This window comes from Triturus cristatus, chromosome 4_1, assembly GCF_964204655.1.
Source record: "Triturus cristatus chromosome 4_1, aTriCri1.1, whole genome shotgun sequence".
Taxonomy (NCBI): domain Eukaryota; kingdom Metazoa; phylum Chordata; class Amphibia; order Caudata; family Salamandridae; genus Triturus; species Triturus cristatus.
This window is the reverse complement of record NC_140585.1, coordinates 833,597,612-833,669,700: the sequence shown is the minus strand read 5'-3', so window position 1 is coordinate 833,669,700 and position 72,089 is coordinate 833,597,612.

Sequence of the window (72,089 nt, the reverse complement as noted above, 5' to 3'; positions counted from 1 at the left end):
TCATTTAAAAAAAAATGTGTGCTTATTAAACATGCATTTTCGATCTCAAAATGTACTTTGTAACTAAAAAGCCTCTAGTTACATTTCACAATTCTGCCCCAGTGGGCTAACTATATAATTATTCAACCTTGCATCAATGACCTTGTCTGCACTGTAGACTAATTGTGCCCTCGTGGGTCATTTATTCAACAGCTAATTATGTTGTTCAACCTAAACAAAATACCTCTTAAACTCATAACTAACCGTCAAAGCATAATTGTCAACATAACCAATTCTGCCCTAATTGTGAAATGTAACTAGGGGGTTTTTAGTTCCAAAGTACATTTTGAGATCGGAAATGCATGTTTAATAAGCACACAGTTTTGGTTTAAATGTTCGTACACGTAGACAGATATTCCGTTTTGATTAACCTCGCAGATTTAATTTTGACCAAAGCGTCACTGTAATCAATAACCAAGTATTTTTCAAGTTAGTGTGCTCAGCTATAACTTTATTGAAAAAAAGAGCAACAACGGTTAGCACAAACGCGGTTTTCTATGTTTATGATCACATGCACTGCACTACTATGTGTGTACCTTAAAAACTGAAAGAGATGATGTCAAAACTTTACCCGTGAGAAAGGAGTGCTGTTAACTCCTAAGCGTGTCGGGTTGCTGGCGTTGCCTTAATAAATACTCTTAATCAAGAACGTGGCCGCGGTACTGGTGTTTTTCCGCTGTGCATTTGATGTTCACCGGAGGAGCGTGGAATAATAAGGGTTGTCCACACTGCCCCGTGCCCACTGTCCAAAGTGGCTTGGGCTTTGCCAAATTTTTCATGAGGATTGTTTAAAGTCGTCCCTGCCCGCCCTGACAACTTGGCTAGAGAAGACCAGGAAATGCAGCCTCGAGAAGCCGCCCGGTGAGGTGCAGGCTACCATGAAGAGGAGTTAAAGGACACCCGCTCCCTGACACCAGCACCAAACAGGTGAGCCTTTTTGAGAGCTACGTGGGTCAGTGGGGCCAAGTAAACACAGATTCAGGGTGCATTACGGAGTGTGTTGTGACCAAGGATTAATCTCCGGGAAGTGGTCTGCAGCAGGAGCTGCGTGTCCGTGTACAAACGGTACCGGCATTTGAACATGGCAACAGCAGAGGAGGTTAGGAGGAGAGAGGCAGCGAACAAGTTATTTGTCAAATCAACAACATTAGAGACAACAAATGAAGTGACACAATCGAGACAGAATGAGGAAAAAAGAAAACTGTGGGATACTTTGAGGAAGATTTAAAAAAAAAAAAAGAACTGTCCAAATGGTGGGAGGCCACCAGCTTACGGAAATATGTTGAATCCAACAGAATACCACATGGGCTTCGGATTTTTATTACGCCAACATTTCACAAACGTGATCCTGAAATGGTTAACGAATGGATGACAAACAACCACGAATGTTCCATCAACATGTTGAAAATTCTTATTAAATATGCTGAAAGAGACTGTGAAAAATTTAATACTGAGAGTGAAGAAATAATTGAAAGATTAAAAGAACTGTACAGCACTGAGGAATTTAACACCGAAATGGCCAAAATTGACAGCAGACTAGAAAAAATTGAGGAAGAGATAAAAGCAAAAAAACAAAGAAAATATTACCACAACGAAATCGATTATGAAAGGGGACAGATCCTAACTTTTGGGAGAAGGTTTGATCGATTGAGAAAGATAACTGATGAGACAAAGAAACCGGAGCAAGCTTCAACTTCAAACGTGCCAAATCAAAATGGAGAATAGAAAAGAAACAAGGAAACAGTAACAACTGAGAAAATTGACAGTGACACCAGCGAAAGTGATGTATCAGTCCAATCGGAACCATTGGGAGTAAGAGCCCGTATTTTAACTGAATTCAACCTCATGGCCAGGGTACGACAAATTGGTACCCCCACAAGAGGTCATGGTCGAGGAGGAAGAGGAGGAAGCAAAGCAAAATCAGACAGCAGCAACAACAGAACAGACAGCCCAGTGGGAGTTCTAACAAGGGTCCGCAAAGCAAGAAAATGAGTGATATCATGACTGTGGTAAACCTTTCTAAACGTGTATTAACTGCTAATCAATTGGAAATGTTATCATTAGGACTGTCTTTTTGGCCGTCTGCTAAAATTAATAACACCGAGACATGCATAGATCTCTTTAATTTCACCCGTAAATTTAAATTAAAAAAATTGTATGAGACAAAAATCCCTCAGAGTAATACGAGAGCACGGGCACACCTGACATGTCTCACTACTAATGCTATTGAGATTTTACATACAATGCACAAACTGGAAAATGATGCTAATTTTATTGATGGTCCTTTTTTAAATTTGATTAATATTGACATTGGTATTGGGATGGGATGCAAAAGTGATTTTAGACCAAAATCTGTGTTTGTCCCTCAGATCAACAATGATGCTATTGAATGTTTTGAAAGAGGTAAGATCAATGAACTCCAGAAAATAGAGAGACATATACCCCATGTCACCTATAATTTAAAAAAGCTCAGAGAGATGCCCTGAGAGAATTGAAGGTTACACTGATGAAGTTATCAAAAAGTCAGATAAAGGTGGCAATGTGGTCATTTGGCCATCAGATATGTATTTGACTGAAGGTTACAAACAACTAGCTGACAAAGATAAATATGCAGTGGCATCCAGACAACAATATGAAGAATCCAATAATGAGTACTTGAACAAACTGGTTGACTGGAGAGATAAGGATATCCTAGAAAAGGATGAATACCGGTTTTTGGTTTGTAAATATCCTAAAATGCAGGCATTAGATCTATTACCCAAACTACATAAAAATGTGTCCACTAGGGCAACCAATAGTGTCCTCAAGAGGAAGTTTATTAGAAAATACGTCTAAATATGTGGATCCTTTTGTACATCCTTCTGTGCAGGCAATACTGTCTTATGCCAAAGATACAGCAGGCTTTTTGAGAATTATAAACAACATCACCTGAGACAGTAACTATCTATTAATATGTCTTGATGTAAGTAGTCTGTATACCTGTATTCCTCAAGATTTGGGAGAAGATGCATGCAGGTACTTCCTGAAACGAAGATCTCTTTCCTTCCTCAAACACACTGAAATGCTGCTAGAAATGACTTTAGACTTGCCTTAGAAACAACTTTTTCCTATTTGACAAACAGGTGTACAGACAGACCTAGGAATGGTGATGGGAACTTGCTTCGCCCCCAGCTTTGCAGGTCTTTACCTGGGCTGGTGGGAGAAGCAAGTTGTAAGTACCATCAAACAGTTTAACGACCACGTTGTCCTCTGGGTCAGGTACATAGATGACATCTTTTGTATCTGGAATGGAACAGAACTCCAAGCACAGGAATTCCTCATTCTCCTGAATAATAATTCAATGAATTTACACTTCAATAGTCATGTGAGCAATACATCCATTGAATTTCTTGATTTAAAATTGGAAGTGAAAGAAAATAAAATAACTTATCAGCTATTTCGGAAGAAAACTGCAGGAAACAGTTTGCTGCATGCTGATAGCTGTCACCCTGAAAGTTTGATTCGCAGCATCCCGTTCGGTGAATTACTGCGTGCAAAAAGAAATTGCAGTACAGAAGCAGGATACCAGAATGAAAAAGAAATTATTGATTCAAAGATTCCTTGATAGAGGATACAGCAAAGCTTTTGTAAAACAAGCAGTACAAAAAGCGGAAAAACTTAAATAAAGTGACATATTGATATCCAAAACTAGAGAAGAAAAAGAACAAATCAGATTCATTACCACCTATCATAGTCAAGCATGGGAGGTAAAAAAAACTCTCAGGAAATTCTGGGAAATTCACAGGACAGATACTGATTTAAGTGAACACATTGGAGAGATCCCTACTTTAACATTCCATAATGCTAAACCATTGAAGGATTCTCTCAGCACATGCCTGATAAGGGATACCAAAAAGAAAAATGAGATCCACAGTTTCTTTATTTGTAATCAATGCAAGGCGTGCAAACACAGCGAAAGTTGCAAGACCCTTAAAATTTCAGTCACAAACCCCCCATAGAATTATGAAACATGTTAAGTGCAACACGGAATATGCGGTGTATGCCTTAAAATGCCCTTGTAACAAATTTTACATAGGTAGTACGATCCAAAAGGCTAAGTAAAGAGTACTGGATCACTTAAGAGCCATTAGAAACAATGATAGACAACATTCCATTGCTTGTCACTTTAATGTTACGCACAACCAAAATGCAAACTTATCAAGGTTTTATGTCCTAGATCATATACCGATCAGAGAAATAGGAGGGAATAGGACATCTGAACTGAGAAGACTTGAATCCAAAATGATTATCAAGTATAACACTCTGCACCCGGAAGGTCTTAATTTAGACAAAGTATTATCAGTGCATTTATGATAAAATTACTGACTGAGCTGCTTCTCTCTAATACACATATTTTTAAAGGTTTTAATTTTGTATGATATTTTTGTTGCACTATATTTTTACCATTTTAACTAAAGTGTCGTATTTTTTGTTTGTTGTTTCAGATATGAAGAATAGAAGGCAGAAGAGCACAAATATCTTACTACGAGTGCGCAGTGGAATATCTTCCTCTTTTTCATTTAACACTTGGTTGAATCCATTATGAACACTGTGTTCCAGCCCACTAGGGCAGAATTGGTTATGTTGACAATTATGCATTGACTATTAGTTATCATTTTAAGAGGTATTTTGTTTAGGTTGAACATCATAATTAGCTGTTGAATAAATGGCCTTCGAGGGCACAATTAGTCTACAGTGCAGATAAGGTCATTGATGCAAGGTTGAATAATTATATAGTTAGCCCACTGGGGCATAATTGTGAAATGTAACTAGAGGGTTGAGAAATCGAAAATGCATGTTTAATAAGCACACATTTTTGGTTTAAATGATTCTGCACATAGACAGATATTCCGTTTTGATTAACCTCACAGATTTAATTTTGAGAAAACCGTCACTGTAATCAATGACCAAGTATTTTTCAAGTTAGTGTGCTCAGCTATATCTTTATTAAATAAAAGAGCAACGAACTATTAGCATGAATGCTGTTTTCTATGCTTATGATCACATGCATTGCACTACTATGTGTGTACCTTAAAAACTGAAAGAGATGATGTCAAACCTTACCCTTGAGAAAGGAGTGCTGTTAACTCCGAAACACGTAGGGTTGCTAGCGTTGCCCTAATAAATGCGCTTAATCAAGAAAGCGTATTTTAAAGCAACAAAGGTACCCAAATACAGTAAACCAGGGACCTCAGGATTCATTTATTGTAAACAACAGTGACCCCCAGAGAAATAGGGATAGAGACACATAGAAGAATATAGACCCAATCAGTACTATTTTGCTTGGACTTGTCCAGCCGGACAGAGGTCTAATATTTAATTTTAACAGTTCATAGAAATAATCACACACGAGAATATAAGGAGTGGGACACAAGCCTGCATCCTACTACAAGAAAAGGAACAAAACAATTAGGAAACATTCATGGAGGCTCAGGCAAAGCTTACGGTTTGTTACAGAAAATAATTCACAATGTGTTAAACAAATCGCAAGGAACACCTTTACATGCTAAATTGAGTGAACCTCTAGTAATGCATAAGGTGTTTGCATGCGTGGATCATCATCAGGACTTAAATAAGCATGCCTGTATGAATTTTGCCTTAATGAATTAAGTTGTACAGTATAGACGACCAACGTGAAATGTCAGGTCCAGACCTGACATTTCACGTTGGTCGTCTATACTATATGTCTGCATGTATGTTTCCAAATTGTTTTGGACAAATTCAAACTCCAACACCACTCCAAATTCTCAATGGAAATATATTGTTCAAAACAAAATCAGAGGGTGACATGGTCAGCCAAGATAGCCAAACGGACGTAAACCGCTTTGGCTCTGCTACCAGCCTTAACAAATTCACAGCATATTCAGTGGTACTGAACTGACCAGGCTCTATTAATGGTAAGGCAGGTGTTGGATGGTATGTGGGGACCCAAGGGCTGGTCTGAAAGCCCGATAACACAGAGAATAGTGAAGAGCTCAGTCTGGGGTTGGGTGACGAGACTGCGCATTGAGTGGTCGCTGAGAGCTCGTGGGGCTCTGTACTCACTGGGACCTCCCCAGTCTGGCCTCCGGGCTGTGGGACTCTGACCGGACTGATAGTGTATTCCAGAGGAGGGAAGTGGACCCTCTGTGAGACCCAAGGGGGATCAACCGGGGACTTGGTGAGTGGCACCCTGAGGTAGGTCTCCTATTTTGTGAAGCTGCAGCGGCTGAGGTGTCACGATCTCCATTGCCTGTCCTCCTGGATGTTTGAGGAGGTGACAGGGGCATCAGAAGTGCAGGGTAGACTTTCAGACATGGCCAGAGACTATGAGGAGGAGGCTCAGGAGCTGGAGACACGACTTACATGACCGTATTATGGCGCCGCAGAGTGCCTAATGATCACACTAGGGGAAAAAGACGGAGGCCTTGCTGGCTTCATCTAGAAAGTATGACGCTGAGGGACTACTGTAAACCATTGACCTGCTTGACCTCGAGCATCATCCCCATAACCCTTCCATGGGGCAAAGCTGCAATGTAAATTGCCTGACCTGATTATGGAGCACACCGTAGAGACTGCCTTTCAGACAACATAGCCGTGAGGCAGGGCCTTCCCTTGGAACTGGTGGAGATGGTTTTGAGGTTCTGTAGTGATCCGAACCTGTGTGTTCGGTATCGTAGTACTGACACGATTTTGGTACCAGTGAACCGTAAATGATCCATTTAGTATGTGACAGTGTTTTCGCTGTGCTACGAGCATGGATTCACTGAGAAATAGGGCATTATGTTGTAAATTCATGGCATCCATTATAGATACGGCATCCATTTTGTTTCTTGCCCTCACATAGTCAATGGACAAGCAATGACCCTGGCTGAATCACCTTGTTAAGGACACGTAAGCTTTAGTCCAAGGAAGCTGATGCTGCGTGACTAGGCAGAAGCTACCTCCCTTGCCTGAGGCCAATCCTTCTATACTGGTTCTTGTGTTTGTTGGCCTGATCACGATTAGGAGGCCGAAGACAGTAGCCATGCCCGTTTATGACCCACAAGCATCTCTTATCCTACTTATCTATCTTTCACACCTGGCTCTGCTCCTCTCCTTCTGGGCTTTTATTATGGGGAGGATACAATTTTTATGATGGGGAGGATCGGTCGAAGAATGGAAAACTGACATGAAGACTTGATCGAACACTGGAAACTCACAAATAATTATCGTTTGGTATATGTGTATTGTTTGTTTGGGATACCGGGCTAGGCATGAAAGATATTTTTGCAATGCTGCCTGAGGACACATTTGGTGTATTTAAGGAGCGACCCACTTATACAATTTGAACAGTCTCCTAAATTCTGCCTTTGTGTGGTTCCTACGACTTCTGTGTCCCTGCAGTAAATAAACCTTGGTCTCTGACGCCACCATCGAGAAGCCCATGTCTCTGTTTATTTGTGCACCAAGACAGGAAGGAACTCAGGGGTCTTTTGGGTGTTGTTTCCCTGACACCTCTGGACTCTAAAAAGTCCGGAACCTCAATTTGGCGCCGAGCGTGGGGCGACGTCAACCGGTACCGGTCCAAAGCCTGAAGATTTCGAGGAGCTTCGTGTGAAGATTCTGGAGGGGGGTACCCCGCTTCATCGATCCCTGTATGTCTTAAAAGTGGCCCGACGATCTCTTCCACGAGGGTTCCCGCTCCCAGACGGCTACAGAGGACCGCTGCCCTGACTGTCGCCCTGTCTTGGACCCGAGGTGCAGACCTTAGTACGGCGAGACGTAGACGGGTTCTCCTTGGTGACGTCTTCGACATTTCAGTTAAGTATTAAGTGGGTCGCGCCCAGTTTGGTTGTAAGGATTTATCATTGGTTGCTCTTGTTCGGATAATCCTTTTGTTCTCTGGGTACGTTTGTTTTGGATTTGTAGATTATCACTGGTTGCTCTTGATAAGATAATCTTTGGTTTGGTATTGGTTCATTTGGTAGGCCTAAGTTCTTTGCGCATTTTGGTTAGAATTTGTCCTTAGTTTGTAATGGCTAGCCGTAGTAATTGTTTCCTGTCCTGGTTAAGTTGCAACAGGGATTCCCGGTTGGAGGACTCGTGTCCGGTTCCTCCGATCGGAACTCCTACATATGAGCTCTATTGTAAACATGGTGTGGGTCCTATCACTTATAATGGAGTGTGGGTCCGTTACACCAGGAAAGATGGTGTCCTTAGTTGGCCACCACATGGTAGCTTTGAAACTAAAATTCTAGACAATCTAGAAGTGAAGTTGTTTAAAAAGAAAGCCCGGCCGGCAATGTTCGATTCTTTTCGCTTTTGGCATAAAGAAGCTAGACAGAGAGAAATTAGAAAAATGAAGAAGGAACAGAAAGAGAAAGGGTTGACTTTAATGCAGTCTGCTAGGCAGTTGCATGTCAACGAAACTGAAAAAGCAATAGAGGTAGCGAATAGAGAACATAATTTGGCGATTGACAAGTGCTACCCTGCCTTGCCATCGTGTCCTGCTAAGCCAATAGAGGACTCTGAAAAGGATCCCCTGTTGTCTTATCTATTGAGATCACCTCCACCGTATGCACAGGGTATTACAGCACCACAGTTACCACCTGTTGTGCAACCGGCTGCTGGTCAGCCTGGAATAGTTGTTCCTTTTCCTTTGATTCAAGCTCCTATTCTTCCTGTGGTTAATGTTCCTCCGGCACCCCCTCTACCTGGGTTGCCTATTCCGCCTTTGCCTGACGTTTCGCAAACTGCTTTACCTACTACTTCTACCCTTACAATTTCATCTGCTCCAGCTTCCTTGTCCCCGAACTCTGTAAACATTCTGACTCCGCTTTCTGTTCGTCGGAAAATAACTGACTCTGTAACTAATATCTTAACTCCTCTCTACAGGTCTTTAATTAAGACACCCGTTTCTGACTCTACACAGAGACGTAGTCAGCTTCCTGGTCTCCAGGAACGAGGAATATTAGATTCGACAGCTCTTAGGTGGATGTCGAAAGCTGTGAAGTATGATGCACGAAGAGTGTTGGATACATTTATGCAATGGAATGAACCAACTCAGCGTTATGTCTTTGACGTGATGTGTTCCCTTTTTTGTGAGGAATGGGATGATGATGACTTAGATTCCGTTCCCGCTGACTTGATACATATTCAGAAAAGGTTCGCTGCAGGAATGGTAATAGGTTCGGAAGTAAAGGAAGCGATAGAACTGATTTTAGCATACAGGTCTGATTCTCCTCTTCGAGCACCAAGGGACTCTGATGGTTCTCCGATTACTAGGAAGAAGCGAGGTCAGTATCCGATGAGGGAAGTTCCGCCGATATGGCGCGATGCAGTTCAAGCTGATGCGGCTAATGGTATTTTAGCTGCTCCAGCACATTTCCATAGAGTGTGGATACACATCCCTTGGAAGCGGGCCAAAGTATTAGCAGTAAAACAGGCGTTGCCGGACCCGCGTAAGAATCCTGCTGGGTATTATAAAGAGTTAACCCAGACAGTTCAAGCGTGCGTCATGAATTTGGCAGACATCGAAATGCTATTTGGCAATGTAGTGCCACAGCCTATATGGGCCAAAATTCGCCATGAGAATCACCAAGTTGCCTTAGGAGGTGATTGGCCAGCTATTGTAGCGGCAGATGCACAACAAGTTGGTGGTGCTAAACCTGAGCCTCTGATTGCTGCTTTGCCTGGCAGAATAATCAATTTGATGAAAACGCTGATGCCAGCGTTACGGGTCAACTGGGATAAATTATCAGCATGCAAGCAAAAGAAGGACGAAAGCGTCTCTGACTTCTTCACTAGATTTGAAGAGACCTTCGTAGACCACAGTGGACAAGATATGAGTACTGAGGGAGGTCAGAGGTTGTTTGTCGACAAGTTTGTGTTTAATTTATTGCCTGAGCTTAGTAACAAGTTGAAGGATTCTGAGAGTGCATGGGCGGTGTCGACGACAGCACAGATACTTGCAACTGCTCAGTATTACGAAAATAGAGAAAAAGAAGAGAAGGAAAAGTCAGAAAAGAAGACAAAAGACTTGAAAACTAAAGTTCTTTTGCAACAGGCGTATCCGCCTCGCTCGAATCAGTCAGATTCACAGCAACGACCCCAGTTTCAGCAACAGCCACAATTCCAGCAAGGGATGTCCCAAAGATTTGACTATGATTTTCCCGACAACAGTTAGCATGGAATCAGTGTGCCTATTGTAAAAAGGAGGGTCACTATAAGAATGAGTGTCCAGTTCTGCACTCACAAACTAGTGGTGTCCCAGCTCAGAGAGGTCGTGGTGGGTTTATGCAAGATCTTAGAGGTAGAGGACGTGGTACTATGCCTCCACAGACTGATCGCCCATCTAATTATTTCGATCAGCGAAATGTACAATCTACACAATCAGGTAGATCTCCCCAGTACCATGTTGAGGATTATTATGAAGGTAGTGAAGAAGTTCAGCAAAGTGAGTACTAGGACAGCCACAGGCAAAGAGAGGGAGTAGCATCAGTTCCAGTTGATCAGAGTGGACCTTATGTCGCAGTAGCTACATCAGGCGTGGTTGAACCGTTTCTGTTGGATACTGGTGCGGCAAAAAGTTCAATTATGCATGCGAAACTCCCTGGCGCACCTTTGTCTGGCTTAACGAACATTTCAGTAGGTTTCTCAGGCGCCCCTGTTCACAACCCTGTTTCTGGTCCTTTGTCAATTTCTGTTGGGCCATGTCAACTAGAAGCACCCCTTATTCTGACGACCGGTTGTAATGAGAATCTGCTTGGTTTAGATCTGTTGAAACGCCTGCATGCGACATTGTACTGTTCTCCTTCGGGAGTACAGCTCACGTTGGGTAAGAGAGTCATCTCTCCAATGTACTTGTCGATGGATAAGCTCCCACCGGAGCTGCGTTCTCTCCCTGATAATCTTTGGGCGACTGGTCCTAATGATGTAGGTCTTCTGGAAATTCCCCCTTATATGGTGAGTCTGAAGGCAAATGTTAGATTCCCACGAATCCCACAGTATCGGATTTCAAATGAAGGTGAACGTGCGCTTTTACTGATCGTGCAAGATTTAATACAGAAAGATGTGATAGAAGAAACTAGAGGAAATGTCTGCAATAGTCCTGTTCTGCCGATTTTGAAACGTACTGACCCTTCCAAACCTCCAATCTACAGATTTGTCATTGACCTCAGAGAGGTTAATAAAATAGTGGTTCTACAGTTTCCTGTGGTCCCAGATATCACTGCATTATTGACGTTGATTCCTGCCTCAGCTACATGGTTTACAGTGATCGACTTGAAGAATGCCTTTTTCAGCATTCCGATAGCCGAGGAAAGTAGGGATATTTTTTGTTTCTCCTTAGGTGGTCGTAGTTTCAGATTCAAGCGCGCTCCACAAGGTTATTGTGAAAGCCCTTCAATTTACAGCCAAGCATTAAAAAGTCAATTAGATGCTTTTGTACTTCCTCCTGGTGTTGCTCTGATCCAATATGTAGATGATCTTTTAGTGGCTGCTGACGACAAAGAGACTTGCAAAACAGCTACAATTTCTTTGCTGCGTCATTTATCAGACTTACATCACAAGGTTTCACCTTCTAAACTACAATATTGTTGCCAAGAAGTGACCTACTTAGGTAATCTTTTGTCAAAGGAGGGAAGAAGGTTGACCCCAGAGAGAATCAAAGCAATTTGGCAGATGACTGTACCAAGCACACAGAAAGAAGTGCGTGCTTTTTTGGGTATTACGTCATATTGCAGACAATGGATCCCAAATTTTTCTCTCATGGCAAAACCATTGGTGGCTCTGACTGGAAAAGGTGTTCCGAGTCCTTTGCCATGGTCTGATGAATGTCAACAGAGCTTCTCTGATTTGCGTGATGCGTTGTGCTCAGCTCCTGTGTTAGGTACTCCTGACTACAGTAAGCCGTTTACACTATATGTCCATGAAAGAGAGGGTTGTGCGTTGAGTGTTTTGACGCAACAATTTGGTGACAAACAGCGACCTTGTGCGTATTTCTCATCCACATTAGATCCGGTAGCCAGAGCGTTGCCAAGTTGTTTGAGAGCTACAGCAGCAGCTGCAGTGTCTATTCGACAGTCTGCTGGATTGGTCATGAACAACATGTTAGTAGTCATGGTTCCACATGCTGTGGATACACTCATGAATCGAACAAAAACTCAGCACCTCACCAGTGCTAGACTATCAGGCTATGAGCTGACACTTTTGGCAAGTCACATTCAGATCAAGCGATGCAGCATATTGAATCCAGCAACGCTGTTGCCGACTACTCAGGAGTCGAGTGATTCAGAGCCCCATGACTGTTGTTTTAGAACTGAGGAAGAGACAAAAGGTAGGATTGATTTAAAAGATACTCCGTTACTAGATCCAGATGGTACTTTGTATGTCGATGGATCGTGTTTCAAGCTACAGACTGGTGATGTGACGGCTGCGTATGCAGTTACGACTTTGAGTACAGTTGTCGAGACTGCAAGAGTGAGTCAGAATTCTGCCCAAGCTGCAGAATTAATTGCATTGACAAGAGCGTGTATTTTAGCTGAGGGAAAGAGAGTGAATGTGTTTACTGACAGCCAGTATGCCTTCGGCGTAGCACATAGTTTTGGTCGCTTGTGGAAAGAAAGAGGTTTTCTCACGTCACATGGGACTAAGATCCAACATGGACAGTTAGTCAATGACCTGTTGGAATCTCTGACCTTACCGAATGAAGTTGCGATTGTGAAATGCAGTGCACACCGGAAGATTACGGATGATGTTGGCTGTGGGAATGCGTTTGCTGATGAGGTCGCCAAAGAGACGGCCAAGAACATGATGAGCCGAATGTACATTGCGACGTCTGCAAGATGGATTGTTGAATCAGGAATGTGTGAGAATACGATTGAAAGTGTGAAGGCAATCCAGAATGAAGCAACTGAAAATGAGAAGAATGCATGGAAGGAGAAAACGGGTAAAATGGATTCGAGTGGATGTTGGATTGATTTGTCTGAGCATCAGCGTTGGATGCTACCTGATGCGTATGTACTTGCGGTAGTCACTATGGCGCATGGAGCGGCGCACATCAGTTCGAAAGGGATCTGTAAGATGTTAGCTCCAGTATGGAAGAACGATGGAATTACTAAGTGTGCGGAGAGAGTGGTGAAAAATTGCATGGTATGCCTGATGCATAATTCTGGCAAGGGAACCCCAACCCCAGCTGGTCACTTTGCTCCCCCTTCTTGTCCCTTTGAAGTGATTCAGTTGGACTTTATCCACATGGAGAGATGTAATAATCTCAAATATGTCCTAGTGGTAGTCTGTGCTTTTTCAAGATGGATTGAAGCGTATCCGTTAAAGGATAACACTGCTATGTCCACTGCCAAAATCCTCCTCAAAGAGTACTTCCCCAGGTATGGTATGCCACGGATTGTATGGTCGGACAATGGAAGTGAGTTCGTAGGGAAAGTTATGCAGAGTGTGTGTGCGGGTTTGGGAATTAAGCAAAAATTCCATAGTGCGAATCACCCACAGTCAGCAGGTTTGGTTGAGGGGTACAATGGTACCTTGAAGCTGAAACTTGCTAAAATCCAAGCTTCCACTGGTTTATCTTGGCCAGACGCACTGCCTTTGGCTTTATTGTCCACCAGAGCGACTGTACACTCTCGAGTAGGGCTTAGCCCATATGAGATTATGTTTGGTCGCCCTGCTAATGTCTGGGGAGTCCCTAGGCCCAAGGAGTTCAAACAGATCGAATATCCAATGTTGATTGATTACCTTTTTGATCTGACTGCTAAATTGAGTCTTATTCACCAACAGGTATTTGAATCCTTGCCTAAGCTGCCAGAGAGTCCAGGTCACACATTGAAACCCGTTGATCTGGTTGTGGTGCGGAACTTTGGACGGACCCGGAACCTCCAGCCAAGATTCGTGGGTCCGTTTCAGGTGCTCCTGGCCACAAGAACTGCCATACGCCTGGCTGTCAGGAAAAATTGGGTGCACGCTACCCATACGAAGCGTGTGCCTCTCCCAGGGATTTGGTGTCTCCGAGACAGAACCTGTTCCTAGGCTTATCCCCTTCAATGATGCAGAGCACATGACGGACAAACGATCTGAAACACAGAACTCTGATACTGCACCAGGAACTGTTCCTTTGAACCCTGAACAGAGTGTTGTACAAAGTGAACATTTGCCACCTGTGGATTTGAACATTACTGCACCTGCAGATCAGCTGTTTCAAGATCAGACAAGATCCGGAAAGTACAGATATAACATACGTTCTCATTCTATGAACCAATAACATTGCATAATTACCTTTTCATTTGAAAACTGTTTTGATCTTATCACATTGCATTCAGTCAGGAAGTTTGCTCTATAATTTTTGTCCTTTTGTTTTTGTTGTTCTCTCGCCTTGCCATCTGGGTTGCCGTAGGGTCATAACGTGTGCCTTGTTTTAACTTGCAGGGGGCCAGACACAAGGTCGGTTTCTTCTGTTTATTTTGGGAACTCCCAGGGTAAACAGAGGCAATTTTTTAACAGGTACAAACCATCCGTTGTGAACGGTTGTAGAAGATGGAGCTTCCTGAACTGCGACGAGCTAACGTCATAAATGCTCGTAAGACAAAACTGTATGAAATTTTGCATAGCAAATGTTTCATGATGCAATGCGCTCTGACCTTTCTGATTGTTTTAATAACTTTGGTAGGCGGAATCGTTTTTGGTATCCAATTGATTTTTGCACCAGTCACATCTACAGTGCCTCCCCATGTTTCTGTGTCTCCGACTGTTGTTTCTCTTCATTCGTTTCACCCTTTTCCTGCACACGAGCAAGCTCGACGCTCTGAGTTTATAAATAACACTTTCATTCAGCTCTTGCACCAACACCAACTAGTAGTAAATACAACGACCTGCTGGGTGTGTCGTCTGATACCACATACCATGAACAAGGGTATCCCCTATCTGGTTCTGCCCTTTAGTTATAATGGATCATTTTGGGCATTTCAGACCATGTTCGCCTATGCTCTAGAGACCTATCCCCTGCGACCTCCACGTTCCACTAGGTATAACTCTGCTAATAGAGCCTTGGTAAAGGGAATTACTGACATGGTTAGAGATGTCAATAACACTCCGTTTATTCCCAAGGATGAGTTACGAGTTTATATGGGTTGGAATGCTACGGAGTATGGCATTAGTTTGGGTGAGAACAAGCGTAAAAGCTCGACTCCGATTTGGGTCGTACCCCACCAAGGTCAGGTCTGTTTACAAGGGAATGGGAGGAATCCGAGAGCTCGACTAGGGAAGAGTGACTGTACTGAAACGTACGTTTTTCCATCACAGTCTTCCCCTGCATTCTTAGCTGCTAAGGGTACCTATTTTGTCTGCAAAGACAGAGCATATACATGGCTGCCTGCTGACTTTTCAGGCTCATGTTATATTGCCCGACTATTACCTCCGACATACACTGCTGCACCGGATTATCACAAGACTAGAGTTGTGAGAGGTGTCTTCGACAAGGAAGATACAGCTGGCCAAGAAGCAGGAGACTTTTTCAAAGGTTTCCTTCCGTTCTGGGGGCCCATGGCCAATAGTAGGAACTTGCGTCAACTAATACGGGTAGTTGAATCCACTATTACTGAAACTGCTGGTGCCCTTAGTAACCTGACAGCTGAGCTTCAAGCGGATCGCCTCATGACGTTGCAGAACCGTATGGTCCTTGACGTATTACTTGCAGATCAAGGTGGAGTATGTAAGATGATCCAATCGAGTTGCTGTGTCTTTATCCCAAATAATGCGCCAACAGTATATGAGGCCATTTCTAAGTCACACAAGATCGCTGACTCTATTCATGTAGACAAAGGTGATTGGTCACTGATGGGATGGTTCTGGAATCTGTTATCTGCGTGGGGATGGAAGGTTCTGATAGTCATTGGTGTTGTGTTGGTATTTTTATTCTCATGCTGTCTCATCGTTCAGTGTGGTCCTGCCTTATGTGGCCTTTGTGCTGCAACATGCGTAAGAAGACCACCTGTTTTAGGAGATACGCCACGAGATAGAATAATGCTCCAACAACATATCAGTGACCTGATGAATATAGAGATGGATTCTGACTAGAGTAAGTTATTGCCTATGTAAGGGCAAAAGGACGGTCTGAGGTTCTGTAGAGATCCGAACCCGTGTGTTCGGTATCGTAGTACTGACACGATTTTGGTACCAGTGAACCGTAAATGATCCATTTAGTATGTGACAGTGTTTTCGCTGTGCTACGAGCATGGATTCACTGAGAAATAGGGCATTCTGTTGTAAATTCATGGCATCCATTATAGATACGGCATCCATTTTGTTTCTTGCCCTCACATAGTCAATGGACAATCAATGACCCTGGCTGAATCACCTTGTTAAGGACACGTAAGCTTTAGTCCAAGGAAGCTGATGCTGCGTGACTAGGCAGAAGCTACCCCCCTTGCCTGAGGCCAATCCTGCTATACTGGTTCTTGTGTTCGTTGGCCTGATCACGATTAGGAGGCCGAAGACAGTAGCCATGCCCGTTTATGACCCACAAGCATCTCTTATCCTACTTATCTATCTTTCACACCTGGCTCTGCTCCTCTCCTTCTGGGCTTTTACTATGGGGAGGATACAATTTTTATGATGGGGAGGATCGGTCGAAGAATGGAAAACTGACATGAAGACTTGATCGAACACTGGAAACTCACAAATAATTATCGTTTGGTATATGTTTATTGTTTGTTTGGGATACCGGGCTAGGCATGAAAGATATTTTTGCAATGCTGCCTGAGGACACATTTGGTGTATTTAAGGAGCGACCCACTTATACAATTTGAGCAGTCTCCTAGATTCAGCCTTTGTGTGGTTCCTACGACTTCTGTGTCCCTGCAGTAAATAAACCTTGGTCTCTGACGCCACCATCGAGAAGCCCGTGTCTCTGTTTATTTGTGCACCAAGACAGGAAGGAACTCAGGGGTCTTTTGGGTGTTGTTTCCCTGACACCCCTGGACTCTAAAAAGTCCGGAACCTCAATTTAAGAGTGGAAACCCGAATCACAGCTTGCAGGTGCCACACCAATCCCCAGTTAACAACTGGTTGAGGCAGGATCAAGTTTGGGAGGGACAGTCCTTACGCCCCATCGCTGGGGGAGTGTTATGTCTTTGATGCTACTCCCGGGGATCAAGTAACCTGTGTGAGGTCCTGGTCTCTATCCAGAAGAGAGGTGATTCTTAACACAACTTTTAAACAGCAAACAAAGGCTGCTCCCAGGAGTGGGTCTACATAGGGGGTTCAATTAGCCTCCTGCATCAACACCATATCCAAACCTGAATTTTCAGTCTCTATGCCTCCGAAGAAGCAACCATACAATCGGGTGTCCAGCTATTTCTCCCCAGCAGAATCGTGCTCAAGGCCAAGCCAACATGTCACTCACGAAGGAAGAGCTCCTGGCATCCTTCCAAGATTTCAAGAAGGAACTCCATGAGGCGCTTAATTCTTATTTGTCTGCATCCTTGGACTCCCTGCACTCAGACCTGCATGGCAAACTGGTCACTCTCCAAAGATGTGGATTCGGTGGGCGCCCGATTCCTGGACCTCGAGACCACTTCAACAGACCTGGAATAACGTACCTGTCAAGTGGAAGAAATGACACTCATACTGTGTCAACAACTTCAGACAGCAATTCTTAAATGCAAAGACCTGGAAAAGATGTCAAGACGAGAGAATATATGAATACGAGGCCTGGAGGAGGGAGTTGAGGGCCCAGACTTGGAAGCCTTCATAACAGGCCTTGTCACAGAGCTACTAAGTGATTCACCTCCAAAGGTGAAGATTGACAGGGTTCACAGAGTGGGCCTGCCACTGAGAGGAGATAAGGGACGCCCATGAGGTGTCCTGCCTAAGTTACACACATTTAAAATGAAGGAAGCTATCTTGCTGGCGGCCAGGAAGTCTGACTCTGCCACCTTTCAGGGGGGTTTCCTGCACCCTCTTACACGGCATTGCTCCAGCGACACTGCTCAGATGCCAGCAATTATGCCCAATCACTGACAAATTAAGGAAGGAACATTTCCTTTTGGGTTGGCATTTGAGCACCACAACAAATTCCACCATGTCACTGATGTAGCAGAGGCAATGAAGATACTGGACATGCTGCAATCAGAAGAGTCCCCATTGGAGGGGCCACCAGACACGTCCCGGGGTCCGTCCCAGAGCCCACTCAATATAGGTCAATGGTTGGAGCAAAGCCGTCCACAGCAAGCCAAAACAAAAATTAAAATAGAGGCCACCCAGCTATTTTCAGCCACTAGAACACCCATTTGATTTGAGCAACTGATTGGCACTTCCCTAGTGACAGATTCAGAGGGGTATGGCAACTGCATGTAGGAGAGTAGGATCTGCTTCACATGTTTACCCCAACTTTTTGCTGCTGTTTTTCGACTTTAGTCTGGCTGGGACCCTGCTATTCAGGGCCTCAGCCTAGCTGCTTCCTCTCTAAATTGATTGCAAGTAATTTAGGTACACTCCAGATCGAATTCTGGTGTACCCTTGTGAGTCCCTAGTATATGGTATACTATGTACCCAGGGCATAGGTACCCCAGAGGCCTACCAGGGGCTGAAGCATGTATTGTGCCACCCATGGAAACCATGCAAAATGACACCACAGGTCTGCTACTGCAGCCTGGGTAAGGTGGTGCATGCACCCCTTACTGAGGTATAGGTTCATTGTACCTCACCTATCACTGCACATAGTAACCTATCAGTCACCCCTATGGCAGGCTTTATCAAACCTGAAGGCAGGGTGCTTGGTTATATGTGAGAGGGTGCCCTGGCATGATTTGAGCCCCTCTGCAGCCTTCGGAATCTCTTCTCCCACCCTTCTAGAGGGAGATACATGGCAGTACTGGTATACCCGGTAGAAATCTAATAAAGCCCTGGCATCACAAAATGGATGCTGCAGCCACAGACACGGGTCTGGCCTCCTGCTGCTGACCAAAACTCTAGCAGGGGAGGCTTGGACAATAGGTTTCCTGTCACAGGGAGGTGTAACCACCACCCAAACAGGCTTATGTGAATTGGGGCTGGGGCTGGGTGGGAGCACTCTCTGAGTGCTTTGAATTCCTGCACTGGGGGCACATTTGGTGTCCCCGTGCATAGTCCAGTTCAAACCGGTTCAGGGGCTACCAGCCCCTTCTCTGGCATGAAACTGGACAAAGGAAATGGGTGTAGCCACCCCTCTTTCCAAACCCTCCCATAGGTGGGTCCCTAGAGCTAGTCCAACCCCTTCCTTAGGTATAAGAAAGGAACCTCTGTAACTAGAACTTTACATATCCCTGGACGTAACTCTGAAGCTGAATCCTGGAACTTCGACACTCTACTAAAGACTAGAGGACTGAAGAAATCTCCCTTGGGGTCAAGGAGTGACCCCCCTGCTCGGCAGGTGCCAGTGACTCCGAAGTATTTGCTGCCCAGGAAGAGGATGTCCAAACATCTCAGAGTCCCAGTAAAGCTGAGACCCGCAGCCCTCGTGAGTAGCGTGGAACCGGAACGCCTGGTCACTGTACACTTTTGCAAGTGCATTGACGTCTCTTGAAGTCGTGCTAGAGCTTACTTGTAGCCCCCACCTCGAGCAGAGAATCCACTGAAGATCATTGGCCTAGTCACCCCGAGTGACCCGTGGACCACCATTTTGTGTTTCTTCTCGAGGTCCCTTTGAGATCCCTGGTCTGTCAACTGGTGGGTCCCTGAGGCGGTAACTTTGAATTTCCTTGGGCTTCCCTGGTTGCTCCAGACGTGCCCTGACTCCCAACCAAGTGATGAGTCCCACAGACCTTGCTGGTCTGCACCGAAGCATCCTTCTCCTTTCTGCATGGTTGCTGCTGCCAAGGCTTATTGTTTCCAATCTGGGCACCGACGCTACAGTACTCGACTTCCTTCATGGGACAGCTTGAATGCAGCTCCTGGTCAGCCTCAACGCCTCCTGGTCCTCGTGGCTGAAGAGTCAAGCTTCACCTTCTTCACCTGAAATCACCCGATGGGTATCCGCCTATTGCCTTCCTGGTCACTGGCAAGTGACCCAGACTCTGTCCAGTCTGCTTTCAGGTTCTTCTCGACTTTGATCCAGGCTTGGATCTCTTCGGACACTTCGCATCTTTCAGGCAGCAGCACTTCTTTGCCAGCTCCCACTGAAATCGATGACACGACCCGACACCATTTGACACCTATGCACCCGGCTTCCCTGGGTGAGGTAACACGAGTACTCTGGTGCTCCCGTGGGTGTTGGCCCTAGAACTTCCTAAGTCTTGAAGGGTTTGGTCCTGACTCGTTTCTAAGTGTCCCTAATCTTTAAAAATCTAACCATGACTTTCCCCATAGAAGCTAACGGGAGCTCACGGCTGTGTTCTCACACTGCACACGGCCCCGTGGGTCCCCTGTGTCACCACCTTGGGTGGTTCCTTGGGGTCCCAGCAATTCTACAGGCTCTAGGCCTTGTGTCTAGTTAAGTTGTGGTTCTTATACCACTATTTTAGAATATGGTTTGGCTCGCCCCTAGGGCCTGACGTGTATTTGTGCCTATTACTGTCATATTTGAAGTGTAACTTATGTGTTTTGACCTCTAGCCTCATATTTTATATATATACCTGGTGTGGTTGTCTTTCATTTAGGCACTCAAGAGATTATAGACTGGTAAAACAAGCTGCTTTACATTCCTTCAAGACTTAGCCTGAAGCCTGCTCTCCAGAGCTACCACTAGGATAGCTTTCAATAAAGGTTTTCTTTAACCTATACCCAATAAGGGGTTGTTTGGACTGGTACAGGGTGCCCACTATAACTAGTGGACAGCATATACCAGGCCAACTTCTCACACTGCAGAACATTCAGAATCTCACAGATGCTTATGTACCACTTGGGAACTGACTTGGAAACCTCAATGGGTTTATATAGCACTGTTGTTACCTCCTATCTAAGTCAGTTGTAACACAATCCTAAGAATGCCATAACCCTGCTACTCCTTGAGGGAAAACAGTAGTGGTATTGACCAATTCGCCCAAAATGTTGTGCTTTTCTCTCCAAGGCAAAACTTTTGGGAAATAATTGCTATTTTTCTGTTTGTTCAAAATATTTTAATTTGGCTCTGGGAGCCTTTTTTTTTTACAGTAGGTGGTTTGTGGTGACAGGCTGCTGATGGGGAGGGAGCTGGGAATGGTCCTCGGGGGGACACTTGGGAAGGAGATAAGACAGGTAGGATGAGAGACACTGTGGCATTTGTTTTCTGCCGGGGAGGCAGGCCAGAGACACACAGAGAAGCTCAGATATCAACACTAACTATGGTGATCACTGTACTCACCTAGAATATCAAGGGCCTTAACTCACCAGCCAAATGTTAAAAGCTATGGAAGTATTTGGGAGACCACCGATATGATGTGGTGGCTCTATAAGGAGACTCACCATAAGAGAGATGAGGATCATAGGTTGAGGCACTCAACATACTCAACAATGTTTAGGTCGTCAGCCTCTATGAAGCACAATGGAGTGGACCTGCTCTTTCACTCCTTAATGCAATTTACACTAGATGGGCACATACTTGACATGAAGGGTAGGATTATAATAGTTAAGGGTCTTCTCAGGGGCAAACTCTGCACCTTTGCCTAAGTCTATGTACCAAATTCCAATCAGGCCACATTTATTCATTCTTTTTTAGCTTTGCCGAGGGGGGATATAATTGTCATGGTGGGCTTCACTTTGCCTTGGCACTCTGGCGACAACAGTAGACATTCCCATACAGCAATAAATGAGTGTGAGTTTCTGGTGACCTGTCAAACAAGTTTTCCAATCCCTAGGCCTTTTTAATTTAGGCCCTGAGACAGGACATACAAGATGCCACTATTCATCTGTTATCCATCGCAGACCAAGCACCAGTTGTGGTAACATTGGCTTGGGATGCCCCACCACCGTGATATCGCCATTGGTTTTCCATCCCTAACAAGAGATCGCCTGTTACATGACAATCTTAGGAAAGCAATTAGGAAATAGTTTGAGATTAATAAACCAGGACACATTTCCAGCCAATAACTGGGATGCATTTTATCCATATGTTAGGGATGAATGTATAGCCCTGAATTCCAAGCTTAATAAACAGAGAGCCTCGAAATGGATGTTACTTGAAATGTAATTATGCCAATTAGAGCAGGCACACAAGGCAAATCCAACACTAGCTCTCCAGTGCAAAGTCACTACAGCATGGAATCAACTAAATGCAATAAATAACAATAGGGCAGAATTCACTTTTCGCTGTCTTCAACAGAGCTCCTTCACACAGGGAAACAGATGGCAACCTCTGAAACAGAAAAGGCATGCGCCTTTAAGGACTTTTCTAATGACCTATACAGAGGAGAACAAGTAGACCCCCAAATCCAGACAGAGTATTTGAACAATGTGCAATTTCCACAGGTCACAGAGGCCCAAAACAGGATACTTACAGAACCTATCTCTGAAGAATAGGTGTGGAACGCTATTACCTCTCTAAAATTTCAAAAAGCCCCTAGGCCAGATGGCCTCATGGCTCATTTTTATAAAACCTTTAGTGCTAACCTGGTTTCTAATCTGGCCCTTCTATTCCGTCAATTTACTACTCAAGAGTCCCTTACTCCATCTATGAACAAGTCTTTGGTAACAGTTATTGCGAAACCAGAAAAAGATGCAAGCTATTGTAGCTCATGCAGACCCATAGCCTTGCCCAATTTAGACGCAAAGCTATATACAAATATCTTAGCATCCCATCTTGACTGTTTGATGCCAGACTTGATCCATCTAGATCAATTGGGCTTCATAACGGGCCGGCAAACTCATGATAATGCAAGACTTGTGTTCCACTTCATAGAGAAAACTACAAATAAACAGATCCCAGCAGTGCTTCTGGGACTCGACGCATTTGACCTCGTTGACTGGTTCTTCTTCTTCCTAACCTTAACATGTTCTGGCTTCTGTGAAGAATTTATTGCCATGTTTCAAGCTATTTATGTAGATCTGAAGTCAAGGTTATTAGTAAATGGTTACAGCTCCACCCCCTTTCAACTTGGGAGAGGGGTGAGACAGGGATATCCCATATCTCCACTATTAATCGCACTAAGCATTCAATCCTGCTCAGAATTGGGCTAACTCATCGATTTGGGGTATCACCTGTGGGGCAACAGAGCATAAAATATCATTATTCGCAGATGACATCCTCTTGACCCTTACTAACCTTGCCTGTTCTCTAGCGACCATTTCGGCGGAGCTGGGCAAATTCAAAACAGTAGCAGGCTTTTGCATCAACACAACTAAATCCTTCCTCCTTAATTTAACCCTGCCACATAGAGATGTGGAGCCATTAGTGAGAACTTCACAATTCAAATGGGCAAAGAAGGATATAACATATTTAGGCGTTAAGATCACCCCAAAAATAGCAAGCCTCCATAAGGTTAATTTACAATGGTCTCCTCTTTTTACATCATTAATTAGTTACATTACTCGGTTAAGATCACTGTCTTACCTGAGCCCGCTGGTACAGCGGACTGCCTCCCTATCCCTTAAATGGTGGCGGTGCCTACCAGGCAGCACCATAAGGATTACGATGGTCCATCCCTGCCAGCCTTTCCATAGAGGTTCAACCTCCTTGGAAAGGCTGGCGGGGATGGAATTTGGAGGCCCGTAGTGGGCCCCCTTTCCCCCAGGCTCTTTGGTTTTGGGCTTGGGGGCACCTACATTTCCCTGCACCATGTGGCATGCACCACATGGTGCCTGCCACATAGTGCAGGGAAATGGGAAATGTGCCATTTTACATTGCAGCAGGTGCTGTTGCCCACGTACCAGCCACAATGTAAGATATGGGGAGTAACGACCGCCGTGGTGGCGGTCACATTGTAATCAGCCTTGTGGGACGGCTGCCTTGTAGGCAGGTGGCCCCACTTCCCGATACGATGCATCGTAATCAACCCCTAAAAGCAAAATGCTAAAGTTTTTTTAATAAGAATAACAATAATATCTATATTACTCATGATATTCTATTTTTTTTTTCTTTATTTAAACAGATTGGAGAATATGCCAGAGGCAACAAATATAAAGGGAAAATACAATACTGAAATATCAAGGGTACGCTTATAGTAAGAAACTACAAACTGAAGCATATTAGAGGTATGTATATTATTTTCCAACTTGTTGGAGGGGCAGATTGGTTACTCTGGAGATAAAATCCCTTGCGTTCACCTTCCATGAGCCCTGTGTTTCAGGTATAAAGGAGGTGTCTAAAAATATACCTATACATGCTTCTGAATAAATGCCACCCATTCTAAATTTAAACTAATTAATTATCTGTAAAGACAGGCGAGTAAAGTTGAAACCACAAAACCCAAAAGTATTTTTACCCCACCTCATTTACTGAAACGTATAATCACAAATCTTTTCAATTCTATGATAACAAAGATCCTACTAAAAGAGTACTAGTATTTGCTACTCCCTATAATCTCCACCAATTAGAAAATAGTGCTATTTGAATGATGAATGGAACATTTAAGTGAACACCACATACATTTAATGAAATGTAGAATATTCACTATGACATACATAAGAACATTTGCTTTTAATATATGCTTAAATTCCAGACATGCAAGCAGCCACTTACAATGAAGTATTATATAAAATTAAGGAAAAAAAGCAACTGAACTATAAAATAATTGTATTCTTTGAGGTAGCAATGATCTAATCAATTAAAAAAATTATCCTAAGGCATTATCTTCGTCTTTCTCATGCAATCTAGATTTCTTTTTCCTAATCCCTTGCAGCCCATTGAGTAGCTGATAGAAAACTCCAATTGAAAATGTAAAAAAAACCGAACCACATTAGCTTCTGTACATCCTATTCATATAGTTGATGACTACACTGCTATTAATGAATCCCAACACTTTCTATGAATTTAAGAACGATTGGCACTACTTTTAAATTACTTTGAGGTAACATGGATTGGCCATCTCAGTAGGTTAGCGTGCAGAACGACAACAACATTTCACTGGAACTGCTACCTGACCTGCTTAGTGTGAAAGACAAGAACTAAGAATGCTGTTGAGGCTAGGCATAACTCTTTCAATAGCTCAATCGGAGAAAAAACACTGTAACTTCTATCTTTTTTTTTTTTACATTTTGAGAAAAGAGTAAACGTCTAAGAAATGCAGTAAGGGCAATCTTTTGCCAATAGTCTATAGCAAAGACATTTTTAAAAATGAATGAAAGGCTCTAAAGTAAGGTACAAAAACTCAGCATGTTTAGCAACACAGATTATTTGGAAAATATTGACTACATTTTACAAAACTAATACTATTTACATTACAATCTAACCTTAATTCCCTGTCTTGCAAACATCTGAAAACATTCTAATGGGCCTTTTTTCAATTTAAAATCTTACCTAAAAACACTTCTTTGTTTAAACAATTGAAGTTTTTTAAAAAACATATAGTGCCACATGAGAATATTCTTTTCAATAGAATTCCTCCTTTGAACCTTTAAAAAATAAGAAAAAATAATAAAACAATTAAAACCATTTCAATTTAACAAATGATTCAGGAATGTTAAACTGAAATCTGTCTTGGAAAATTATAACTCTTAAAAAAGATTTTTTTGACATTACATAAAACTCATTCCAAAATAAATATTTTTGGGAAAAAAACCTTTACATCAATTATGGGGTGGCCTGTACTCAGCAACCGGTTAAAATGCACAAAAAAACCCAATATAACATTGAACATCTTCACCTAAGACACTTCTAGCTAACCCTCTTGTTCAGTAAAGGTACCATTACATTTGTTACAAGTAATAAAAAGTACTTTTAATCCTATCACAATTATTAGCACCCACCTGCCCTTGGTATAAATTACTATTCCTACTCCAGTTAGCGCAACAGCAGGGAATGAGTTGGATTTAAAATCCATCACATTCCCTGGTGTTGCACGCCACCTAGCGTAAGTCGTAGAAACGACTTGCAATGTAAAGCCACGTGTGGTAAAAATGCGGTCATTGTAACAACTGTGTTATCTAACTGCGTGGTAACAGCAACGTTGTAAACACTATTTCCTTACAAGGAGCATGTCAGGCATCAACGGATGGATGGGCTGGTACTTTGCATTGGTGGTCCTCTGCAAATGATGGATGCTTCCTGGGCAAACAGAAGGTCTTGCAGCGGCTTGAATTGACCTTCAGTGTGAGCAGCATGGTTCAGGTGCACACAGGGACTTTTGCGATCACGAAGAGCCCAAAACTTTGAATATTTAAAAGGTCAAGAGTAACACCAAGGTTCCAGGACCTGGGAGGCATCTCTTGGGAGTCAGCAACTCACTGAAGACAAATCCAGGAGCTGTTTGGTAGCCTGCTTTGTCCCTGAGGCTCAGATCAGACTAGCCTTGTGAATCACTCTGGGGTCCTGGGTTCAAGATGGGTTGGAGGTCCGGTTCTTTCTTCCTAGGCAATAGGGCAGCAGTCAGCAGATGAGCACAGCATGGCAGCATCTCCTTCAGAGTAGCAGTCCAGAAGAGTGGCAGTCCTTATCGCACCACAGCAGTACTTTTCCTGGCAAAGTAACCACAAGTCCAGAAGTGTACTGAAGTGGTGGTGTCTGAAGTCCTTATTTCATATATAGGTGCCCTGTTCTAGAAGGAGAGAGAAGCTTCTAGACAGTGTCTTCAAAGTGAATAAAATCCCCTGCCTTTCTGTCCTGGCTTCAAGCTGAATGAAGTGACAATGCAGGGTTGTTAAGACCTTTGTGTGGAGACAGGACAAAGTCTATTGAGGTCGAAGTGAGTCTGGTCCAATCCCCTCCCTTCAATCCTGCGCTGATGTCCCATCCAGTCACACCTAAGCTCCCATTGTGTGTGGCTGTCTAGGAGGGGAATACACAAAGCCTAACTGCCAACTACACCCAGTCATTTGAACAGAGACAGGCTACAGTCACCAAATGACTACGGCTAGACAATGCCAACTTTCTAAGAGCTGTATTTTTAGAATTGTAATTTAAATTTCGACTTCACCATAAGATTGGAATTTAAATTAAGATTCCAGAGACACCAAATATGAACCAATTATATCATTCCATTTGGAAATTACACTTATAAAATGTAATACGGCATATGCCTAACAGTAGCGAAAAAACAAATTTAAGAGTTTTTCACTACCAGCACAAGTAAAAAGGCCATATCCAACTCTTTAAATACATTTCATCCAGCCATTGGGGCTGCCAGGGTCTAACCTAGGATGGATTTATACATTTTAAATAAGAAGGTTTGGGCCAGACAAAAGGTTTATTTTACCAGGTCCAAATGACACTTTAAAACTGCACACTCAGAGGATCTGCAATGGCAGGCCTGGGACATATTTTACATGGGTTCTTAAGTGGATGGCACATTCAGTATTGCAGACCCACTAGTAGCATTTAATCTACATGCCCTGGGCACATGTAGTACACTTTACTGGGGACTTATAAATAAATAAAATATGCCAATTGGGTATAAACCAATGTTACCATGTTTAGAGGAGGAAAACACAAGCACTTTAGCACTGGTTATCAGTGGTAAACTGCACGGAGCCATAAGGCCAACAAAAACAAATTCAGCAAAAAGTAGAAGAGGAAGGCAAAATGTTTAGGGATGACCCTGCAGAAAGAGACTAGCGCCAACATCTGCTTATGTTAAAAAATGTATGTATTAGTTATTGCAACTTCTTAAAATTGAAGAATAGTTGAATACTAAGTAAAATTATTTTTATCATTTACCAATTCTCATATTGTTTAATATACTCACTATTGTGAGACTTTATACCCCTTATATCTCATAGATAAAATTCATTATTTTTTTAATTAGTTTCCTAAAAAATGAATGTTTCATTCATTTGAAATAATACTATACGTCAATATTAATTTACTCTCAATTGTGGTTCACTATACCCCATACTCCTCACCTACAAATTCAATACCTACATTTATTTCAAATTATTTATCCTCAAAAACTTGGAAATATTAAAACCACAGTAACAATTAAAAAAAACCTGAAGTATTCATCTAAAATTAAGATTTTCTCTCATGTTAAATTACTCCCTCATCCTGGCCCAACAATCAAATGTCTATTATTTTTTAAGTTATTTGTTTTTTTGATTATTTTTTTTTTAAGTATTTTTTTTTTAAATAGCTCAGAAATGAATTTTCAGTACTTTTACTCATTATTAAATTATTCTCCCTGCCCCGAACCCTATATCCATTATGGGCCTGATTACGATGTCATGGGCAAAGCCATCTGACAGCTAGTCGGGGGCTTTCCGCCCCACATCTCTGGTTTCCATCTGACTGCCGTATTATAATACTGGCAGTGGGAGGGAAACCTGCGTGGGCATTCCACTCCATTTCTGACAGGCTCACAGAACCTGTCAGGGTAGTGAGAAGAATGATAATCCCATAGTGACGGCAGAGCCAGCCTAGGCTCTGCCGTTGGATTTATGATGCCACTTTCAACCTGCCCTTTCATGGTGGTCTGCCTGCTACGAAAAGGCAGGTGGAAAGTGAATTTGGGGGCCCCTAGCAGAGCCCCTTTTCCCCTTGTCCCTACACTATGGGGTCCCCCTAAACATCCCTGCACTGTGTGTGCCATACAGTGCAGGGATGTTTAAAAACACGACCTATGGTTGGGCGTTTCCATTTTGCTATGATCTGACTGACATTATAATTAGACTCTATGTTCCTAAAATTTCATATTCAATAAACATTATTACCAATACTAGAGTATTATTTAATGCTAAATAAAATAATTACCATTATCAACATAAATATTTTTAAAGTGCTTCATTGGGGGTTAACCCCCCAAGAACCTTTCCTAAATTTTAACCGTCCCCAATATCCCCAAAAGTCCCATACTTACCTAGTGGATACTTACCTTATACTTCAGAAATGAGTGGTCAAATCTTGTACTGGTAAATCATGCAGAGTAAAGTTTTCCATGATAAATTACATGGTAAAGACTGCATGGTAAATATGCACATGTAAAGGTAGCATACCAGCTACAAAACCATAGCTGTCCTCCTCATGGTTTGAAAATAATTGTTGCCAACGTGCACTCGTGTAACAAACTTCAATTTAACATTATAATCCACAAAGTGCTTCAACCGCCTGCGCCGTGTCCACAGGCGCTCAAAAGCAAAACTGGATAAACATACAAGAACAGAAATCTCTTCGTGCTGGTGGGAGCACTATTCACAATACCGTGGGGTATTAATCCAAATGTTTTATTACATGATTCCAGCTTGTTGCCAGAAGTTCATTCAGTTGAACATAATCTTTATTCATTAAGTGCATTAATCATCATGCACAATCCAATGTAATGTTTTCACCAGTAGTTAACATTCAGCAAAAAACCAATGCATTTCGGGTCATACATCGACCCTTCGTCAGAGGTAATATCTTGTTACTGCAAAAGAACGGAAACAGGAGGCCATTCAGTATGGGCTATTTAATTAATTATGTGAGTTGGAATAGTGCCCAAAGCCTTAAAACCAAAAGTGAGCGTGCAATGGTGCATGGACGAAATATAGGAAACTTCAACCCAAGGTTTAAGTAATGTCTCCCAATTAAAACAAAAGAGATATCCCCTTGTTAAAACAAAAATGTGAGAGGATTTGCAGTGACTCGAGTTCCTTCAATGAAGATTCAAGACGTGAAACTATTGGTAGTAGGGTCAAAATGCTATATTTGTGCTGTCTCAAAACTCATCTAGACTCAGTAGTTCTCGTGTGCGAATGATTACGCATGCTTTAAATTGCTACATAATACATTAAACTGGTTTTAAACTTACGAAGAAATGCTACGGTGAATTGTCTCTATCGCTCCTCATGGTTTGCCAAATAATGTACAGACAGAAAATTAGCTATGAACAAGGAAAAAAGCAGTACTTAACCCAAATTTGAAACTCAAATTTCTCTGCTACTCTCATACAAACCTAATCTCTAAAGCGGATATTGAAGGAGTATTAAGGAATAGAAACAGAGAGCACTTATCAAGTCAGATAGATTCCACATGCCCTTTGCTGACCCATTGTTTTCTGGATGGCCAAAGTCCAATATGTTAACTAGGTATGAGTGACATTTATGCTATGCCAGTGTAACTGTTGCAATTGTGTTAAATATGTAACTCTTGTTACTTGAAATTCCCAAAATGACGCTAATATTTCATATTGGATACTTATGTGCCATTCCATTAAAAGATTTCTGTGAAAGCATGAGAACAGCACTAACAACAGTGAAGAATAGTATGTTGTTTGCAGTGATTTTGTCCTTTTGCACTATTTTTGTAATGCTAAATGCTTCCTCACATCTAAAGTGGACACAAAGATGCATTTCGTACTAAAATACAGCACCAAATTCCACTTTTGCATTCAGTGGCGGCTCATTCACTAAGGCAGAGGAGCATTGCCCCACTGCTCATTGAGCAGTGCAAAAAAATAAAATGTTAATAACATGATGTTATTATCATTTTATTTTTCACTGTCGTCTCAGAGCCAGATTAGGGTGGGGCAGGAGAGGAAGGCGCCTGGAGCAATTTTACAGAATGCGGTACACTTTATTTGTTTGTGCAGGGTACACCTTTCAAAGGATAGTGCACCATATTATATTGAATGCACTGCCTCAGGGCAGCCACGAAGTTGTGCTGCCCTGGGGGCAGCGCATTCAAGTGAAATATGGACTGGATTTGAAGCAGCCACTCAGTATTTCACTGTGTAACCAGCCTACAATTTTTAGGTGGATTAGAGAGTGAATACACCCACCTGCAAGGGGATGTCTGGGGTACTCATAGGATCCCCTTTTCCCTTTCCAGAGGGCTACTATCAGGGGGTGCACTACCAGTGCACCTCCTGACAGCATCTTTGCCTCTGTGCCCATGTCTATTATATGGTACAGGTGCAGAGGCAAAGGGATTACAGGCCACTCCCCCATGCAAATGAAAAAATACCCTCTGATCATAATGCTGTATTACAGAAAGGGCCTCACAAAGGTCTGCAGGCCTTTCTGTAATACCAAACTGCCCTTGGGGATGACAAAGCAGGTGCACAAGCCTGGACTTCTTCAGGGCAAGTTGCAACGTAAGCAATGTCACAGCTAGTGGTATCGATCTATACATCAGTACACAGTTCACAACAGGTTCCACAAGGTCTCAGGATTTAAATAGTTCCACCAGAAGAGACCACATTCCCAAACAAAACTGAAAAGTGGGAAGACAACTTACATACAACATCCAACAATATATTCAGGCAATGTGTAGATATAATGCAAGTAGACTACGAAAAACATAAGGAGGTATTAAATGTCTTAACAAAAGAATCAAAGAAGCAAACGTGGGAGAAATAGAAAAGAAAAACTGCCAAAACCTCAAATTTTTTTATGAATATGAAACAATCAAGAGGATGAACAGAAAGTTTCATCATGACCAAGTTGACAATCAATTAAGATGAGTCTACGTGTTTGCTAAAACTTTTTTCGAGGAAGTACAAAGAGACCCACTAGGAATTACACAAGATACAAGAACACGACCACCAGGTACAAAAACAGACAAACCATCATCATTGGGAGTACAAACACCTGCATGAAAAATAAACAGACCAAAAAAAAAAACAATGACCAGCTATTTGTCAATCTTTCATCAACTAGTCTCACGGAAACACAAACTGAGACATTAAATAAAGGATTTACTTGAGGACTCTATCTGCTAGAAGAGACTTTCAAGTAACCCTACATTAGAGACTCAGAAAAGGCTATCAGACCAATTGGACAGTTGGGGTAATAAATGCATAATCACTGTTGAAGAAAAACAATGCTGTTGCATAAATCATCCAGTGGTGTCCACTATGTGCATACTTCGAAAATACATAAACTGGGCTTCCCTCCTAAATGCTGGCCTATCATAGCAGGAATCAATTAAATTTACTACAGACTAGGTGAATATATTTATGTGGAACTCAACCCTTTATGAAAAATGTACCCTCATGTATCCAAAATCCAAAAGATGAAGAAACTACATACTATCGAATGGCAATCCCATTACATAGTGACTACGAGAGATGATGTTCTCTTTCATACATCCAGAAGACACCAAGATAGATTAGAAGCAACAAGAAATTCCTTGGCCACGAGATCTGTACATTTATCCCTACTGGGGATAAATTAGATGATTATCAAAATGCTTGAATTCTGCTTAACTAATAACCCTTTTTCGTTCTATAACAACATTTACTTACAAAAACTAGGGACTGTGATGAAAGCAAAAATTGCACCCCCATACACTTGTATCCTAACAAGAGAAGTGGAAAAATATTGACTCTGGAATGAGAAATTTGAAAATTATAATCTTCTTGGGCAGATACATATGTGATGTTCTATTGATATGGCAAGACTCACGGCTACTGCAAGGAATTATCCACCAATACATAAGGCATAGCTGTGACATCTATAATCTCTTAATGAAAAATAGAATCCTTAGAATTTATAATATACATTGGAAATAACCAACTGCACAGCAAGATACGTAGGAAGACAACTGCAACTAATTCAATTACACATGCCCCCACCTGCTATCCCAAAACTACTGTCTCAAATATTCCTATGGGACTATTCCAGAGAGCCAGAAGAAATTGCAGCACACAATCAAGATTCTGGACAAACAGCTGAAGGAATTACTAAAAGATTAAGCAATATAGGTTATGACTTGTCACCCTTGACTAAACCTTTGCAGGAAGTAGAACAGATTAATAGAACTGGTTTTCTTTGAGAATCAAGAACAATAAGAAGCTCCCCATCCCAGATTCTGTTAATTACAGAATATAATAATGGAAATCACAACATCAGAAAAATGTTAAGCAAGAATTGGTCATTACTGAGTAATAACCCTCAAATTCAAGATGGCATTAAAACGTATCCTCACATCACTTTAAAAAGTGCTTCAAATATATGACAATATTTAGGTTGTTCGTGCTTTTCTAACGATTGAGACAAACAAGGAACATTTTTGAACAAACCAAAAGGATTTTATACATGTAGAAATTGCTCAGTCTGTAAACTTGGGAAAAAAGCAATTGAATCTACAATTAAGGGACAACAGCACCAAATCAAAGATTGGTTAAACTGACAGAGTGCATATGTTATATACAACATCATATGCCCCCTGCAACAATACCTACTGAGTACCATCAGACCACTGAGAAACAGGAACCGAGAACACTATGGAAACAACCAGAAAACAGATACAACTTTACCGTTGGTCAAACATTAAGAAGAACATCACAAGCATCGAAGAACATTTATGTTGTATGGGATTGGAAAAACAACCCTTGAGGGCGGAATCAAAAATTGACCTTTAGAAAATGAGAAAGTGAATTAAACCTCACATTCAATACAGTGAATCAAGGCCTGAACAAAGATGCAGAATAACACAATTGGCTTTCTTGAAAACTGATTCATCCAACCCTGGATCAATGAACAATGGCAAGATAGTACACGAATATGCAGTCACAAGTACTGGGACTCTTTGATAGCTGGACAATCAGCTATACGTTAGGACCAGGATAGCCTGAGCTAAATTATTCTTTAGCAAGTGTATGACAATTGTATATATGAACAGAATTACTAACCTGGCCTCTTTTGTACCAGTTATCTGTGATGAATCACAACATTTTAAAAAACTGTGTGAAAAACTCAATGTTTTAGGATATTATAATAATTAGATTAAAATAAATGTAGAAACTATTCATATTGATAATCAAGCATTGATACAGGTGTCACTTTCTCTAGAGAAACATACTGCATTTTAGAATGATGTCATAAGAAAGTAACAATGCATTGTCTTTGGAAAGGTAATGACTGAGTGATACTGCAAACTAATGGAAATGACTAGAAATATTTATAAGTACATATGAATTAGTAACTTGTATTGTATGACAATAGATGAGAATGCCACTGTCAGGAATTTGATACCTACATAGAAAACCACAAAATAGCATTACCGGAATTTAGTGTCTAATTGCATCAACAGTGATTAACAAAGTGAAGCGCCTTTCACTTCTAATGTATTAAACAGTTTCCCCTGGTTAAATAGGGAGCTCTCAGGTTCACATCTGAACCTCCTACCCTTATGTAAATAATAACAAACTTATAAGATAAGAATATAGGATTTTGCTTTGAACTATGGGATTTATATGTAAAAAGATTCATTCATGGACCAATAGTGTCATAATATGGAACATAGTAGACAAGAAAGAATAACCTCCATAGGCTCAACATTTAGAAACTCCAGAGCTAGCCAAATAAGCCAGATAGATTTGTCCCCAAATTTCTCATTTTTAAAAGACCACAATAAATAGCACTCCAAGATGGCACCTCTAGGACTGGAGCCATCAGAATGAGAAACTTAGATGAGTGACATTTAAGGCATCTAACCAGAACACCATATGTGCCCTGTATGGTTCTGTGAACTTGATATGCCTTATCTCCCATAAAGAAACTCAGATTACTTTAGCTTGAATTTTTCCAGCAGTAAAAGACAATCATCAAAACAAAACGCCAAGATTGCACACATAGAATGAGAGCCATCAAGGTCGTGTGCAGCCGAAACACAATTTGAAGATTGTGCTATTTCCTGCACAAATGGGGGATATTTTTCCCATTTGTTTAGGAAAAAAAACATGTGGCAGGTGACTGTTTTTGTGGTGGACTGCACCCTGTCTGTGGATTTCTGTAAGGGAAGGCAGCACCCCCCTTAATGTCTCTGGTTGCACTCAAGGCTCACGCATGGCTTGCTTTTTGTTCCCCAAAGTTCAGTTGGCTACTCCCTCTAACTCTAACTCGAGCAGGTTCAGTCCTTCTTTACCTGCCCCTCCCACGCTCCCCCAGGTCAGCCCCCACCCTTGCCTATGAGGCAGCAGGCTCACACACAATAATGATACAAGTAGTTACTTTAAGGTGTGATAGAACGTGCCTCATGCTGAATACTTGTGTCATTATTGACAGAGCTCCACAGTGGTGTTTGTCTGAAGGGTGTAATTATATTAGAGTGAGAGAAAGCACTTGCAATGACGGCCCTGTTTGAGGATACTCTAGAAACCTGCTTCTGAAGTTCCCATCAATGTGCTTGAAGTTGGCTAAGAAAAAAGGGGTCAGGCCTGCCTGCTCCCAAAGCTGGACGATTTGTTACTCCTAAACCTTAGAACCCCCATTGTTTATATAAGATTTCCCGTACATTGATTTACAGACTTGCATGATTTTATGGCTGTGTAGGTAATGTAAAGTGCTCTGACACCCTACACTGAGATAAGTAGCATTCTAAAAGAATTACATAAAGAATAAGTTAATATTTAAATTGTTATTGATGCAATTACTCATACAAACAGATACGCCTGGAATTCCTAAAGTAAATACACATCTCTTACATGCAGGGGAGTTTGAACAAAGTACCAAAAAAAAGCCACCAGATCATAGTTTCTCTAAAGTAATTGTAAAGTGATAGGGAGCTGTGTACCTCTGTTTCCTTCCATTGCCTTGGCACGTAGGTGCTAGATCCGAGATTACTTCCAGGTCAGATGCTACTGATGCAGCATGGAATTTGTAATCCTCCCCTAGGGGCGTATGTATCAAACGATTTTGTATTCACGAACGCTGCGAATCGCTAAAAAACAGCGTTTGCGAATACAAAATCGCAAAACGAGATGTATGAGCCATTTTCGCATCGCATTATTAAGGAATCGCTAATTTTGCGATTCCTTAATTTTGCGTAAGCATTTAAGGAATCGCAAATTGGGATTCCTTAAATGCTATGTAAAAGCACCCAAGTTGTGCGATTTCACCTTAAGAAATCGCAAATTACCACCAACTTCAAGATGGTGATAATTTGCGATTTCTTTGAAAAATGCACTTTTTGGCATTTTTCAAAGTGCCATGTGGCGCACATATATGCCCTTATGGGCTATATGCGCACACATGCTGATTTCAGGGGTGCATCAGGGTGTCATCATGACACCCTTGCACCTTTGAACTTATTCTCAATTTGCGATTAGCAAATTGCGAATCGCAAGTGGATAATGACTTCCCATTCATTCCTCTTGGCCTCCTGGCCCATAGGAATGAATGGGAAGGTAATCCTTAATTGCGATTTTGCAATTTGCTAATCGCAATTAAGGAATATTAATAATTCGCAAAATATGTGCGAATTTTTAAATACATCCCGTTTTGCAATTCTCAAATAGCGATTCTCAAAAAATTGCTATTTGAGAATCGCTAATACGGTTTTTGATACATATGTCCCCTGGTCACAGATCAAATATTACACTAGCACATTCACTCAATAAATTCATTGGTGGGGCCCATAACACCAACACTCACACTTCATTGATCCGTTCTCACGGGAGAGATAGATTATCCAAACGCTGACATGAAAGGTATATCTTTCAATTAAAAGAACCTAATTTACCTAAACTTACATTAAGTACTTTTATTAAACTCAGAACCTCGAGACATTCCCTTCAGTAAGTCGACAGATCAGTTAGTTGTCTTTGGATATTTGGTGACTCAATTCTTTAATCTACATTTAATCTAATTCGAATTTCTCTAAATAAATCAACCAACACATTTGTTTGTTAGAATAATAATTTCGTTTATCTAATCAATTTCAATTTCAATAAGTCATAAACCAAATCACTGAACATCATATTTACCTAATCTGGCTATTAGTCGCCCTCTAAGTCAATCAAGTCGTGAAAAAGTCTTTAATTCATCAAAGTCAGGCGGCAATTCAGTCTTTCAAAGATTCAGGATAACAGCTGTCCAGCAGTGTCACCGTCCTCTCCGTCAGCATAACGTCAGGAAAATGAAAGTTCGCTCAAAAGGAAGGATTCTCAATCCGCTTTGTCTACCCACTTTTATAATGAAACTGACGTCAAAATGTAACAAAAATCAGTTTTACAAAGTCCTGATTGGCTGGTTTGGGGTCATTCGATAAAGTTCTCACATAGTCCGTTAGGTTAAGTCATTACACTTGCTGGTTCCGGTTTTAAAGACAGTCCTTTGTTTCGTGATTTTGGCGAAGCTCCCAGGGTGTCCTTGGTGGGTACATCTTGCCTGGGGTCAGGCGAGGCCACTGTTGCTGGCGGTGGTGCAGGCGCACTTCACCCAAAACCTCGTGAAACGTTAGCAGTCATGTCGTGAGTCTCAGTCAGCCATTTTTTCTTAGGCCCAAATGGTCACCTTAAGTAAAACAAACACAAAACGTAATTAAAACATTGAAATGGCTAATAAATGTTAAACCCTCACTAATTCCCTTATGTGTAAGTAATTATCTAGCATGATAGCAACATTCAAAGCGTTTATATTCACCCAGTGATGTCAACTGGTGCAATTTACAATCACAAAAACAACACATATCATGCAATATTCTAATTTTCTACCATTAGTATGCGTACATATATTAGTATACAATTAGTTTAGCAATGCAAAACGCAAATCCCACGTGTAATAATTCTTTGTTAATATAATTGGTAAGTTATCACTTCAAACGGATTAATAATATTACAATTAATAGATTATTCGGATTAATATAAACATGCAGAAATGGGGGGGGGGTATACAAAATTTTGTACTACCCGCTCCAGCACTACTTTAACAAAGAAAGGGCTGTCGGCCTTTTAAACCAGTCCTTTATTTTGGGCCCAGTTGAAAGTGAAAATAAGAAAGTCCCCTCGTAACCATCACATTTCTGCTCTAACCTGAAAGCAGGCAACATGTGGGTGCTTCTGAATTGTGTTGGAATTTTACATCAGGACAAATTCAGCATATTTCACTGGGTTGGCTGATCTTATTTCAGCTGAGAAATGGATGCCAGAACAGAGTTCAAGCAGGATCCACCTCATTTCCTGTATTCCACGAACCTGAAAAGTGACTTAGTAGCCAGTCTTTTAGAACGCCAGCCCGATATGCACAGCTTAATTTATAAACAGGCTGTCTAGTCTTGATTCCACTTTTTGCCTATTTCCTTCCCCCACCCTGTAGCTCCTGGCTTTTAATCTCACTCTTTTCTCTTCCATCTTTGTTTTCTCCTCTTGTCCATTTTCCAGTCTTTCTTTTCCTCTGTCTGTCTCCCTTTGATGTTTTTCTCTGTTTTGCTCTGTGTCAAACCCTAAAGAGAAAATATAAGACCTGGTCTCTACAAATGAATGCCGATGCCCATTAACTGCAACCATCAGCACAAACACAGCAGACATTTGACTGACTCTGGGAGACTGGGCCAGATGTATAGCTGAGGAGGCTTGATATGTTTCGCAATGGTGCCTTTATTCAGATTTTAATACAATCTCGATATGCGTAAATGAAAATATATTCTGGAAACAATCATAATCCTTTTTTTGTCTTATTCTCTTTTTCTCTGTAGGTATTCAGACTTGGGTGAGCTCCCAGGATTCTCATTGAAAATGTAATAAGCAGTAAGTAACTATTTCTGGGTTAAAAAAAAAAAAAGAAGTTTCCATCACCAACACTTTAGGTGGGCAAGTGGTAAAAGGGGGTGTACCAGTGGAGAAACATTGAGAGATACAGTGTGACTGAACTATCAGTCAATATTCTCTTGGTTTCCCTAAATAATAATAATTTCTCCTCTTGGTTTCTCTCTTTAGTAGGTAAGAGATAAAGATATAATCCTATCCCTTGGGCTAGCCAATGATTTAAACAGATATAATATTCACATACTTGTCCTAGTCTCTTTTTTAAAGACAAATCATATCAATTCGACTATCCTTTTCTGTATTTTGTCCCATTGTTGCTTGGTTGTGTTGGTTGTGCTTCAGCAGCTGTTTCATGCATTGTTTGTACTATGCACTTTCTATTCAGCCAACATCTCATTGCTCGCCTGGATTATATATAACTGGCATTAAGCACCAGATGTACTAAACATTTTTACAGTTGCAAGTGCACTGATTCAGCATTTGTGGCCATAAACATGCTTTTTCCGATGTACTAATCCTATTTTACTCTAAAAAAAATAAGGGAGTCACCTTATTTAGCCAAAAGGGATATGGTACATCAAATAATCCAGCAAGACATATTCCCTTTTGTACTGAAACCTCTAAAAGTAATCCAATAAGTATGCACTGAAATGTTTGCATGTTAAACTACAGTGATCAAAATAAGTCAACACCTATCTCCTGTTCCTATTAAAACATATTTATTCATGTCCATATACGAAGATTTTTTTTATTTAAAATATAAATGTGTAGACATACAATTTAAACAATGATAGACCATCCTACATAAATCCACCAGTTCACAGAAACTCATCAGCAGAACTTACATTCTTAATATTATCAAAGTATATATATCATCCATCAATTATTAACAATTTAATTGCAATTAAAAACAAATACATTTAAAAAACAAACTCTTTTTAGATATCAATCACAAGCCTAAATTCCTTAGGGTTTTGTTGATGCAGTGTTTCGGCGGCACTTGGAATTAATCCCATGCCTTCTTCAGGACAAATTCATGTATGTACAAAGTTTGCAACTGCAGTTAGCATGAGTCATGGGTTAGTCTGGATTTTGTTTTCTCCAGTGTTGATTATTGCACTTTATCTCACGGGCCAGGCTGTTTATGTCCTTATTTCTTTGTCAGGTTAGGGTGCACTTTCTTTTTTCGCCATCCCTTCTCAATTTCCTGTGTATGCCTTCTTTCTTTCACATTAAAGAGGACTATCTTCTGAGTGAGCGAGAGTACCTCATGAGTCTCTTTTCCTTTTTCTTTTTTATTATTATTTATGGCGCCCTGATCTTGAGAAGAATGCTGGGAGCTTGGCAACCGCGTCTCGGTCCTTCGGTATGTACAAAATCCTCTTTAATGTGAAAGAAGGAAGGCATATAGAGGAAATTGATCACTGTATTGTAACATTGTAAACCTTTCAGTGCATACTTATTGGATTACTTTTGGAGATTGCAGTACAAAAGGGAATTTGTTTTGCTGGATTGTCTAATCCCATTTTAAGAATCAGAAAAGCTTTTCAATTCCTAAAATGGGATTGTGAATGGATAGATGGAGGTGGCATGTTGTTGGAACATCTTCCAAAATCAAATGGTAGTCTGTGAATCAAGTTTTTGTTTCCATTCCCTTTTCCCTTCCAATCAAAGCCACAAGATTAATATGGGCTCCTTCAAGTCTTCTCGAAAACATTATGGGTGTGATTCTCAAAGGGCCTCGACACTCGTAACAGAGGCCCCACAGTCGTGAGAGAGTCTCCACAATCACAGCGTAATCTCCGATATGAGATTCTCATTGCAGAGATTCTACAATTAGTACGGGGACTCCCCCACAATTGCCAGACCTCCAACATGAGTTCAGAGGACCTTTGTTAATCAGCCACCATATAAAGTAATCAAAGGGCTCACCTGTCAGCGTAACTTTGCAATATCTATGTGTGACCTCTAGGACAGATTATTCCCATTTACCACATTTGTTTTCAAATATAGAAGTTGATAATTCACTACACATCTACATTGACAATGATTCAAGCTAGTAGTTGGCTAATTTCAAGTAACTAGATTTTTAACCTACTTTTACAACTCTAAATCACCTTATTGCCAACAACTGTCTTTACTGAGAAAAAGAAAAACATTAATGTTCTACATAGTCTCAATACCATTTTCCATGAACCTGTGCTTTCTTGTGTTGAAGGAGAGAAGGGTCTTTTATATTTTTTGCCATCTACTGTGCCAAAAGATTGAATTTAACATTTCTGGCGTAGTTTCAAGTCTCTTACCTTTAGGCAGTATCTCAGCTGCTTGCATTTCTGAAGCCTCAGAAAAAAGAGCACTTTGTTTATCTGCCAATACCGGAAACATGGCCTTGGTCAAGACCTTTTATTGTAATTGCTGCCACCTTGTGGTGGGAATCTAAGGTTGTGGACTTCAATCAAATTATTGTTGCTCCAGCTCCATTGGATATACTGCATATTTTACCATCAAGACAGTGATTACTATGGTATACAGAGAAACAGCAAGTAGACAGTTCCATGTTCAGACATGTTACATTTCAAAATGCATGTTTCTCTAAATGGAGAATTTCAGCAGATACACCCCAATTGTGGAACACATTTTCCTAAATATTTTTCTTCTCCCAGTTTAAAAAAATCTTTTATTTACACCCTACATACATTCTTTTAAGTTGACTATGCAATTTGTTTCCTGCAATGATTTTGTGCAATTGATTTCTAACATCGTGTCCCTTTGTATGCTTCTTTCTATTTATTTTAAATTTCTTATTATTAGAAATGGGATTACTGGTAGGTTGAGGTATGCTTCCAGGCCAGGAAGGAACCACTACTATAGTCAGGGTAAGTAAGATACACACTAAAGGTTTACCTGTGTGCACCCTTTGGTAGCTTGGCACAGAGCAGTCAGGCTAAACTAAAGAGGCAATGTGTGAACTATTTGTGCAACACTCAAACACAGTAACCCAATGAATACACACATACTCCACACAGCTTTATAAAAATACGTTATTATATTATCAACAAAACAAGACCTAAGTGATAAAAATGCAAGTAATACTTTTCAAATTATGACTTTCAGAGAATGCAGGTAAAAATTGTGTTCAAAGTGCTCCTTATGCTGCAATGAATACAGATGGTCTTACTGGACTGCTTGACAGTGACCAAGTTCAAAACTGGGGTACTTCCGAGAGGTTTCAGCCCAGTAGTTCAGTCACAGTACCTTTGCGGGGATGCCATGAAGCCTCAGAATCAGGCCCTGCATCATTGTGTCTTCCAAGACGGGGTATCACCAGCATGGTCACACATCATTGGCAGTAAGGCAGAGATGAGCTGACGAGATCCGTGTCTTGGGCATGCCCAGTGGTTACCCTGGCAAGACATTGCTAAAGAGCTGCACTGGGAGGCACTGCAGCAGCTTCGCTGGTGATCAGCACACACAACCTTGAAGGGATGCAGTGCGGGTTCAACCAGACGCACTGGTCTATGAACGGAGCAGGGCGCTTCTCGATCAACAATACCACTAGTGGTCATCGTTTCAAATGTGCAATGCTGATCCTGAGCAAGTAAGAGCGCTCGGTCAGTAGGCAGGCAAGCTGACGATCAGGCACATCGGCTTGAAAATGGATTGACGGATTGCAAAGTCCCACAGTGAGGGTAGCGCAATGAAGTCTTTCATTGCCCTGAGACTCTGGGGAAAAGGGGAAAGTCAGCAAGCCCTTGGAGAACCCTTGGAATAAGGCAGAGTCCAGCTGTCTTTCAAAAGAGGTAGGGAACAGCAGGCAGCAGGGCAAAAAAATAGAAAATCTGTCCTTCAAGAAAAGCAGTTCAGATAAGTCCTTTGGCCACACAGCAGTTCCTCTGACAGAGTTTGGTTAGAAATCCAGTAGTGTCTGGCTTTAGGGGGTCAGAGACCCAATACTTATCCCAAAAAGTGCCTTTGAAATGGAGGTGAATTTAAAGCAAAGCCTTTGAAGTGCTCAGGTCCCATTATAGCCCAGTCCTGTCTGCCAGCTTCCAGATGGGGAGGTTGATCAGTGCTTTGTGTGATAACAGAACACTACCTATTGAAGTATAGGTTCCAGCTCCCCCTTCCCTATTGCACAGGAAGACCCATCAGTATGCAGATGAATGCAGAAACCCTAAAGTATCCTGTGCTTGTGGCTGTCTAGAGGGAATGCACAAAGTGTAGCTATCACCGTTTCCCAGATATGTATTGAAGACAGTCTTTAAGGCATTCAGGGGGATATTCACAAGGACTTATATCTGATTTATCCCCACCTTAACACATCAAAAGTGAAGATAGATGGAACACACCATTCACAAGCCGGTGTAAACTGCAGACATCGCCAGTATTCCTGCGATAACTGCCCCAAAATTTACCTCCACGGCAAGCACCACCAACTAACCCTAATGAGATGCAAAGTAGGCGTTCCCGTGCAAAAACACACGAAAAAACCACAACACCACTTTCACAATGAACTGCCAGATCTGTGATGCAAACGAAAAACAGGCGATAAGCCGCAGTAGCAGCAGGGAATTAACACCTGCCTTTTGCTGGTGTTAAGCAGGACGACTACCTGTAGCATAAAAGGGAGCCCAGCCAAGAGCCACATCGAAAGACCCACAGATGCCATGGTGACAATGATCATGCAATGCGGATACCCATTAGGGCCACAACACCCACTGCAACCACCCCCAGCCCCCCCGGACATTCACATACCGTGCACGACACAAGAGCCACAAAAAGCGCATGATGACGCACATTGCCAAAAAAATACACACATGTGTGGCCAGAAGAATGAGTAACAGTCACACAGCACTGAAGTATTAACCAAAATCTTTATTGAAATACAACACAAAACACCAATGTGGAAGACTCCTGTCGGGTCCGTCAGGGACAATATCGACGTCACAGCCTGGAAAATAAAGCACAAAATAAGGACGTGTGTCATGCGCACATCAAATGAGCGAGACACAGAGAAACAGAGAAGGAAAGAAAGCCAGAGAAAGAAAGTGAGGGAAGGAAAGGAAGGGAGAGAGAGAGAGAGAGAGGGAAGGGAGCGAGAGAGACACCGCCACCCCTGCGCACCCAGGCCCCACTGCTCACCTGCTGCCAATGGTGTGTCCATCAGTGGGCACACCGCATGCCCGTGCAAGCTCCAGGCCCTATCCCACCACCATGGCATGGCCCACATCCTGCAGACCCGCCCCCCGGGCCAGCAGGTCCCACATATGATGCTGAGTCCTGAGTCATCAATGGCAGAGACCACATCAGTGCACACGTCATCATTGCGGGCTGCACACCCACTCAGCTATTCCGGTGCCACTAACCCTGTGCAACCCCAGACAGCACCATGTGGTAGTAGGCCCGTGACAGCTGCAAGAATTGGGGTGCCACTAACCCTGTGCACAACTCATGAGCCCAATATGATTGAGCACCCTGGAGCGTCCGTCATCCAGTCACCACCCGCAGAGGGGAATGTGATGTTGACGGCCCCTTATATTTGCGGGGTCACATGGCCTGTGACGCCTGTGCCGGATGGGTGTGGTGTGTGTGCAAACCTGCCCTCAGGGAGTAGCCGTGACATGTTGACAACTAGACCAGTGACCTGCACACCACCAGCGAGTACGCCCGCGACAGGTAGCTATGTGGGCCCCCCCTCGGAGCATAAGCGGAGTGGTCTTGCCTGCGAGGGCATATCTCAGCACCCTAAGCAGTGATTTCAATGGGAGAGGTATAGTTTGAAAGAGGAGAATCGCCCCTGACAAATGGTATCACCTTTCGAGGCTGATACTGAAGTCGGCATCCACTAGTCCTGGGTGGAGGTTTTAATTACACAGGCAGAGTTGGCAGAATTTTAGCAATTCTGTGTTAGTCTTGTCACACGTAATTACTGGATTCACTAAATTCTGCAGCTCTGCCGGAAGAATTAAACTATGCAGTGGTTTCTAAATTTTAGAAACACCTGCACATATCTCGGTGCCCTTGAACACTCAACAGTAGTTAACTTTTAATGACTGAAGAGTATTTTAAGGGCGCTGAGTGATATATGCAGTGGTCTCTAAAGTCTAGAAGCCACTGCAGACCACTCGGTATGAATATCTGTGCTATTTTCATAGTGCAAAATGCAACCTCACATCTATTTTTAGATTCAAGGGTGCATTTAACACTAAGAGAATAGCACAAAATGCCCACTTAACCACGCAGCATAATTCTGTGGAATTTTAATGTCATTCTGCATGATATGTGGAATGAAACTTCACCAATTCTGCTCACCCCTAGAATCCACACCACTAGACATTGGGGATTATGTTTTGGGGGGCAGCAGCCCTCCTGGGCCATACCCTTCACCAGAAGAGGCAGTAATATAGACTTTCTGATCTTCTGGAGGCTGAGTGGGAAAGTTATTCACAATCTGAGAGATAGAAAGCCCACTAGACACTTGGGAGGTTTTTTTTTATTTCAAAGAGAAAGGGGTGAGTGCGTAAGGGGGCAATCCTGTATTTCTACCCGCTCGGGTGTCTGATGGGGTTTGCTCCTAATCTTACCCTTGTGGCTAGAATACGTACTAGACACCACAGATTTCTCATTATTTCTACATCAAAAGGGGCAATAAAGTATTTCTGCCCAGTGGGGAAATGTAGGGAGTTTGCCCACAATTTGCCCCCAGGAGGCAGAAAGCCACTAGACACCAGGAATTATAAAATAACTCTGAAACAAACTTAATGATGGGGGAGGACCACCCTGGAATCAGGCCTTATCCCATCCCAAAAGGGGAAATAGAGTCTTTCTGTTCACCTGGGAAAAAGATGGGTAGTTTGAATCAATTGGGGATTTTGCAGTAATTTGCTTCCAGTGGGTATAAAAACACTCTAAAGTATCCTTTTTGGTCTGGTGGAATTTAATTTGGGGCGAACATAGAATAGCTTCTGTTTCTTCCCCTTCATAGTTCAAAAGATTAAATCTGATTTATTATGGTTACCTTTTACTACTTTTCTATCCTCACACTCATCATTCTCCTAAAACTTCTGTTTCTCTTCATATATCATTTCTTTTTTCTTTTCTCTCTTCCCTCATCCTTTCTCCCCTCCCTCTTCTCTAATCCCTTTCATATAAAATAAAAACAAATAGAACAGTTATAACACTTATGTAATATATATATTTACTATTTTGATGTACTTTCCTCTTATAGTTTCTTCTCTGTCAATAGTTTTACAATGATATGGTACTTTTCTGATGTTACTCAGAGATCTCGTTTAAATGAATTTGTTAACTTTGTAATTTTGTTCTATTTCTTACATATTCTCTAACCAGTGTATTGTTTATCACTGTGTTTTATATGCTCAATAAAAAGTATTTTAAAAAAAAGGTATAAAAACACCTAGTAGAAACCACGGATTTTACATTTGGGCAAAGGGTATGCAAGGTCAACCCTGGCACTGGGCAATACTCCCACTCCAAAAAAAACAACACAGACTTTCTTCCCTCAGAGACAGATGGTGGGGTTGCCCCTGAGGGCAGAAAGCCCCCTAGACACCAATGATTTCAAAATGGTTCTCAATCAAAAAAAATCATGGGGTCAGACCACTGTGTCAACAGGCGTACCTCCAAACCAGAAAGGTAACTATAACATTTCTGCCCCCCCAGGGGCAGATAAGAGCTTTGCCCTGATATGCCACCAGGGGGATAGGAAGCCCACTAGACAGCAGGGATGGCACCAAAACAATAGGAGAAGGCAGACCACAATGGCATCGGGCATAACCCCACCCCAAAAGGCTAATAGAGTCTTTCTACCCACAGGGAGCAGATAAGTGGTTTTCCACAAATGAGGGTTTGTTCACAATCTGACCTTCGAGGGGTGAGCTCACTAGACACCAGGGATTTTATTATTTCGGCAAAAATACGAGTGGCGTTGCTTCATCCTAGCATTGTTCCTATCCCAACCGTAAAAGGATCAAGCCAGTATTTCTTCCCTTTGGATGGGACAGAGGTGGGTTTTCCCCCAATTGTTCACAAGATGAGGACGGAAAGCCCACTGGATGCCTCGAATATTTTTTAAATAATAATAATGGGGTTGGTTGTGGCCCATCTTGGCATCAGTCACGGCCATCAACCTTAAGCCTCAACAGTCTTTCGGTTCTCCTGGGGACTAAAGCATCCCCATCTACATATCAAGTGAGAGGCATAGATTTTACTTATGGGCCAGCAGAGTGATAGTAAATTCCAATTTTGTACTACTTGCCAATGCCTAATGGCTTAATATTCGGCCTGTGTGTTGGCAGCCACCCTGTTTAATCTACAAGTGTGCTGCGCCATGTGTGAATCCCATAAAGCTTTTCTTAACCACTATGTCATGCATGAATATGTCACATTAGTCCACATGCATTTACAACGCATGCCATTACAACGTGGTCATTACAATGGCCGCGTTGTTACATCGCATACCTTTACAACGCAAGTCGAAACACTGACTTGCTGTAGGGTGCTCTGGATGTTGGAATAGTATAATTTACTATTTCAAGTCCAGTCTGTGCAACAGTAGGGAAGGTGTTGGATTTTAAATCCAACACCTTCTGCCCTCTATCGCAAGTCATTGTTCTGACTTGCGTTGTAAAAGTATGCGAAGTAACAACGCGGTCGTTGTAACGACTGAGTTGTAATGGCATGCGTGGTAAACGCTGTTTACCGTCCTGCACACCTCAAAGTTTGCCTAAAATAACTCAGTTTACTCATATTACTGTGGCTTAAACATCCAAAATCTGCAGGGATCTACATAATTATTACCAACCAGGATTCTTATATAAAAAGCTCCCCAAGTTGTATAGATTGGCATAATACCCGTAAAAGGAATATGCCATACCAGGGACAATAGGGGTAGATAATATATTTCACCTATTTCCTCGGTTCCGTCCAAGGGACTCTATAAACCCTGGATACCTTTAGAATACCAAGGATGTTGGGGAAAAAGGGACGCACATTTGTCAAAGATGCCTTTTTGTGGAAAAAACAACTTATGATGGTTTAAGTGCGAACTACGGAAACTTGCTAAACAGAATCTAGTGCTGGCAGAAGGAGTGGTGCGAGGGGCTTAGGACGGAGGAAGGTAAGACCTAGCAGTCAAGTGGTTAATAAGTGTTTTAAATAAAACTAAAATAATAGAGCAAAAGGCTGTCTCTCCCAGTATATTACATTGGAAAAGGAGAGGCCTACATCTGCACATCCACCAGGCCATGGGATTCACATAATTTGACTGGAAGAAAGAAAACTTTGAAAGTCCCTCTTATCCGCTTTGGTAAAAGTACATAAACATCACAAACTTAATTACAGCATATTACAAAAATAAAGAGATGTACTATCCTGTGTTACTATAAACATACTTCTCCTTTCGAAATGCATTTTATTTGGTGATTGACATGGAATGATCTGCAAGTTTATATTTAATGTCAATAGGCAGCTTCTCAGTTTCTTGTGTCTTGCAACTTCCCTTTCCTAGAAGCAAGAAAAGTGTTCTAGATTAGCACTGGACATTGGACAGAAATCACAGGGACGTTTAGTTGCTGTATGGTTGTTTCGGTTGTGCTACTGAGGTTAAAGTAGTCGGAGATGGTGACTCCTTCTGAAGCAGGGGGCATAGTCAAAGCTGAGACTGGATCTTATCACAATTAAGTTTTCCCCTGTTATCACATCTCAAACATTTTTCATGTTTTCATAACATATCATTATCCAAGAAAACGATAAGTAGAGCAGCGTTGTTATTAACAATGACATAAAGTTGTTTACCTTTTATAAAACACTGACAGAACCTTCACTTTATGCCAGTGCAGTCCATGATGTGGAGTTGTCAAGCCTTAGTATCTGTTTAAGTGCTTGGATCTCTCCTAAACTTACCAAACCTGCTATTTCGATGATTTATTAATCTCAGAGGGAACAGAAACCGCTGTAGCCATCTGCAGAGGGATACATACCACTAGCAAACAACAAACACCAATAAAAGGTCAAATGCTGAGAATTAATTTATCTCCACAGCTCATTATAGTCCAGAATATTCTAATAGAATCTCCCCTGAAGACAAATAGCTCATTAATCCTGAACATGTTACCTTGAAAACATTTCCAAAGTAATGACTGCCAGTAGACAAAGCACTGGTGTGAACACGTCGGAATGTCTGATTAAATACTCCAGTCTAAAGCTGCATCTTCACAATGGATGCCTGACAGAAGGATGTGACTGGGGAACATGGTGTGGGACCAGAAGGCACACGCGCAAAACATAAAACTATTTCTGTAAAAGTGCAGACATTTCTAGTAGCATCTTATAAAGCTTAGAAGAATAACTCCAAGGACATATTTACAACTGAAAGGAGATGCAGAAACATTGCTAACGCCACGCTTCTCCATTCTGAAAATGCCATATTCACAAGAATGCGGCACACCCCTGTGTATTTCCTAGTACTGGTATGAGTTCAACTGCTTAGCGTCAATGCAGGCACCCTTGCACCATAGTGCCACAGTGTCTGCGTTTGGGTGAAGATTGTTTAATGTGCAGGAAGGTCTCCCTTCCTGCACATAAACAATCATTCATGGTGTTTTGAAACTTCTATTGAAAAAACCGCCACCAAACCGAGAATGTGTGCCCACAGACTATTGGGCTTTATTTTAAGATGAGGAAAGGTTGTGAAGAAATAAATAAGACATTGCACACACATGCACCCCGGTTCCCCTTTTCTTCTCCCCATTGTCTTTTCTTTATTGATCCCGGGGACACGATTTCCCTGGTCTTAGTGATATTTATATATTAGATGAGGGAGCTTTGTGTGAACAATAAAGTTAAAGATGAAAAAAAAGAAATAATAATAAAAAAACGCTCGCCTTTGTTATAGTGATAGTTTTGTTATGTCTGGTCGCATTCATGCAACGTCATGAAGGAGAGAGGGAGTCAGTTATCATCCCCCCACCCTCCTCCCCTGTTGGAGCACTCACCGCGACAGCCGCAACTCTCCTGAGTTGCGGCAGTGCTGTATCGGCTCTCCTGATGCGTCCACCACTCTTCGGACTAGCTCTCCACAATGTCGTCTTCTGGATCATCTTGATCTTCCAGGACTTGGAATCAGCGTGTGGAGCCCTCTTTCTCTGCGCCCGGCATCTTGTCCCCATCTTTACGCTGTTTCAAGGGGTCCTTTTAGGCTTCCTGCTTCCGTTCGTCGTTCTGGCTCCACCACTCTACCTCGGCTGGATTCTCCTCTTCAAGGTCACCTCTCTCAGCTGATTGGCTCTCCAGTGAGGTGGACTTGCCATCACGCTGCACTGGGAAGGTCAAAGGTTTAACCCTTTGGTCAGTTCCCCTTTTCTTCTCATGCCCTCGCTCTTTGCCAGCTCCAGCAACAACGGTACCAGGTAGGGATCAGGGCTCTGGTTATGTCATTGCCCTCCCCTTCCACACTAAGTACTGGGTGAAAGGGTGCCTTATTTACAAGGCAGCATTACGCCACGTTAAGTCGTTTAATGCTGTCTTGTAAATAAGGTGAAACCCCTATCGCCAACACGTCACTAAAAGTGACGCTGTGGTGGCAATAGGGGCTTGCAAATATACCCCCAAGTTGGGAAACTGAAATTTTTGTAAACATATCAATAGGATCAAAGCAGTCAACCTAACAATTGCTATACTCATGTACATCGACAAAGAGTTTATTGCAAATGGCAAAGCCATAGCGAGAAGTGTAGCCAACAATGACATTTGTTAAGGATCCACGGAATATATTTTAGACTTTAGAACAGAAATGAAGTGGTAAAAATAATATGTCTATTCAGAGATCAATACCTCAGCAACACATACACACTGAAGTTTAAATAATATGTTACTCTAATAGTGACTTTATGTTGCATTATGTTATATTGTGCTTTATGTGTTGTTATATGTATGTCATTATGCTATATTACATGTTCAATGTTTTAAGGTATATTATATGGTGTGTTGTGTTTTATATTTTATGTTATACCATGCTATACGATGTCCTGTTGTTTTATGTTATATGTTTTATCTTATCTTAGTATATTTTTGCAGCCTATCGAAGCCTAAGACCCTCTTAGTGCTGAATCGGCACGATGGACACAGACATTTTCTCAGCATCTGGAAATCTTCAACCTGAATGGCTTGTATTGTCCTTCGACAGCAGAATGTTGAATGAGAATATATCTTAAAAATAGTGCATATATTATCCGTCTGGGTTGGCAACAGGGATGTGCAGAATTTTAATTGCAATAGTGGAATTGTTTGGAATTCCCATTTCTGCGTTCCTTTATAATTGCCTTGTTTGAGAAGAGCAGAAACATTTTAGAGAAGTTGTAGAAATGCTTTCTGTTAGACCTGTCAGACTTAGAGTGGTCTTTCCCCACACCTTTTGCCTTGCGTCTCCATTTTTTCTGACTTCGTTTTTGCTGGCTTTAGGACTATGTGCACCGTACCACTGATAACTAGGATAGTTGACTTGCTTGTGCTCTCTCCTCTAAACAAGGTAATATTGGCTTATCCCCAATTGGCACATTTAATTTACTTTTAAGTCCTTAGTAAATGTGGCCAGGGCCTGTAAAATACATGCAACCAGTGAGCTAGAAGCACTTAATTGTGCCACTCACTTAAGTAGCCCTTTAAACATTGCAGAGCCTCTGTGTGCAGTTTTAAACTGGCATTTTGACCTAACCAAATAAACCTGTTGCCAGGCTCAATCCTTGCTTTTTAATACAAATAAGACACCCCTAGGGTAGGCCCTGGAAAGCCCATAATTCAGGGTGCAGTGTTTTAAAATTCAGGTCATGTACTTTACATTTTACATGCACTGGTAGTGAAAAACTCATAAATTCGTTTTTCACTACTACATCTCCTGGAGAATAATATTAGAGTTGCCTTAATACATTTCAAAGGTGGAATTTAGAAATGGGAACATATGATCAGTTTATGTTTGTTGTCTCTGGAATCCTAACTTAAAATCCTAATTTATGGTAAAGTCAGATTTTAAATTACAATTCTGAAAAATGCCACTTTTAAAAAGTTGTGAGTGAAAAAACATCAGAATCTAACACCGCAGGACAAAACAGCATTGAAAAGTTTGAGAAACAACCCTATTCTCACATTTCAAGCGGCCGATAAAGGTGGCGCATTGGTCATAATGGACACAAGTTTCTACGAATCCGCAATCAATGAAATGCTGTCTGATGAGTCCACTTACGTCCCATTACAGTCGGACCCCACAGCTGAATTCCAGGATATTCTGATTACTATTCTCAAACATGCTAAAGACATGGAGTGGATTAACACCAAAACATACGATTTCTTGTACAACAAACATCCCCGCAGACCAGTCATCTACGCACTTCCTAAGATACACAAACGTCTCACCAACCCACCGTTGCGACCAATAGTATCAGGGTGCGATTCTATCCACGACCCCATCGGCCGATACTTGGATTACTTCTTGCAACCATTTGTTCAGGCTGGTTCAACATATGTACAAGACACCACACATTTTTTGAAAATCCTCAATAATCTTAACCTGCAGAGTTTTGATGACATATGGTTACTCACAGTTGATGTTGTTGCCTTATACACCTCAATCCCACATTCTGAGGGTATTGAGGCGATTGAATGGGCATTGCTCCAAATGGACACTATTCATGCAAACAAAATTTTTCTTTTGGAACTTTTGCATTTTTGTTTATTTCACAGTTACTTCACATGGAAAAATAAATTTTTCCTCCAAACTCACGGAACATCTATGGGTTTTGCGGGAGCTCCCAGCTACGCAAACATCTATATGATGAAATTTGAACAGGAGAACATCCTTAATGATAGTGAATGGACAGATAATCTCGTCATATATCGTAGATATATTGACGATATTTTTATCATGTGGCAAGGTAACAGACAGGTATTGGAAACAAAACTGGCGACTTTAAATGATTTCAACCCTAGAATCCAGTTCACGCATACACTGGATAAACATTCAATTTCGTACCTGGATGTACACATAGAACTATCATCTAACCATCTGGTCACCTCCTTATTCAAAAAACCCACAGATCGTAATAACACGCTACTCTATGACAGTTTTCACCCGCATTCACTGAAACGTCATCTTCCTTATTCTCAATTTTTGAGAATTAAACGTATCACCTCTGATGACGCACAATTGCACACCACCCTTGAAGAGACGAAAACTCGCTTCTTGGCACGTGGTTACCCCAAAAAACTCATTGAAACTTCAGTTCAACGTTTGAATCAGGTTTCTCGAGCATCACTTTTTGAGAAACGCATCAAACCTTCTCAAACTAGGGAAGTGTACGTGTCCAAGTTCTCTACCCTCTCCCCTGCTATCAAAAGAACGATTCTCACCAGCTGGGATATTCTGCAGAGTGAACCAGACTTCGGGAATCTGTTCACAAATCCACCGCTTTTTGCATACAAACGTTCCAATAATTTGAAGGAACCTAACACTGATGTGATACCTAAAGGGATGACTAGATGTTACAATTGCTCACACTGTAATAATGTCATTACAGGTGTGTCTTTGGCTCACCCCTGGTCAGGTAAGCCAATCAAATTCAATTTTACTGCTAATTGTAACACCTCAAATGTTATATACATCATTCGATGCCCTTGTGGCCTATATTATGTAGGCAAAACTGAGAGAGCTTTACGTACTCGCATCACGGAGCACAAAAGTCGTATTCGTACTAGATCCACATCTTCACCGCTGGCTAGTCATTGGTGTGATTCACATCACACGATTCCTCAACTTAAATTCAGTGTCATCGAAGTCATTAAACATTGTAATGATCGCGATATGAGTAAATTCATTGTCCAAAGGGAGTCCTTTTGGATTCGGTATCTTAATACCTTGAGTCCGAAGGGTCTCAATGATAAAATTGAATTCGCATGCTTCCTGTAGACATCTCTGCTTGAACTTCTACAAGGTTAAAGAAAAGGGGTGGATATTGTAGTCCCTACATCGCATTAGAGCATTTACACGTTTTCATCTTGTATCGATTCAGAGTATGGTATGTTCCATCACTCTTTCTTCTTATATACACATGGGCTTTATGCTACACATAGGACATTGGATTTTTTCAGTTTCTACATTCTAGCAGTTAGGACAAATCACGTCACTTTTGGTGATTAGTTAATAGCACCTCTTTACTTTTCCATATACATATTGGCATTCATTTACACATTTATCACATTTTAAATGGGTGATGGTGTCATTTGTTAGATACACTGTTAGAATCCTCATTTGCATTTAGACTGTAAATAGGCAGGATGTTTATAGAAATGTCTTTATTGTCTGATATATTGTTAGCATTTCTTGTCGATTCAATTTGTAAATAGACAGCAAGTTCCTCCAGAGAATACTTATTTTTTATGAGATTGTAAATAGGTAGGATGTGTTTATTTCATTTCTCCAACATTTTTTCCAATACTTTTGCATGTACCTCTCAACATCGATATTCTAATTTCACAGTTGGGTGTTTTCATTCTGTTTTCACATTTCGCACTCTTTTGTCGGCTTTCCAACTCGTCCTCTATTGAACTCACTTCCCAACTCAACATGGCCGCCCCCGTTTGTTCCATTTATAAGCCCCTCTTCACTTTCGCATACTTTTGTTCCCACTCGTGTACCCGTATTTCACCGATATCCACGTGCGGGTTTACTTGCTGCCTTACGAACCTGCGGACTACCCTTGCAGATATTCACAGAAACCTTCAGGTACTAAAGCTTTTATAAGCATTTAATTCTTCCCGGCTTAGCGCACACACTGTCGCGTTTAACCCCCCGTATCTATTACCCGCAGGTCTCTGTTTTCTTCACCACAGCGCTGTTCCTGCGCGTTTGTTAACACAGTCATTGACTGTTTTCTACTGTTTGCAAGGGCTGATAGAACTACCGGTAAGCGTTCTCAAGTTGCCTTTATTATTCAAATAGTCTCACATTTATTTTGATTACTTTGTTAATATTTAGCTTTCATCTTCTTCAGATCGTCGCTCGTTATGTTTACAACTCTGGATAATCTCCAGTTACTTTAGCTTTTTCAGGTATCTATTTGTTTTACTGGTTTGGTGATGGTCTAATGCTATCACATCGTTCACGTGTGATTACTCTCATTGGCACATGGTGTTTTTCACCTCTTCGCTTCTATCCATGCTGCTCTCTTGCTGGGACCACACCTCCTCTTTTTCCACACTTATTAGAATTTTCACCAATTCGTTGGTGAAACAACCTAGCGATTTCAATTCCCCACTTTCCATCTTGTCTGAACACCCGTGTGACGCCAGAATTGCCTCCCGCACATTTCTTTTCTTTGTGAATAATTTTGCATATGACTGATTGATGTTTCATTTTTAGATACCCCTGAAGAAGGGCGAACACTGCGCCCGAAATGCATTGGGAAGATCAAGCTATATTATATGTACTTTAGGACGTTGTATACATGAATTTTCGGTCTTGTTTTGATCTTGGTATAAGTGTGAATAAATTAACACTTTGACAAGAAGAAATGATAACTTGTTACTTTCATCTATAAATAATTATTGATGGTTTGATGATGTACACAATTTTCTGCTTTGCTAAACAGATAAATGATGTTTAACTTGTTCCTTACTCAGTTTTGAGTTTCAATAGTAGTGCAGTCCCTGTCTAGTGCATCCCGCTCTAGTTCCTTACACTTTTAAAAAGTTGCCATTATCTTGCCTTAGCCATTTGGTGCCTGTAGCCTGAATCTGGTCACACGACTGGTTGTAGTTGACAGTTGGGCATTGTGTATTCTTCCTGGATAGCCGTACACAATGAGAGATTAGTTGTGACTGGATGGTCTATTACTAGCAGGATGGGAGGGAGGAGCTGGGCCCAGTTTCACTTATACCTGAATAGGTTATGTCCTGTCTCCACACAAAGGGCTGCATACCCCCTATAGTTAGTCTGTGCACTTCAAAGACCTGCTTCTAGAAACTTCTTCCCACTTCAACGGCACAACTGGATATAAAAACTGGACTTCAGAAACCAGCTCTTTGGTACACTTCTGGACCTGTGGACACTCTGCCAGGAAGAACGACTGTTGTGCAGCTAAAGGACTGCCACTATATTCGACTGCACTCTGATGGACTCCTGCTTTGCTGTGCTGACCTGCTGCAATCTGTAATGGGTGAGAAGGACTGGACCTTCATCTCTTGAACTCAGAACCCAGAGTGACTACGAGGGCTAGTTGGCTGGCCTCCTGATCTGAAGTCTCAGGGACATAACAGGCTTCCAACAACCTTGCATCTGCCCCGGGACTCTGCCATCTTTGAGTCTACCCTGCCAAGTTGTGCCACCGCAGTCTTGGAAGTGGGCTTAATGTCCTTTGTCAACCTCGGTGGATTCAGTGGAACTAACGCATCTCTTCTGCTGTGCAGAATATCCCTGATCAAAACCGATGCATCTCGCTGCTACGTAGATTGGACCCATTGCATAGACTTGCATCACCAAAAGAGTCCACATTGCCATCAGAACCATCACTGTGTGGCACATTTTTGGTGCAGGTCCTTGCATCTCTCACCAACAGCAGCCTCAATGACAATGAACTCCACATTGCAGCCTCACATTTCTGCGGAAGAGACACTTCATCCAGACTGCACACCGCATCCCCAACCCGACTACGCATCACAAGTCACGTCGGTGGGATCCTCAAAGAAGATGCAACAGGACCACCATAGCCACGTAGCATCTCAGAACCGAGGCATCGCCTCGGCTGCATGATGCATCTTCGATGCAGATCTGTGCTACACGACTCAGGATTTTGTGTACTCTGGTCAGCAGGCCTAATTGGATCCCTGGAGCTGGCCCTGGTCCATCGCAGTCAGCCTGAACTTGTGATTTTGTCCGGTCCTGCACGACCAGATATCCACATTTGGTGCTTTACGCCTTTTTGTGCTATTTTCCCTAAAATCCTTCAAATTCAATCTCTTTGGTTCTACTAATTGGACTTTTGTTACTCTGGTCTTGCCTTATTTTTATCAATCTCTCTATTTTTTTTGTAATCCTGTTGGGGGCTCCTTCTGTGGTGACTTTTCACTCTGTTACTGTTTGAATGGTTGCACAAATATTATACAAATTGTCTTGAAGTTAAGCCTGACTGCTCTGTGCTACGCTACCTGAGTGTTGAGCACAGGTAAATCTAGAGTTGCTTGAGACTTCACCCTGAGAAAAATTGTGGTTGTTGCTTGAGAAGGGTTTCACCCTCTCCTCAACCAGTAACTGTTGCAAGGTGGAATAAGGTGGAATATTATGTAGTATGGCTGGGAGGACTTACTATGCAATATTCTCACAATACGCAAAGAAGATCCTTGGATTCAAGAACAATAACAGTTAGCTCAGTCCTTGTAGTGTGGCAAAGAGCAGTCAGGCATTCATTATGGTGCATAAGTAATTGTGACTACTCGTAGTCAATCGATCACCAATTAATAAAAACAGAGCTTAATTTTGTATAAATTTAGACACCAAGACAAACTTTTTATCATACATGAAACCGGAGTTGTGAATTTCTAAAACATTAGGAAAGAAATGCATTAAAATCTTCAGACATTTAACACTGTGATCAATAGGAAAAGCTTCTAGTAAAAGAACTATGTCTTAGGGGTCGAATTACTTTTTACCTTCTCGAAATTGAGTTTTGGGGTGCCCAGGACCAGGTTTCCACAGTCAGGTTACTTGTGCTCTGTTCACTGACCCCGGGTGCAGAGGTAATTTCTGAACCGTCAGTGGGCTTGAAATCAGGGCTTTTAACATTGCGGTCAAGAGGAAAAAGCACTCTTGTGACAAATGGTCACTTTTCCCTCACAGGGTGGTGGTCTTTGGGGTCCCAGGACCAGGGTTCAACAGCCAGTTAACGTTTACTTTGCTCTGTGAATCTGGGTGCAGAGGTAGCTTTGAGCTGTCAATCCCTTTGAACTGGAGCCACAGGACCTGTAAACAATGCAGCTCTTTGCAACTGGTCACTTGGGGGTTGAATTAAGGTCTACCTTGCAGAGTAGAGGAGTCTGACTTGATTTGTAGCCTCCACAGGAGTCCCTTTTGCAGGGAAAGTTGAGTTTCAGCCACAGATCCAAGTCATTCATGCAGTTCCGGTGTATGTTGCAAAACCTTGCAGCAGAGTCCAAATCATGTTGTCAGTAATCACTTGCTTCTTGGTATCCTACTTTGTAATCTTATGCAGAACTGAGGTTCTAATTTCAGGGGTGGCCCTTAAATCCTCGATTTAGGGGTGTGAGGGGTGTGAGGGACAGTGCCCAATGAGCTAGCTGTCCTTGGGGCTACTCAGTCCCTGAGGTGTAAACATCTTGTGGGTGTGCGTCACGTTTCTGCCCAGAACTCTCTACTTTCAGGATTTTTCAAAATGGCAAAACCCTTCCTTGGCTGTACAGACCTCCTAGCCCAGCCTGCATATCAAGAGCAGTGAAGCCATTGAGGCTAACCGCCTTGATTACTGTAATCACTAGCCATCCTGGGAGGGGGGGAGTGTGACTTCCTTCCTGCCCAGGCATTTGGCTCCATCCAGGAAGGCAGACTCTTGTCTTAGTTGCATATGGCTCGGGGAAGCCCTCCAAGGCACTGGGTTACTGTTTCCTAGATGGGCAACCACTCAGGGTAGCACCGCTTGTGCATGCCAGCTTACCCTTGACATGAAAACTGTGTTGAGGGTGAAAAAGCATGGTGTTTGAGGCCAAACATGACACAATTCGGTGGTACCATAATGGAGCCGGCTATCTCGAGTTTGCTCAGTGACCACCCCATGTTATCTTATGGACCAAAAATAACTTATAGTAAGCCTTGCTTTACAGGGTTACTGTAGGGATATATATGTCTGAAAATCTATATACACACCTTTCATATAATGCACCCTGCCTTCTTGGCTATAGGAAACCTACCTTAGAGATGAATTACTTACATTAAGGTAGTAATAGTGACCCTGTGGCACGTGGTGTGTGCAGGGTCTCTCTCAAGCAGAGAGGGTGCTTTCCCAAGCTGCAATAGCAAACCTACAGACGCACTTTTACTTGGGTCACACAGGGTGGCACAATACAGTGCTGCAGCACTGGTAACCCCTTTACCACCTTTCCCCTGGGTACCACTGGTATCACATACTAGATATATATACGGGGGGAAAGTACCTTGCCAATTGGGTGTATCAATTCACATTACTTTTAGGGGAAAAAGCACTGGCACCAAGGCCTAGTTAGCAGTTCCCAGTGCACTATCAGAGTCAAAAACCAGCATTTAGCAGTTCTAATGGGGGCAAAACGTATGGGGGTGTCTGCAAAGAAGCCCATTTTCCAATATTAACCCAATTTCTAACACTGGTGGTAGCGGTGGGATTATACCTCTGTTTGTGCAGTGCCATACAGTAATTTTGTGATACAGTACCACCTCAAATATATAATTTAAGACCTCGTCAAGTTAAATTTTCCCTAATTGGCTTTTTTGACTTTCCAAAATTCTCTCTCTGTTGTGCCTGAATCCACCTCTTCAAGCATGGAGTATGAGCTGACAAACATGGAGTCCTACACTGTAGCCCAGCTCAAAGAGTTCTTTATAGAGAGGGAGCTTCAAACCAAGAGGACCACCAGGAAAGTGGAATTGCAAAAGGTCCTAAGGGCCTGGGGCAGACGTCCTCTCTGATACAGCAACTGAAGGAAATAAGGAGATGAACAGCCAAAGAGATGAATTTGACCTCAGTCTTGTGGGCCAAAAGCCTATTGAAGGGGATGACTTGACCCCTAATTTTGAGCTCCATGCCAGTGTATCTTCCAGCGGCCTGTCCCAGCGACAGAGAAGAGGGAGGAGAAAGAGTTCAACCTAAAAATGGCCAGGCTCAGGATAGAAGAGAAGAAGCTGGCCTTGGAGGCGTAACAAAAGAAGGCTGAGGCTGAGAGGGCATTGGAGATAAAAAGTTACTAATGGCTAATGAACTGAGTTTGAAAGAGCTGGATCTCAAGGCCAGACAGGCAGATTCCAGCAGTGATGGTGTTAGCATACCTACAGTGTCTGAAGGGGAAACAACGGTTTACATCCCCAATAATTTGGTGGTCAATAGTGTTGTGGGGGATGACATTTTCAAGAAGTTTTCTGCCTATGACATAGTCCTGATGGTTCACAAGATCCCAGAAGAGGCCTGGGGAGTTGTTTGTGGAAACACAGACCTATGGTAGGGTGGGACACACTTCTTACTTTAAAGGTTGGGGCCCAAACCAGGTACTCTTCCATGAAAACCATCTTGATAACTACATTTGGGTTGACCCCTGAAAAGTACTGCCAAAGGTTCAAGGGCAGCCAAAAGCTCCCCAACCAATCCTGGGTAGATTGTGTGGATTACTCCAGCAAGACACTGAATAGTTGGGTGTGGGGCAACAAGGTTAATGATTACAATTGGTTACTCAATACTTGTTTTCCAGTGTTACACCAGCACCTAGTTGACTGCAAGCTGACTGACCCCAGGTAGCTTGCTCAGGACTCAGGAGGTGAACCTCTGGGTCAGCAAAAGAGTATCCAAAAAGGTTTCTAGTAGAGACTCCCACAAGGGTGGTCAGGGGTTTCCCCAGAATAAAGAGAGGGGAGAAAAACTTAAAAATAAGGATTTCTAAAAAAGCCTTCAAAATAATTCCTAAGGGAGTAGTGGTAGCCAGTCCGAGTCTAAGCCTAAGAAGAAGAAGTTCTGGGACAAGCAGATAGAGGTTTGTACACCAATGCACCAAGTGTTATAAGTATGGCATTCCAAGGGTGACTCTGAATATCCCAAGAGGGCACAGCCCCCCACTGGTGGACAGACACCTTGTTTGGCAAGTGTAGTGCTCGGTAGGAGGTAATCCCAGTTAGCTTTGAGGAGTTTACAGAGGTGACCCTAGTTTCCCTGGGAATAAAGGAGATGGTGCCAAAAGACTAAATACCTGCAAATACTTCTAAGTATAGACAGTGGGTCACCATCTACGGGCAATGGGTTGAGGATCTGAGGGACACAAGAGCCAGTGCGACTACTATGAAGTTTCAGCTGGTGTCCTCAGAGCAGGACCTGCCTAACACATTCCACCAAGTCATAGTCACAGACTATCTTGAGAGTCACCTAATGGTGGCTCTGGTTCCCTTTGAGTGGGTTGTGTCTCAAGTTCTCAAATATTAGTTGTGAGCCCTTTAATGCCTGAAGATTGTCTGTTGGGCATCTACCTGGAGCGCACTATCTGGATGGAGGTAGAGCTCAGGACAGGCTTGGAGATGTTGAAATTTCCTGAATGATGGTATTTATGACCATAAGGTCCATGGCTGCCCAGGAAGGGAGTAAAGGGCTTCCGGAGTCTGGAACAATGCCCCAGACAGCTGCTAAGGAGGGCAAGGGGTGCAGGAAACCACCCCATAAGTTCCCTTTGTCTAGGTCACCAGGTCAACTGAGGAGGATGCCCCTGAATGAATAGGGGAAGACATTGTCACCTTGGGTGACATGTCTGAGCTTGGTGGTTGGCAAGTTGTGGTTGGGCCCACCATGGAGGAATTCTGCAATGTGCAGTAGGAGTGCCCCACTCTAGAGGGCTTGTGGCAGGGAAACAAGGCTCCAGGCTACAACTGATAATTCGGGACATCACCTTATCAATTGGGAGAATGTTCTCCTATATAGCGAGCCTAAGGCACCTGTATCTTTGGCAGTCCATGTGCTGGTTGTCCTCCAGTTTTACAGGACCCAGTGTTCCTGGGTTTTCTCATGACATACCCTCTGACAGGCCACCTGGGGCAAGACAAGACCTTTGCAAGCCATGTTTCCCTCTTCTATTGGCCCCTAGGTGAAGACAACCTCAGATGCATTTTGTAGGTCCTGTCCTACCTGACAGCCCAGTAGGATGTCATGGAAAAAGCTCAAGGCTCCCCTCACCTCATTACCTGTGATTGGCACTCACTTTAAGAGGGTAGGCATCATCATTATTGGACAATTGAACCCCAAACAGCTTTAGGCAACAGCTTCATCATGGTCTTGGTAGACCATGCCACTCGCTACTCAGAGGCCATCCCTCTGAGGTCAGCGACTGCACCTACAGTGGCCAGAGCCCATATATGGAATTATAACAATGTGGGGTTCCCCAAAGTGGTAGTGTCCGACAGAGGAACCTAACTTTGTGTCTGCATACATGAAGTCCTTGTGGGATGAGTTTGTGGGTAACTTATATGTTCTCCGCTCTCTATCATCCCAAAACCAACTGTCTTGTGGAAAGATTCAACAATTCCTTGAAGTGCATGATGATGGGCCTACCTGAGCCCATGAGGTGGAAGTGGGACATCCTACTTCTATGCCTTCTCTTTGCCTTTAGGGAGGTTCCATAGAAGGAAAATTGGGTTTAGCCCCTTTGAGCTCCTCTATGGCCACCCTGTCAGGTGACTTCTTAGCCTTGTGAGAGAGGGTTGGGAGCAAGCAACCAGGAAGCTTCCTCAGAGTTTGGCCATCTACATGCTGGCCCTCTGCAACCAGATACACTGCTTCTGGAAAAAGTCAAAAAGTAACTTTGAGGCAAGTCAAAAAGTTATAAAACTCTGGTACAACCAGAAGACCACTCTGGTGGAGTTTCAAATTGGCTTAAAGGTGTAGGTTATGGAGCCTGTGGAGCCCAGAGCTCTCCAGGAATGCTGGACAGTCTGATATGGGGTGAAGGAGTGGAAGGGTAATGCCACATACTTGGCGCTCCACGTGAGCTGCCTCAAATCACACTAAGTGGTCCCAAATAAGCATGCTCCTGGTGACAGATGAGGGAGTGGAAGAGCAGGGTTAGCCTCTTGCTGATCTCATGTCTTCCAAGGGACACTATGGGTCAGTGGAAGGTGTTAGCCTCTCCCCTTCTCTGACCCCCAAACAGTGGAGTGACTCTTGCCAGTTACTAGGACAGGTTTATTCTCTGTTCTCGCCCCCCCTGGACTCACACACCTGTGCGTCTACGACATAGACATCAGAGAAGATAAGCCAAGGTGTGGGCCAGTATTAAGGATGAGGTCTCCAACATGCTGGTGTTAGGGGTAATTAAACCCTCCAACAGTCCCTGGTCCAGCCCTGTGGTGCTGCCCCACCGGGTGCCACTCCAGAACTTAGGTTCTGTGTGGGCAACTGGGATCTCCATTCCATCACAAATATTGACACACAACGCATCCCCAGAGCTGATACGCTCATTGACAGGCTTGTGCTGCCAATTTCCTCAGAACTTTCTAGTTAAAATCAGGGTATTGACAGATGGCTCTGACTGAGGGGGCAAAAGAGAGGTCTGCATGCTCAACCTCAGAGGGCCACTTCTAGTAGAAAACTAGGGCGGGTGAAAAGTGCAGCCCCTCCATGTCAAGGTTGAGACTATCATGGCCTGGCAACCCCCTAAACCACAAACTGAGGTGAGTTCCTTCCTTGGCCTCACAGGATACTATGAGAGGTTTGTTAATGTATATGGCACCACTGTTGCCACCTTAACAGAGCTGACTTCAAAGAGGCATCTAAGGCAGGTGACATGGACAGATGCCTGCCAGAATGCCTTAAATACACTCAAGGAGACCATGTGCACAGTACCCATACTCAAGGTTCTTGACTTCTCTAAGGAGTTCATAGACTACAAACAGACACTTCAGAATATGGCATCAGGGTAGTATTAGGACATTTATATGAGGAGGGTCTAGACCAACTGGTAACCTGTATTAGCAGGAGGTTACTTCCACAGGAACAGTGGTGGAGTGTGATTGAAAGGGAGGCCTTGCTGTGGTCTGAGCACTGAAGAAGCTGGAACCATACCTGTTTGGGACTCACTTCTGGATCTCAGACAAAACACATACCCCTCAGATGGTTCATGCAAATCAGGTATGCAAATCCCAGACTGTTAAGGTGGTCCACCTCTATACCGGGAAAGGACTTTAGATGGAATACCATCCTGGGTCAGACCATCCCAATGCTTAGGTTCTATCTAGGTTCTTCAGCCTTAGTGATTAGAACTCCTGTGTGGTTGGGTAATTCTCCCCACTTTCAGCTGGGGGACAGACGTTAGACCTGTCAGCCTTCATATGGTCTTCTCTCCAGCTTTTATGTATTCTCATTTGAGCCTGGGAACCATTAACTCCCCGGGCCAACCTTATTTAAATGGGGGAGGAGGGCAGATATGTGTGTGTGTCTTTGTGTGCATGCATGTGTGTGTGTGTATCTGTCTGTGTGGGTATGTGTGTGTGGGTGTGTGTGTGTGTGGGTGTGCGTGTGTATGCGTGTGTGCGTGTGTTTGTGTGTGTGTTTATGTTAGGAAAGTGCCTTTTTTGACATAGTTAGCCCCCACTTTTTGATTGATGCATGATGCGATTTCGAATGAAAGTGCATTGGGTCCCTGCTAACCAGGCCCCAGTGCCAGATCTCTTTCCCAAAACCTAAACCTTACCACGATTTGCTAAACTTCAGCAACCCCTGTAATTTCCTAGTAAATAGTGCCAATGGTATCTAGGGCATTGGGACTGAATAGGGTCCACTAGGGCTGCAGCACAAATTGTGCTTCCCTAAGGACCAGTCGCCAAGGTCATGCACACTACCTTTGTAGGCTGCATGTCTTGGTGTGGAGAAAACTGAAGATTCAACATGGCACACATCCCTGTGTGCCATGTCCACCACCACTGCTTGATGTATTGGCAAGCCACCCCTTCTGCAGGAATTACAGCCCTAAGTTGGGGTGCACTATATCCCATGAGTGTACATATCTGCATGAGCAGACATGACCTTACAATATCTGAATCTATTCTTGAATACTGTAAGTGCAGAGGGAAGCCATATAGAGTTCATGGGCTGGATACTTGTCATTATGAGTTTCCTAGCTCCATGATGGCTTCTAGTACTCTAAGATGTTTGATACCAAACATGTCATCTTAATAAATCCTCACTGATACTAGTGTTGGATTTATTAATAAATGCAAATAGGAGACCCTTTTAGAGGGTCCTCTGAAAACATACCAAGCACTGGTGTGGTCTCTGACTCGTGGTAGCCAGTCTGCCACCACCATAAATGTTTCTTACCCTATGTGGTGAAAGTCAGTGCTCTCAGAGGCTTGGAACACAACCTGCTCTGGATGGAGGTGCTTCATACCTCCTCCAGACTGGGAGGGCCTGCCAAGGCATGAAGCTTCAAAGATGATGCCGTATTTGAAATGCGACCTAGGCATCTCCAGATAGTGGAGGATGCCAGCCCCCCTTTCTTACTCCCCTTTTGCCAGGAGGACAGGTGGGAACATTATTTACATTAGGATGTGTGCCCACATTAACCTAGCACCACCCCTAAGGTGGGGCAGGAAATGTGGACACTACTTTCCCAATTCCTCCATCTTGTGATGGAAGGAAATCAACCTATCGGGACTAGGCTAGTGCCCCTTGCCAGAGAATGTGGTCACCTAGAAGGTATAGTCATCCTAACCATCACCCCCTTTTAACGTCCCTGGACCCTGATCTTAGATTCAATGGACCTAAGAAGAGCAATGGACAAAGACGAGATACTGACCCAAGAACCAAAGACCTGCTGCAGAAAACCGGCGCCAAGCCTTGTCGGCTGCTTCCAGGACTCAGGAGTCATTGTGTGTTGTTTTGCCCTTCAACTGTGAAGCCTCTAAGAACCCCGGAGCACCTCCAGTCTTTAAACAATTGCCGAGAACCTCCCTTGGAGTAGAGAATTTACTCCCCTGCAGCCTGCAGGCACCGAACCATGAAGTCCGATTTATCAATCTGCTGCTCCCCCACGACTCCAATGCAGTGCCCAAGCCAGAAGAGGTACATCAGCTCTGTTAGAGGACATCAGGGCCTAGTACAGCTGTGTCATGACAATATCCGAGGTACCGGACCCTTACACTGAAGCCAAGAAGAAAGAGTCTAATCTGGTCTCTAACTTCCCAGGACACAGGCACCCATTGAGGGACTTTGAGCCCCTGAGATCTGCACTGTGAGTGGCCCAGCTGTCCCAGAATCATCCCTGAACCTAACGGTGTGCGGTAAACTCTGATCGTAAGCTGCGTTTGCTGAGTTTTTGCAGCTCCTACCTCCATTTTGAGGACGGAGTCTGACAAAAACTCAGTCAACCCATCGCGTAGCAGAGTTTTACTGACTTCTGTATTATTTAAAAAAACATAATCATGATATGGTAGAGCCTGAAGCTAATATGGTGGCGGAGAAGGCACTGCAACTCATTAGTTGACTTGTGCAGGTCCGGGTAGGCTCGGGGTATGTTCTGTCAACCAAAGGTTGCCTTTCTCAGTTTCTCCCCCTTGCCCTGGGCTGGCTTACGGCTTTCCGGCATTTCCACTGCTGTTGGTTGGAGGGGAGGCAGCGTCGACACTGGTCAGAAGTGGAAGATTTCAATATTTCCATGCTGCACGCTCCCCCAGTCCATGGCATTTGCTCATTCGAGTTAGCAAGTGTCCCTATGTGTTCCAGCAACTAGAGGAGAGGAGGGTGGAGACCAGAATACCATCATGTCTTCTGCCCCTTACACACACTGAGCAAGGGGGCTGGAAAGGACAAGAAAAGCAGAACCCAGCACTCGGCACCCAGGATTCTAAAAACAGCCCCACCAGAGGCGGGATTTAGTTAAGGGGACCACCAGGGGTTCAAGGTGGAGTGAGAAGCCAGCCAGCGGGGTGTTAGACTGGAGGCGCCAGCCCACCATCTCCTGCAGCAACCAGCCTGGCAGCTTTGATGGAGAGAAGGTGAGCAGGACCAGAGCTGCGGCGTGAGTGGACTGGCCTGAAGTCCTTCAGACCCCTGCCCCCCTGCGCACTGGACCCAGCCACCAACAGCCCCTTTGGGACAGAGAAGACAAGGGCACGGCTTGTGTACCCACGTGACTTAGCGAGCAGGAGGTGGGGCAACGAAGGACTAATTAATGTTTATCTTGCGGGGGTGGCAGGGCCATGGCACATGAGCCTTTCGTTGCTGTGTGCATAATGCCAAACTGGTGCCTGGTGTGTAGCCTGAGGTGCCCACTGCCACAACTCGCCTCTCAAGTCTCACCTTATCCGCCGCTGCATGTTAAAAGGCTCAGCCCCCAGCCTACGTTCCCAGCTGCCAGTGCATCTCTCTGTTTGCTCTCTACTACAACATAAACAAAGCTGGAGGCTGGACTTTAGCATAGTAGGGTAGAGCGTAACTCCGCGGAATTCCACTGAGTTATTGTGGCACTCCTCGTAATTCGGCATAGTACAACTCCGCAAACTTCTCCTACCCTTACCTGAAACCTGCCCTGACTGCAATGCTAGTTGTGCTCCCATGGTCCTGAGGCTCTTACAATCTGCTCCTCCAAGTAGGACCCCCAGACTTACCTTTAAGTCCCTCTGTGCAGCGTGTTTTAAGGTGGCCCCCTTCTTCTTAGCACGCCGGCTACCAACGACCGTAGCACCCTGCTCCTAGCCAAATCCAGAATGCTCCTGATCTTCTGCTGCTAAAACATTGGACCAGGCCCTGCTACTTACCTAAATCCAGAAGGTTAACCTTGAGAGCCCACTGTGTGATTTTATATGTTTTTTCCTTTTTTGTCCCATTGACTTCCACTGTGCGCCATAAGTCTTCTAGAGGAGTCCTGCAGCACCTGGATGAGGCTGGGCTGGGCCTACCCTATTGGCTCCAAGTTGTACGTGCCTCCTGGATGTGGTGTGGCAGCATTCCAATGCTGCAAACATTGGAACCCCTAATCCTCTTCATCTACTTTGGGAAGTAAGTAGACTCCTGTGAACATTGACCAGTCCTTGTTTTAATGAGTGGCATTTTGTTATCCTATAATTAAGGGTGCCAAGGGAATTAAGGTACATTAACTGTATTGCCCATTGACAACATTAGGGAAGTGCAAGGTTGGAGGATCCAAGGACGTAGTAGACACAAAACGTACCACTATTGACTCAGCCTTAGCCCTAGCTGTGGGAATTATTTCCAAAGAGATCGACCTGGCTGAACCCCATTTATCCTTGGGTATAGCTGGGCCAAGTAGCCAGGCGGAAACTAACCGAGAACCTGATTTGATTGGTGTACCATTCACAAGTGGACCAAATGCTAATCATAAGGAGATGGCTCCTAACATTTCACAGGAGTCTCTATAAGTGCCAGAGGTAACCTCTCCCCATTGGCCCATGCTACAATGGTCCGGTCGCCGACAGCAAAACTCAAAAGAAAGTCTAAGAGAGTAGCGGTTGCCAGTCCAAATCCCACTATATTTATGCTATTGTAAACATTATTTATATACCAAACTGTGGTATTAATCCTTGTGTTTGTCAAAAAAATGTCTACACGTGAGAGCAGGAGTAAGGTTGCACTGGGAGGGCCCCAGCTTACTGGCACCTTCGATAGTTTCCTAATACGGGCTAATTCTGTAATAGATCAAGGCATCAGCCTAATGGAACGGAGGGTGTCACAGGATCTAGCATTGGCCAAAAGATCATCTATGGGCCATATTGCTAATGCTCGTACCCCAGAACACACTAATAGAGTGAATCTTATAGAGACACAAGCAGTTGTGCACAGTATGCCTAATCTATGAGTGCAACCACAAACGCTGCTTCCAATTGACCCGCTTCCTCCAGCTATATTGGAAAATATTCCAGAAATTACAGTAGCCGAGATTCAAGAAGAAACAAATAGTAGACAATTGCGGGAGAGGCGGGAGGGTGCCATTTCGAAACGTAAACGAGCTAATATCACTGCCTCAGGTGGCAGAAAGCCCTAGGTAGCTAAAGCCTGGGGCGTTAGTGAAATATCTAGCAAGCATGGGCGTGAACAAGGGCATGCCATGCAGAATGGCCAGGAAGCATTGCAATTAGTCACATTGACTGAAACCCTAGACCGAAGAGCTCTAGATGATACCGTAGATGGTAATTCAGGTATACTTGACGAAGTGGCCGGCCCTTTATTAAACAACATGGGGAAGCTGCTTACAACTCTTCTTACTCCCCTGGAAAACAGATTTCTAGATATTGAAAATAATCTGTATGAGTTGGAAGAGAGCATAAGAACTCTGTATAGTGCCAGGGTGGAAAAAGTGCCTCTCAAAGATCCTCTGAGTATAGTACCGGAAGGAGAGGTAACAAACAAGCCTTTGCCATCGACACAAAGACCACATTCTAACCCCCCAAAGGACCCAGTAAGGAAACCGTTAGAAAAAACCCCCGTAACTAATGACCATCTCAGTCAAGTAATGACTAGTCCTAATACCAAGTCCTCGATAGAGAGGACGATAAAAGGCGGTCTTAATATCGGTTTACTGCCAGAAGCTTGCCCATATGTAGTGGTATTGACAGGGGTTCCGGAATTGGGTAAATCAACTGAGGAACCTTTTTGGGCACTTAAAAACAAAGTATCACATTGGTTAAATACCAACCGACCCTTACTGTCAAATGTAACGAGTGAAATCTTAATGGTGCGTAGGGTGTCTTGGGTGGGATACACTAGGAAAACAATCGATGGGGACTGTGTGGTAGTGAACTTTAAGGACCCACGTGCGGTAAATTATATCTGCTCGTGGAGACCACAATATAATAGGGCTGACATAGAAACCAGACCGCTCTCATACTTTTACTTCCCAGATGAGCTACCAGATTGCGGAGGCACTTGGACCAGGGCCAAACATCATGTGCGGGGAGGGATGGAATGTGGGAGCTATAGATACATTAACAGCGGGGGAGGGGTACCTACAGCTAATAGGTTTAGCTGCCTAGATATGGTAGATTGACTGCAGTTGCCCAGGGAAAACGTAATTGACATTAGTGAGGGGCCCCTTATGCGAAAGGCCATGATTAATAATGATTTCAAAGCAGGAAGGGACGAAATAGGAATCACTAATAATGATCTCGGTGGGGGCAAGTTAAGGACAGACCATGACCAGGGAGGTGTGACACTCGGCACTGTACAAGAGCTGGATAGTCGAAGGTGGCCAGGGGGCTTAGAGGTATGCCCAGAATCTGTGTTATGCGGTACTAGCATAGGTGCGTGCCCCAATAGAATAGAGGGTAGTAGTCCCTTCGGGTGTGTCTTGTACAGAAATTACGGGTAGGAAAGTTGACTCTCAAACTTTTGAGCAATCGTCTAATTGTAATAGCATAGTCACAAATATGAAATTGATATCTTGGAATATAGCTGGGCTAACCAAAAATTTGAGTGATCCTGAGTGGTCCAGCTATATCGAATCTAGTGAACTGTGCTTTTTCCAGGAAACATGGTCCCTTAACACTCAACATAGAGTAGGTTATAAGACATTTGAGATCAATGCAATACCTCCCGTAAGGGGCAGGGCCTCGGGAGGTCTTATTATCTGGGCAAAAGTTACCCTGAAAATTAAGATTGAAGTAATTGAGACTGACTCTATGGACATATTGGCACTAAAAGTTAAACCCACATGATGGGAATGTACTATATCTAATTAATGTTTATAACAGACCTTCTGCCCTATCAAAAGAATCAGTGACCCTGGGGAAATTGGACATTTTCCTAAACAGAATAGCAGACAAATATTCGGTAATAATAGCCGGGGATTTGAACTGCAACTACGAGCCAATTTTAGGCATGGGCGATGTATTTGAAGAAGAAGATAGAGCAAAAAACATTCCCCTGTTAGATAATATTGCTCCAGTTCTGGCTGTCCAAATAATGAGGTTGACTGCGGAGTTTGGCTTGAGGGCATGTAATGGCCGCCTCCCGGCAGATTTAGCAAAAAGCCCGACTTTTGTAAGGAATAGTTCAAAAAGCAACCTCGACTATATAATTGTTTCTTTAGATATTTGGCAATATATGACTGACTTTGAGGTAAAAGATAGGTCTGAGAGCGACCATCGTCCCCTGGACCTACTATTTAATCCTTGTATGCTTAATGGGGTTGGTGTTAACAACAAAATAGATGTCCAAACTGGTATTAGCGATGTAATATTGGTTAGTAATAATAGGCGCTCTTTAAAATGGTCCTATATACTGGAGCACGGTGAAGTTTTAGCGGAAATGTATCTACTCTTAGTTAACACGTTTTCTTCTCATGCAAATATATCATTGGAGGTTGAAAATCATACTAATTTTATTAATTTGCATAATGAGTTCTTTAAAACACTAAAATTATTGGTAACTAAAATGCCCAAAAAAAAGCATCAGAAGTTAAACAATCTATCCCATAATAAGCCATGGTATGGTAAAATCTGTCGTCAAGCAAAAGCTAGTCTCCAGTTGGCAGTACAGACTAAAACCCCAGTTGAAATCAGGTTAGCGAGAAAAGAATATAAGCAAACCCAGAAGATTGAGAGGAGAGCCTGGGAAGAAGCATGTTGGACTGACCTGCTGGTAGCGGCCCAGACAAAGGATAATGTCGGGTTTTGGAGACTGGTGGCGAACGGAAACCACGTAGGAAGAGTAGCAAAAGATGTATATCTTGATGAACTTACATGGGTTAACCACTTCACTACCTTATTTAAAAAACCTGATTTGGTAACTTGTGAAACAAAATTGGATTTTAGTCTAGAGGAAACAGAAATGGCCATTAATGCTGTCAAAAATGGCAAAGCGCCGGGCTTAGACAAAATTCCCGGCGACCTGCATAAACAAGAGTTGAGCGTTTGGGCGCCTTATATAAACTACTTATGCAATATATTAGCATCTGGGGTTGACTTCCCTGATAGCTGGAGGGGTGCCGAAATTGTTTTAATTTTTAAAAAAGGGGATCGGTTTGATCCATTTAATTATCACCCGATCAACCTAATGGATATTTTGCAAAAAATGTACTCTAGGCATATTTTAGCTAGGGTGAACCTGTGGATGGAAGACAATTCGGTACTTAGTAAGTTTCAATCAGGGTTTAGGAATAGAATAAGTACCGTAGATCAAGTTTTTAGACTCTGCTGCCTCTATTGGAAGTATGTGCACATAAGGAAGGGACATCTCTACGTCGCGTTTGTAGATCCTAGAGCGGCGTTTGATCTAGTTCCACGAGATCTCTTATGGGAATCTTTACATTCGCAAGGGTTACCAGCTTGCTTGCTGCAACAGATAATAAGTTGGAATGCATGCAAAGAATTTCGCTAAGGTGCGATGGGGCCCAAATGGGGAACTTTCACAAAATATATCAATTGAGCGTGGGGTTCGCCAGGGATGCGTGCTGGCCCCCACGCTATTCTCTTTGTTTGTGAATGATATCCCCAAATATTTGGCAGGCTGTATTAACGATTCCCCTAAATTGAATGGTGAGAGGGTATCCGCACTATTATTTGCGGATGATACCATACTAATCTCTCAAACTCCCAGAGGTCTCCAAGAACTTCTATATTCATTTCATCAGTATTGTACTAAAAAGGGACTAGAGATAAATGCGAAAAAAAACAAATGTATGGCCCTAAATTCCCATAAATCTCAGAAGGGGAATTTGGTACTAAATGGACAAAAATTAGAATCAGTTAAGAGCTTCATTTGCTTGGGGGTTTCCCTTGATTCTAAA